The sequence below is a fragment of the Pristis pectinata genome, chromosome 31, assembly GCF_009764475.1.
Source record: "Pristis pectinata isolate sPriPec2 chromosome 31, sPriPec2.1.pri, whole genome shotgun sequence".
NCBI lineage: Eukaryota > Metazoa > Chordata > Chondrichthyes > Rhinopristiformes > Pristidae > Pristis > Pristis pectinata.
The window spans coordinates 22,337,926-22,410,014 of NC_067435.1; positions in this window are offsets into that span (position 1 = coordinate 22,337,926).

The window sequence follows — 72,089 nt, forward strand, 5'->3', positions numbered from 1 at the left end:
AGGGTTATGCTGCGCGAACAAATTGTGAAACCGCGGGACATCGGGACATCTGGTGAAAGCGGAAAACCCAGCGGCTTCATTCTCAGGAGTAATTCACACGCACCTTATCCTTCTTCTGCTGCTGAAACCTCCCTTCGTCCTTACCTCCCGCTCCATGTAGCACACGGGGAGGGGGGGGTTATTCTCACATATCGGCCCTGAGATCTGTGCCGAGGTTTTTATATATGTCCGAAAGCTTAACAATTTGAGAATCTAATTTAAGAGAGAGGATTCTGCTCACTTTCCGTGAAGTTTCATTCCCCTCTTTTCCTAAATGGGGGATGGAGGGGCGGATGTTTTTATTTCCTCTTGATCCAACCAGATTGCGCATTTCTCAAACCCAGTTTCATTATTACCAACAACCACATTTTTTATGCCCGCCGCCATTTTACGAAACTCCCCACACCGTTGTTTCTTTACAACTCCACACTTGGGAACATTGATCTCACCCAGAATGGCCAGCCGGGACGTATTACCCACCAGGACACTTCATGTCTGCACTCGGTCCTGTCGAGCCTCTCTCCCCACATACCCTCGGTTTCGGTAACTCACGGCGGCTTCACGCACACCCAGGAGTTCGTTTCCTTCAATCCAGAGGGCGCATTAACTTCCCACTTCTGTCAATGTGATTGAACGAAGATCACAACTGTTGAATTGTTTAAGGGCCCGCAACTAACTTTGTCTCTTTATAAAACCTCATAGATGTTGTTACAAACACATCAAATCCTGAATGACTTATTTCGTTCAATAAGCTTTGCGTCAAATCCGATAATCCCCTCTATAGGAACATAGTGCTTGACGAAGTAACGGCTACGATAACTTCCAAACCAGCAAGAAAATGCGCTTTGAATATTTTCTGGCACTCACTGAGCTCCTTCTGAAAGCGTGATCGATCTTTGGAAAAACAATTATACTCTGAATCTGAATTGAAAACTGAAATTACTGGAAACGCTCAACAAGAGAGGGCAGCCTCGGTAGAAACCATATTTAACATTTCAGGCATGTGTGCTCATCGCTCAGCACAAGGAGAGAAACAAACATCTAGTTTCTGCGGATTCGAGTACCAGGTCTTTTCAATCGATTGTCTGATGCTGTAAACGACACAGAAAAATATGGCAGAACTGATAGAACCGATGTTCACTGCTATCGAACGGAACATTCCTCATTCTGTTGCAGTTCGTGTTCCGTCCGGTTGATGTCCCCGCCCTCCAATAGTTGGAGTTGGAAAACAGCGGACGATTATTCACCCGGGATCGGACTGAAGAGAGAGACGAAATTAGAATTACTTTATGAGCTAAGAATAGATTTCTTTTCCTCTCTTCAGGTATTAATAAACAAACGCGTTTTTAATGATGGGTTTTTGTTGCCAGAATGAAGCCCCATCTGCGGCCACTCGGTGAACACAATCTGAATACCAAAAGAGACCTGAACCCTCTCCAGCATCTGGTCTACGGTAACTCCCACGACCTTCACATTTGGGTTCAGTGATGATAATGCAATTGAATATCAAGGTGAAGTGATTCAACACTCTCTTGCCGGAGATGGTCATTTACCGGGGTACTTTGGTTGTGCGTCTGTTACTTACCAATATTCAACGCAAGCCTGACTGTTGTGTATGTCCTGGCTCATGCAGGCATGTGCTGCTTTATTATATGGAAGCTTCAGGTGGGACTGAAGATTAGTGCTCATTTCCGCCTGTTAAATTAAGGTTGGAAGGAAGGACTTTGATGTAGCAGCTTAAGATGGCGACTCCCAGGGGATAAATCCATGCAACTTCTGCAGTAATGTCTCAGGCTTGGAATATTGACTGCTCAGATCGACAACAGTTTTGCATTGACAGCAATATGAATCCAACCGTTCTGAATACTTTTTTTGGTTTCCTTTGATGTTAGATATACCGGCCAATGCTACTCCCCGTTAAATGCTGCCTTCATTTCAAGTGCACCCATCCTCCAAGCTGCATTCAATGAAGTAACTTTCGAAACGTGGGAAACTTCGAAACTTCTTTAGACTCCGAAACAACTCTTGTAGACCTGAGTCTGACTCCATTATTTATGGAAGAAAGAAGGGAACAAACGGGGTCTTACAGAGCAGTTTTTTTTTCCCATTATCGGAAATGTGGTAAGTGCGAGAATGTTGTGTGACAGACATAATAACATAACGCGGAAAAACGTTTCGGAAATTGGACAAAGTCAGCCGGGGTTCTGAAAATAGAGCAACATTTGACATATCAACAGGAATACGTTAGAGAGCCGGTATAATGAAAATCGAGAGCTAGTAGATGAACATTTCCGTTTTCAGGATAGATTTGATAAGGTCCTTTGATCTTAGAATTAGAGTACACAGATCGGTGTCACAATCTATCGGACAGACTGAGAATTGATTGAAATACAGAAAGAGAGTAACAGGCATGTTTCATTTTGGGTACTGGGTTCTGGCTATTGGCACAACGTGGGGATCAATGTTCAACTCCAGCTATTTACAATGTAAGTCAAAGATTTGGTTGAGTAAACTGTATGTAATATGTCCAACGAGCAAAGAACAGAGTTAGGTAAAGTATGTGTGTGTGTGTGTGTGTGTGTGTGTGTGTGTTTGTCTGTGTGTTACAGAGATATGACGTGTGGAGAGTGAGATAAGAGGACGGTGCGAACGCAAGACAAATCCGCAATAACCACCGGGACATTGAGAAACAGATATGCTGACATATTATGGGAAGGTATAGTGATAACAGGGTTGTTGTCGTGGGTGACTTCAACTTCCCCATTATAGACCGGGACCTTCCCTTGCAAAAGGGATGGATGGGGGAGAGTTTGTTAGGTTCATCCAGGAGGGTTTCTTAAATCGATATACAGATAATCCAATGAGAGGAGGGGCCATACTGGACCTAGTGTTGGGAAATGAGCCTGGCCAGGTGACTGACCACTCAATGGGAAAACATTCAGTGAATAGTGGCCACAAATCCTTAAGTTTTAAGCTACCTTTCGATAAGAATAAGTATAGACTTTGCGGAAGAGTATTAGATTAGAGCAGAACAAGTTATAAAATTATTAGGAAGGAACTAGACAGAGTATGTGTTTCCAGGGAGGTCCACATCTGACATGCGGACGGTATTTAAAGACCAACTGCATAGAGGACAAGCCAGGTATGTTCCAACAAGAAGGTAGGACAGGGATAGCAAGGTAATGAAACCTTGGATGTCGAACAAGTTGGTGAATTTAGTCAAGAAGCAAAGGAATCGTATGTTAGGTTAAGGAAGCTAAAATTAAATGGAACCCTTGAGGATGATAAAAAATCTAGAAAACAACTGAAGGAAGGAATTAGGAGAGCCTTGAATTGGCATGAAAAGTTCTTGGCAAGTCGGATTAAAGAGAAGATAAAGGTATTCTAGAATACATTAAAACAAGAGGATAATTGGGGAGAGGGCATGGCCGCACAAGGCTAAAGAGTATGTGGGCGAGGTTCTAAGTAAATACTTTACCTCTGTATTTGTCAAGGAGTAGGATGTGGGGGATAGTGACGTCAACGTGGATCGTGATCATATGTTGGGGCATTTTAAGATAAAAAAATGATGGTGCTGGGCGTCTTAGCGAACATTAAGGCGGATAGGTCACCAGGGCCTAACTGGATATACCACAGCTTACTGAGATTTCTGGCGCCTTCACCAATATCTTTGTGTCCTCTCTAGCCACAGCTGAGGTCCCAGTAGCTAATGTTATTTTGTTATTCAAGTCAGGGAATAGGGATAATCCTCGAACCTATAGACCGGTGAATCTTACGTCAGTGGTAGCGAAGCAATTGGACTGGGAAGTTAGGGACAGGATGCATGAGCATTTGGAAAATGGGTTAATTAGGCACAGTCACCATGGTTTTGTGCGGGGCAAATTGTGTGTTACCAACTTGACTGATTTCTTTTCGAGGAGGAGATGAATAAAGAGCTGTGGAAGTTGTATGGATTTTAGTAAGGCATTTGACAACGTCTCTAATAGGAGGCTCAACCAGAAGATGAAGATGCATGGGACCAAGGGTGACTTCGCCATTTGGATTCAGAATTGGCTTGCCCAGAGAAGGCAGAGTAAATGGCTGACGCGACTCAGTCAAGTTGGAGGTTCATGACGAGTGATGTTCCACATGGATCTGTACTGGTACCTCTGCCGTTTGTGTCATGTACAAATGACCCGGATTAAAATATGGATGGGTGGGTTAGTCAGTCAGTTAGCAGACGATACATACCTTGTTGTTGGTGAAGATCGAGTCGAAGACTGTCAAAGGAAACAGCGGAATATAGATTAGTTGCAGATGTTGGCGGAGAAATGTCAGATGGTGTGCAATCGGGCTAGATGTGAGGTGTTGCGCTGTGGGAGATCAAATGTTAAGAGCTAAAACACTGCCAATAGCAAGATATTTAGTGATGATGTGCCTAGGGATCTTGGAGTCCAAGTTCATAGTTCCTTGAAAGCGGCTGCACAGGTTGATAGGTTGGTAAAGAAGGAACATGGCATGCTTGATTTTATTCGTCGAGGCATTGAGTTAGGTAAGTTCTGCAGCAGCTTTATAAAGCCCCAGTTAGGCCGCATCTGGAGTACGCATTCCAGTCTGGTCTCCCGATTAGAGGAAGGATGTAGAACCTTCCGAGAAGGTGCAGCATAGGTTTACCAGGATACTGTCTATATTAGTGAGCATGTCCATGAGGAGACAAGTTGGTTATTTTTCTCCGGAGCGGCGGAGGCTGAACGAAGACCTGATCTAAGTTTATGAGATTATGAGAGGGATATATGGAGTAGACAACCGGTATCATTTTTTCCCCAGATTTGAATTGTCTAATGCTACGGGGCATGCGTTTAAGGAGAGACGGGCAAGTTCAAAGAAGATGCGCGAGACAAGTTTTGACACAGAGAGTGTAAATTAGACCTGTAATTAGCGGCCAGAGGTGGTAGTGGAGGCTGTTCAGATCCCCTAGATGGACACATAAATGTGCAGGTCAGAGTCCGCCTGTTAAATACTGTGTGTACTGATCTTCTCCATTAAATTAATTATCTCATTTTTTTATATTCCAGATGAGTAAAGAATTTCAGCCATGTGTAAAGATACGATACAACAATACCTTATTTCCCCCAATGTTTTCTTTGAAAACAAATTCACTGTCGTGTCAAACTATTGTCTGCTACTTAAGTATTTCCCTGCTGTGTGCAGGTTGACAGCATGCAGATGCTTTAGGCTATATAAAGATGGTCCAACAATCTGGCTTGTTTTATTTAAGATATCCACTGCCTTATGCAGGTTGTGTTTGCAACACAATGAAGTGTCTTCGGCGGCGTGTATCTAAACTGCGACAATTTTGCAAGGTTTACTCTGGCTGAATATTCACCCATTGATGGAGAGAAGGCGCTGCGGGGATGGATTGACTGGAGTGTGGGGGACGAAGCAGAGGCAAGTTTGAAGCTGGTACCGCTTGTGATAATGTGAGAACGACAGTGTTTTGCAGTTTGGAACGTTGAAGTGATGAATGGAGCTGGTATTAAATCCACCGGACGGACAGCATTGTGCTGACATATTGTGCCGGTGAATTCGTTTTCGGAACTTAATGCCCTTATCAGGCGGTCTTTCACACACACAGTCACACATACAGAAACACACACACGCACACACGAACAAACACACACTCACACTCTGGCACACAAGCACACGGTCAATACGTTGGAGATACTGAGACACCGAGCCTCATGTAAGCAGCAAGACAGAACGACAGCGACTGGCACTGAGAAGGAGAAAGGGGCAGCAATGAGCGGTCCTATTTACAGTTATCTCACAGCTGTATTGGCACGGCTCACGTCCGCTGATTCAGCCGTAAATAAAACCGGTTTCCGCGTGGTTTAGCTGAATCGCGAGGTTTCACCGGACCCTCTCACTCTACTCTGTAGTTTCTTAGTTAGAATAGTTCATTTCTTTCCTTCAGTACTTCAGCTCCCTCCTGGTACTCTCTCCTGCAAACAGATCTACAACATCGTGCGAGAGTCCGTCTAACTAATCTTCGAATTTGGATTGCATTAAATACCCTAAACACTGACAGACAGACAGACAGACAGACAGACACACACATTGCTGCATAAATTCAATTATTTGTCGTCCTCCACCACCTTAGCCCCCCGCCTACCCACCTAACCACACCGCCCACCCCCCCCCCCCCCCACCGTCCACGCCATTTTCCTTTCCCAATGTGAGGAGGTGTAGGATTAAAAACATATAACTGTATTCATATCTTAAGACGAATGAGAATTATGGCTGCTCGAAATACTGATTTAAACAGTGTCCTTCAGGCCAAAACAGCCACACCACTGCTTTCCTGGGCTGGATGTTGTGTGGTAATTGCTGTGTCTGGAACTTAATTGGATTCCTATTATGTTTGTCTATGGAGATGATGGTCAATCTTAACGGGAAATTGGAAGGCTGTCTCAAACAATGAAGGTGATACCTGCCTTTCTCTCAACTGATCACAAAACGATTAGCTGAATTTGGGGTGTGAGGCTGCTCTTTCTTCAACTGCAGTAGCCCTTTGTCCGTTTCCTGCTCAACCAAGAACTCCGGCGCCTGACTCATTAAAGTGTGCCTGACAATGTTTGTATAAATTACTGTCTGCACCCCCCCCCCCCCAGGTACCTCAGAGAACACCGCCGCGGACTCTGCCTGAGAGTCAGGAGGTTTCTCCCTCGCGATATATTGCTAAATAAACTCGTTTGAATTAACCTGTGGCACTGTGTGATTTACAGCAGACGGAAGTGGGACTTCAAACTCGGGTGAACAAATGAACCCTCTTCACACAATACCTTACAATCAGCAGAACATCGATTAAGAGACAGCGAGCAAAGGAGGAGTTGATGAAGTCACAGAGCCACGACACAGAAGCAAGAGACTTCCGTGATAGAATTCAAGGTTATGGGTATTGGGAGAACATCGAAGGTGTGGCTCAGTCTGCTAAAGAGCAAAACCAAGGTGACACTTGTCAAACTGCAAATGTTGGAACTGGCTGGTTAAAAGCGACGTACCATTGTGAAAGCAACAGAAGCATGATAGTTGGTATTTCGTAGTTAGCACGTATTATGAAAAGAGAAAATAGCAGAAAATACGCAATTGAAGACAGTGAGCGATTGCTCCGCAAGGAGCATACGCAAATAGAGACGGCCAGTCTCTGGTCCAGTGTGAGAGTGTGGGGTTCATTCTGTACCCGTCAGTCTCTGGTATTGTGTGAGAATGTGGGGGTCATTCAGTACCTGTCAGTCTCTGGTACAGTTTTAGAGTGTGGAGTTCATTCTGTACCTGTCGGTCTATGGAACAGATCAAAATGGTGGGGTTCATTCTGTATCTGTCAGTCTGTGATACCTTGAGAATGTGGGATTCATTCAGTACCAGTCATTCTCTGCTACAGTGTGAGACTGTGGGGTTCATTCTTTACCTGTCAGTCTCTGATGCAGATCGAGAGTGTGGAGTTCATTCTGTACCTCTCTGTCTTTGCTACAGTGTGAGAGTGTGAGGTTCGATCTGTATTTGTCACTGTCTGGTACAGTGTGCGAGTTGGGGTTTATTCTATTTCTTTTTAGTTCCATAAATCTGGAATTTACTCGCTATATAGAATTCGTCTACATTTATTTATCGAACTATATTTAACACGGCGCGACTAATTTGAGCTAGCTGCAGCTGATATATTATGGCATATTCAATACAAGTACGAATGATGCCGCTGATTTTGGATCAGTATATATAGTGCTAGAGAGTCGTGCAGCATACAAGCAGGTCATTTGGCCCGCCATGTGCGGGAGCAATCGATTAACAATCCCATCAACCAACACTCCGTAGGTCCCTTTATCTGCCTTGGCGATTCAGATACGTCCGAGATCAACTCAGGCAGTGCACCCGGATTCCAATCGCCTTCTGTGTGGGAAAAATACCTCCGTATGATCCTCTCTAAAGTTCTTTCCCTTATCGGAACTCCTTGTTGCCGGGTTTTTGACGCAACTGCAAAGAGGAAGATCTTCCGGCTATCCACACTACTCCCTGTCCCAATGGAGAACAAAACACAATCCCACTGTGGTTCGACTGTTGAACGGTTCACTTATATAATGATGTGGACTATCACCTCACGATCTACCTTGTTGTGACCTTGTACCTTATTGCACAATACTTTCTCTGTAGCTGTGACACTTTACTCTGTACTGTTATTGTTTTTCCTGTACTACATGAATACATTCTGCACTCATTCAATGTAACTGCACTGTGTAATGACTTGACCTGTACGATCGGTTTGTAAGACAAGTTTTTCACTCTACCTCGTTACAAGTGACAATAATAAACCAATACCAAGACCAATATATTGCTCGAATTGATCAAATCTGTTGATTCATAATGTAACTTTCAGCCTTACATTGTATAAGAGTTTAGGACTGGACTGTAAAGTACAGCAACATTTGCACCAAGGGAATGAAGTGTGTACAGTTCTGGGGTGTGAACTGGAATGTGAGGGCAGCTCTGGTCCGGCAGAAAGGGCAGAGGGTCTCACATTGCAGAATGTGGGTAATTCATGAACTGCAGGGAAAACTTGTATCTCAGGTTAAATCAACTTCTAGCCCAGGCAACGTTCTCCCGTATCTCCTCTGTGTGATCCACTGCTACCAGCACATTTTCGACGTTCACTGTCTCAATGGTGAGAGACTGCCGAGCTGGGAGATGCAGATGGACCTGGGCGTCCTGGTGCATGATTCAGAATAAGCTGATGTACAGATATAGCAAATAATGCGGAAATTAACAGAATGCTGTCATTTATGGGGAAAATGAATGCCTAAAAAGGAGGAAATACTGTATTTTAGTCATACCGAGCATTAGTGAGGCAATATCCGGAGATCGGCTGCTGCTATTTCCGACGGGTATCGAGTGATACATTCGGAGGACAGCAGTTTCCTCGGGTCAGGATCAAAAAGCAAAGAGATATATTGCTGATCACGCCAGGAGCCGAAATATCTAGAGTTGGGAACTGGTTCCTAGAGAAGGGGACGAACAGAGAGGAAGACAGAGAGTCAGACAGAGAGAGAGTGACAGAGAGACAGAGAGAGGGAGTGAAACAAAGGACTGTAGATGCTGGAATCTGTATGGAGAAAATTATGATGCTGGAGGAACAGCATCCGTGCAGAAAAACAGGCTGTAAGAGATCTGGGTCAGGACCCTTTTTCAGGACTGAAGATAGGAAAGGGGAAGCCCAATAGATTGGAGGAAAGGCAGAGCAGTGATACATGGACTAAAGAGGGGAGTCAGACTGGAAATGAAGTGGTAATAAGTATATGCAGGTGACAGATAATGATAGGCAGGTGCGGGAGAGGAGGGGAGAGCAGATCACCGGCGGATTGGTCGAACGTAAGGAGAGAAAGGGGAATAAAGTGGTTAGAGAAAGAGAGATTGGCAAGGAAGGGGGAAAAGAGGAGAAGCATGGTGTGACGGGGGAGTGCTGTGCGAAGTGTGTAGCGATTACATAAATTGGGAGAAATTAATGTTCATGCGGCTAGGCCTCAAGGTTCCAGACGTAAAATGAGGTGCTGTTGCTCCAGTTTGGGCTTGGAATTTGAGGTGGAATGCGATGAAGCCCAGGACTTGACAGTGAGTGATGGTTTTCATAGGTTTCCTTTGCTAGCTGTGAATTTCACCTGAGGTGATCCTCACTTTTTTAATGCAGAGAGCCTCCGCTCTGGATAGGGTAGAGCCTTAGTGAAATGTAACACTATATAATCATGGACAACATTTAAACAGCATCCTGAGGGTCAGATTAATTGCCAAATCAGAAAAGGCCGAGGACCAAGTGTTTGCCAAAGGGATTACTCTGGATTAGCAATCGACGGTCAAGACGGTAATGGGCCTGTTTCTATGTGTGTTACTCTAGGACTCGAGATATTCCACTCCAAGACAGCCAACATCATTCAGCTGTGTCGAGTGGTTGTGCAGTTATTTTTTGTGCTAAATATTGCTCGAGCATTGGATATAGACAGTGAATATCTTCCAGTTTAAATAAATATATCTAAAGCTCCTCGCATTTTGTATTTTAATTTGCCTTTTTCTCCCATTGACTTATGTCTGCCCTTTATCCAAGTCAGTCATTTTTTTATTGTTCAGCCATCCCGTACTTTCATTTCCAGATTGACTCATTCGAATTCATCTTCATTTTGCTCTCGGTCGGGCTGGCGGCTCCTTCAATGATCCCTTTGTAGTTGTTTACTTAAATTGATTCACGGTTGTCCTTTCCTCCTGTCACATAGCTCTCTGACTGTTTCAACTTTTCCTCTGTCTCTATCCGGATTCGACGGTGTTCTCACCCAATTATTGATGGTTCTTCGTCCTGGCAGATTGGGGCGTCGGGACACGGAGAGTGGGGTGTTAATCCGGTCACATTTATGGATGTACCAGCAGGAGTGACGGTGGCCAATGTAACTATGCGGAAACCGGAAGTGAAGCGGCTCATTGTTGCACGTTTCCTATTCTCAGTGCCAGTCGGTGTCTTTGAGTCTCTCCCTTTGTACCAGGCTCTGTGCTTCGGTGTCTCAACCCTGTTGCCCCTCTGTGTGTGTGTGTGTGTGTGTGTGTGTGTGTGTGTGTGTGTGTGTGTGTGTGTGTGTGTGTGTGTGTGTGTGTGTGTGTGTGAGTGTGTGTGAGTGCGGTTAATTAGGGTGGGTGTGGCGGATGAGTGTGGTCACACTACCGTTGTTCTGAGCGGGATTCTGGATATTGGACTACAGAAAAGACACAGAAACACAGGCCGTAAATTCCAAATACACTGCTGTTTTCGTGAAGTTGAAATCAATTGTTTATCTGGCGCTAATAGGTAGCTGCCAGGAGGTTAATTCAGACAGAAGAGTGCAGTGTTGCTGGGCCCACTGTCTCGAGGTCGATGAATGAAACCGGCGTCTTTCTCACACCCTGGCTCACATTCACCAATGGACACCCGTCTTATCCCGTCATCCCCTATCCCTTTGCACCTTCACCCTGCCCGGTCCCAATGCATATTCACTCAGCCCGGTCCACACTGCACCAACTCACTTCCAGGTCTGCATTGCACCGTCACCCTGCCAAGTCCCCACTGCAAGTTCATCCTGCGCAGTCCGCACTGCACTTCACTCTGCCCTGTCCGTCTTCACACCGTCCCTGTCTCCCTGCACTCTCTCACTGCTCTTCCCACTGCATCTTCACCCTACCCGGTCTCCACTGCACCTTCACCCTGCCCGGTCCCAACTGCATCTTCACCCAGCCCAGTCCACACTGCACCTTCACCCTGCCCGGCCCCACGACAGAGTCTCCCTGCCCGGATCCACGGTATATTCACCCTGCCGAATCCCTATCGCACTTTCACCCTGTCCAGTCCCCAATGCACTTTCACTCTTCCAAATACACACTGCTCCTTCACCCTGTCGAGTTCCCACCGCACTTTCACCCTGCCCAATCCCCACCGCAGCTTCACTCTTCCCGGTCTGCAATGCACATTAAGCGCGCCTGGTTCCCACTGCACCTTCAACCTGTCCAATCCACACTGTACCTTTACCCTTCCCGGTCCCCACTTCACCCTCACCCTCTTCGGTCTCCACTGCCCCTTGACCCTGCCTGGTCCACTGAGCACCTTCACCCGGTGCGGTCCCCACTGCACTTCACCCTACCCGGTACCAACGGAAAAGTCACCCTGCCCGGATCCACGGATCCACGGTATATTCACCCTGCGGAATTCACACCGCGTTTTGGACACTGTCCAGTCCCCACCGCAATTTCACCCTGTCCAGTTCCCACTGCAACTGACACTTTTACCCAAATACCACTGCAGCTTCATCCTGCCCAATCCCCATCGCACGTTCACCCTGCTCAGTTCCCACTGCACTTTCACCCAGCCCAGTCCACACTGCACCTTCACCATGCCCAGACACCACGACACAGTCGTCCTACGCGGATCCACGGCAGCTTCACCCTGCCGAATACCCATCGCACTTTCACCCTGATATTCCCACTGCATTTTTACTCTGTCCAGTCCCCACTGCACCTCACCCTTTACCCAATTCCCACTGCAGCTTTATCCTGCCCAATCCCCACCGTACGTTCACCCTGTCCAGTTCCCACTGCACCTTCACCCTGAACGGTTCGCATTGCAGCTTCACCCTTCCAAGTTCCCATTGCAAGTTCATCCTGCCCGGTCACAACTGCACCTTCACCCTGCGCTGTCCCCACTGCACCTTTACCCTACCCGGTCCGTACGGCACAGTCACCCTGCTGGATCCACTGTATATTCACCCTCCCGAATACCCATTACGTTTTCACCCTCTCCAGTCCTCACTGCACTTTCAGCCTTCCAAATACACAATTCTCCTTCACCCTGTCGAGTCCCCACCGCACCTTCCCCCTGCCCAATACCCACCGCAGCTTCACCCTTCCCAGTCCGCAATGCACATTAAGCGTGCCTGGTTCCCACTGCACCTTTAACCTGTCCAGTCCACACTGTACCTTCACCATTCCCGGTCCCCACTGCACATAGACTCTCTCAGGTCTCTACTGCGCCTTCACCCTGCCCGGATCCACGGGACCTTCACGCTGCCGAATTCCGACCGCGTTTCAGACACTGTCCAGTCCCCACCGCACTTTCACCCTGCCCAGTTCCCACCGCACCTTACCCTTTTGCCAGTCCCTAGTGCACCTTCACCCAGCCCGGTCGCCACTGCACGTTCAACATGACCGGTTCCCACTCAACCTTCACTTTGTCCGGCCCCACTGCACTTTCAACCTGCCCGGTCCTCACTGCACTTTCAACCTGCCCGGGCCCCAATGTACTTTCACCCAGACCAGTCCACACTGCACCTTTACCCTTCGCGGTCCGCACTGCACCTTCACCATGCCAGGTCACCACGGCGCAGTCATCCTCCGCAGATCCACGATAGCTTCACCCTGTCAATACCCATCGCACTTTCACCCTGTCCATTTTCACCGCATTTTCATCCTGCCAATCCCCACCGCACGTTCACCCTGCCCGGTCCCCCACTGGCCTATCCCCTGCCCGGTCCCCATTGCATCTTCACCCTGCCAGGTCCCCATTGCATCTTCACCCTGCCCGGTTCCCATTGCACCTTCTCCCTTCCCGGTCCCCACGGCACAATCATCCGGCCCGGATCCACGGTATATTCACCCTGCCGAATCCCCATCGCACTTTCACCCTGTCCAGTCACCACCGCACTTTCACCCTGCCCAATACCCACCTTAGCTTCACCCTTTCCGGTCCGCAATGCACATTAAGCGCGCTTGGTTCTCACTGCATCTTCACCCGGTCCAGTCCCCATTGCACCGTCACCCTGTCCAGATGATACTGCACATGCAACATGTCCGTTACCAACGGCACAGTAACCCTACCGGGATCCATGGTGCCTTCACCCTGCCGAATTTCCAGCGCATTTTAGACACTGTCCAGTCCCCACCGCACTTTCACCCAGCCCAGTCACACTGCACCTTTACCGTTCCCAGTCCACACTGCAACTTCACAATGCTCGGTCACCACGGCACATTCATCCTACGCGGAAATCACGGTCGCTTCACCCTGCCGAATACCCATCGCAATTTCACCCTGACCATTTCGTACTGCACCCTCACCCTGCTCGATCCCCACTGCGCCTTCACCCTGCCAGGTCCCCAATGCACCTCACTCTTTTACTCAATTCCCACTGCAGCTTCACCCTGACCGGTACCGAATGCGCATTCACCCTGCCGAATCCCCACCGCACTTTTACCCTGTACATTCATCACCACACTTTCACGCTGCCTAATCCCCACTGCTCCTTCTGTCTGCCGAGTCCCCACCACACTTTCACACTGCCCAGTCCCCACTGCATCTTCACCCTGCCCGCATCCACTGCATCTTCACCCTGCCCGGTCCCCACGGCACAGTCACCCTGCCCGGATTCACGGTATATTCACCCTGCCGAATTCCCAACGCACTTTCACCCTGTGTAGTCCCCATTGTATTTTCACCCTGCCCAATCCCCACCGCAGCTTCACCCCACCCGGTCTGCGATACACATTAAGCGCGCCTGGTTCCCACTGCACCTTTAACCTGTCCAGTGTACACTAAAATTTCACCATTCCCGGTCTCCACAGCACATTCACCCTGCCCGGTCCACTGAGCACCTTCACCCGGTACGGTTCCCACCTCACCTTCAGCCTGCCCAGTACCCACTGCACCTTACCCTTTTGCCGGTCCCCAGTGCACCTTCACCCATTCCGGTCGCCACTGCACATTCAATCTGACTGGTTCCCACTCAACCTTCACACTATCCGGCCGCATTGCACTTTCACCCTGCCCTGTCCCCACTGCACTTACACCATTGCCGGTCTCCACGGCACAGTCATCCTAAGCGGATCCACGGTAGCTTCACTCTGCGGAATACCCATCGCACTTTCACCCTGTCCATTTCCACCGCATTTTCACTCTGCTCAGTCCCCACTGCACCTCACCTTTTACCCAGTTCCAACTGCAGCTTCATTCTGCCCAGTCCCCAATGCACATTCACCCTGACCGGTTCGCACTGCAGCTTCACCCTGCCCAGTCCCCTCTGCACCTTCACCATGACCGGTCCCCACGGCACAATCACGCAGCCCGGATCCATGGCATCTTCACCCTGCTGAATCCCCACCGCACTTTCACGCTGCCTAATCCCCACTGCTCCTTCAGTCTGCCGAGTCCCCACGGCACTTTCACACTGCCCAGTCCCCACTGCACTTTCACCCTGCCCGATCCCAATTACACCTTCACCGTGCCCGGTCCCCACTGCACCATCGGCCTTCGCGGTTCCCACTGCACACTCACATGGTCGTGTCCGCACTGCAGCGTCTTCCTGCCGAATCACCACCGCACGTTAACACAGTCCAGACCTCACTGCACTTTCACGATGCCAAGGCCCACCACACCTTCACTCTGCCCAGTCCCCACTGCACATTCACACTGCCCAGTCTCCACCGCAGCTTTGTCGTGCCCGGTCCTCAATGCAGTTCACCCTGCCCGTTCCCTACTGCACCTTCACCCTGCCGGTTCGCATTTCACCTCACATTGCCTGGTCCCCACTGCACTTGCCCTGCCCGTTCCGCACTGCACCTTCACCTTGACTGGTCCCCACGGCACAGTCACCCTGCCCGGATGCACGGTAGCTTCACCCTGCCGAATTCCCACCGCACATTCAACCCATCCATTCCCACCGCAACTTCACCTTGCTGTTCCCCAATGCACCTACCCCTTGCATCGCTCCCCACTGCATGTTGATCCAACCAACTGCCCGTTGTGAATTCCCTTCACACAACCTTCCCCGCTATTGTGCTCTGCCCTGTCAGTTATCAGTTTGTCAACAGCCCTTTACAGCCCCAGCAGTCTCAGTAATTGTAGCCTGATTTTGGTTGCTTCTGACGTGTGTTTACAAAGTGCGCAGTAGACTCTGGTTCTCTCTTATGAGATAAGAGTCAAGCGTCCAGAAATGTGTGGCAGCAGCAAGTCCGTCTTTTTAATCTTCAGTATACCCGAAAGTTTTATGTCGTCATGAATCGCAGCAGTGGGAGATGTCGTGTTCTTTCCTCTTTCTGACCCTGCGCCCTTAATACAATCGGCGTCAGGTGCGTTGACGCTCATCTCCCGAACACGGGCAACAGCACCGCGTTTGATGTCCTGATCCAGCTCTAATCCCAAGAGCAGCTGATCAGTGCGGTGAAGGGTTTGGGGTGTCGTTGGAAGTGCAGTTGGGCTGGTCCAGAAGAATGTCCATGTGGAACTGCGCAGTTTAATATCCCAGTTGGGTCGGGGAAGTGGGAATGTCCTGCGAACAGTCTTGTGAAATTTGTCAAAGTATTGAAGGGATTTCAAATGGAACCGCACGGGGAACCAGTTGTCCGCACAGTTATTGCCTCAATTATGGTTCCTGCTCTCCACAAACTTAGTTTGTTGGTAGGAACATTTCGTTCTTTGCCCCCAACCGTGCCTGTTCTCCTGCAATGACATTCTATATTTGGCACTTGTTATGATAAAGAAGGAGTCCATTCGAACCATTGACTCCACATTATCCCCAAAGCAGAATCCAGTCAACTACTTACCCTTCTCATTTACCTCAGTGCAGCAGCTTATTTACCCTCACATACTCACCCCTCCGTGGTGGTCCTCGTGCCATCACCCTGCACTGTGGGGGAATTTACGACAGCCTGTTAACACACTGAAACTTCTTTGGGATGCAGCAGGAAACCGGAAACCCGCGAGAAAGCAACTCGGTCATGTGGAGAAGGTGGAAATTCCACCCCGTCAGCATCCGAAGTCCTGGTGTTGTGCGGAATGACGTCTTGTTTGTCCTCAGCTGCCCAGGATGAATTATTGTATTCCCACTTTTATTCCGATAACTCCATTCTCAGTCAGCCGGGATTTACTTCAGCAGTTATTGTTGCTAAAATCAGGTAAACATTATTTCTTCATTTTTTTCTCTCTTTCAGTGAGTTTCGTGGCGATTGTGATCCTGTCCCGAGGGAAGTGCGGTCTCTCCAAATGTATCACCTGCTACCTGGTGGGAATTGCAGCGGCCGACTTCCTGGTCGTCATCACTGACGTCGTAGCAAGATACATTGTTGAAATGTATTTCCCACTTTCATTCCTGACCATCACCCCCGTTTGCTCCCTTAACCATGTCGTGGCGTCTGCAGCCACTTTGAGCTCTGTCTGGTTCACGGTGGGTTTTGAAATTGATCCGTTTGTGGCCATATATTGTCAGACGCTGTAAACAAAATATTGCACCGAGAGAACGGCGACTGAGGACGGCAACTGTGTTGAGCTGTTCACTCAGCGTTCCGTGGTACTTTACATTGGACCCAGCATATATCATCGACAATGTACTCCATCAGTGTGTCCTGAAATGGACATTCTCAAATTTAACCTCATGGACGTCATTTGTTGCTGTTTGCTCTCACCTCTTGTCTCCCGTTCTTTTTGTTATTGCTGTTGAATTCACTGACCGCCAGGTACATTCCACAGGTTGAATCCGCAGGGGGCTTCGGGTACGCAGCAATGTCGAGAATATCAAGGACGCCGACATGGAAAATCGAAGGAAATCCATCGTTTTACTCTTCAGCATATCCGGCAGTTTCATACTGGTGTGGAGTACTTCAGTCGTGTATATTATGCTTGAGCGTATTATACGCGCTCAGTACAGCACGGGCAGTGATTTCCTTTCAGTCGCAGTCATGTTCTAGTTTCTCAGCACCTGCACCAACACGGGGATTTATGTCCTGACACAGACACAGTTAGGAGAGCAGCTGCAGGACGCGGTGTAATATCCCGTGAAACTCATTGTGAGATTAATCAAGTCATAGAAACAGTTCCAGACACGGCTTCGTTATAAATGTACCCGATCCCCAAGCAGATGTTCACCGGTTGCAGCCGAGTGAACCTTCCAGCCCTCACCAAATGTTACCAACTCTTCACATGAATGCACTCTATTGACGTCACCACGATGTTGTAAAATGTGGCAGTCCGAGACATGTATCTGAGAACAGCGCGCTGTGACATCATCCCGACTGTTAATCAAATATCAAGCAGGTTGTTCGCAGGGACTGGAAACAAATGAATAAAATCTCTTCTGGTCCTTGTCTGATTCCTTGTTGCTCGGTGCAACGTGGGTGGGCTGATGGTGGGGAAGGGGATGGGTGGTGACAGAATCAGGCAATGCCGTGGCCACAGGAGCTTCTTCCTGAGTTAGAACAATGACAGACTTACGCCAGGACCAACCATCAGCGCTGAATTCACATTTCAGTGCGCGTGTGTTGGGGGAAGGTTGTTTGACGTTGGCGGTGGGATGTTTATCGGGGCAGGAGGCTAATCTTTGAGGTGAACCTCTGGTGAAAAGAGCGTTTCTACAGCTCTGCCCCCTTGACCACTGGCGCAGCTAATCACGCCAAGACGGACGACAATACCGCAAGGAAACAAGGTCGAGCTCATCACCATCCCCAACACCACAAACCCTCCCGACTCGGTGTCATTTGTTCCACCCTGTGACATTCATTAAAAGCTATAAATTCAGACAAGAACTCGTCAGACATATTAAAGGGGCCCGCTCTCACGGTTTCTGTCATGTACATTATGTTCCTCCCAGGATGGGTCCCGGAATGTTCTGTCCCGTTCACTGTGCTGTAAACATAAGGGAACTTTGTGTCCCCTCTGTGGAGGCTAACTTTCCCGGGTTTGTTTGAAGAGGGACACTGGAGCTCGTCTGACGGGTGAGGCCCAGTCACAGGAGGGGTGGGGAGAGTTAATGCAGATTTTCAAATTGTTTTTATTTCTCAACTTACTGAAAGGTTGCTACACAGTGTCAGGGATAACGGAATGTGGGATTCGGAAACAAAATATTGCAGAAGTTGGAAAACTGTAAGTGCCTGAGATTCTCAGCAGATCAAGCAGCTTCTGTGGAGAGACAAACAGGATCAACTTTATAGATGGATGATCCCTCATCTGTTACGAAGGACAAACCTAGCTTTTTTCATGTGGGCAAGGCGAAGGTGTTCTCCTTACAACAGATCACAGGAACACTGAACCAGGAGAATTGGAAGGCGCTTAGGTGTGTCACCTCCACAACACACTTCTGGAATTTAAATTCAACTAACAATCTGGAATTGTGGAAGTGGAGGGGTTAGCACATGGACTTTCATAACTACCGGATTGTCGTAAAATGTATCTGATTCAGCCCTCCTCAAGGGGACAATCTGCCTTCCTGACCCAGATTGCACGGCATCTGACCCCAGTGTGATTCCCCTCCAAGGATTTTGCAAGTCACCCAGTCATCCATTAAAGAGGGACGAACACAGAACGGGACCGTCGATCTAGGCTTTAACTTTGCTATGAATTTCCACCGTAATTTCACCTTCATGTGGTCCATTTTTATTCTTGCCTTTCCATATCCGTTGCCCATATTTCCTCAAAGTCCTTTCAAAAGTGGCAGGATCCCTCATCACTGGGGAGCAAAGCCAAAATGGCCACCAAACCAATGAGTGGTGCTGGTGTGATTTGTCCAACTGGCTTATTTCACACAGAGGCCAAACATCACTCTCAGGCACATCCTCATCCATCCCTGGGTCCATCACTCGACCGAAGATCTTTTGTCCATTATCTCCTAGGCACTCCCGGACCGAATTGCCTGGGAAAATCTTACCTCCAGAACTTCCACCCGTCCAGTGTCCAGCCCACGCATAACCTGCTACTCCCTCCTCTCCCATGTCCACAACAGCATTGTCCCAGTAGCCTGGTGTTGTCCGTCCTAACTTCTTCCTTCCTTAACTCCATCACTTCTCCTGTGCCAATCTCTTCCGACACTTCGAATGTCATACGTCACTTTCACAGTTTCCAATTCCCGGTCCTTATCAGCTCTTGTTCACCATGGATATAGAATTCCTCTGCACCTCCATCGTACACTAGAATGGTGTGATATTTTCAAAATGAGGCCAAACTAGTCTCCTTTTGCTAGTGCACGCATTTGCCTGACGGAACACGGCCTTGGATTGAACAACTCACTTACTTTCTCTGCCAATCAAAGAAATATCTTCGGGATTCGTTCCCGTGTTCCCAGGCTATATCTCTCTTCTCGCGTTCGCCCTTCCTTCATCTCTATCCGGCACCTCACAGAACTCTATTTTCAGGTGCATTGATTGGTATTGATGCTGCATCCTGCACAACCGCTGCCAATTCCATCGCGCTCACATTCTCCGTTCCCTCTCTGAATATTCCATTCACTTTCCGTATCTCTCGCCGTCTCGACCTCAAGGAATAGGTCAGCAGTAAATGTACATTACACACCCACATATTCCGACCACGGTGAGGACCCAATTACCTCACATCCTGCTCCTGTAGGGACTTCATTGAGTTCTCTTCGTCCCTTTCTGTCTGTCATTCTTGCCCCGATGACAAGACTGTCCACACGTGCCTATAGATGACTTAATCCTTCTTAATTGTGGCTTCTTTGCCACCAGATTCAGCGCAGTTCCTCGACCACATCTCATGTATTTCCTGCACCTCTTCGTCCACCATCTCGCCCTCTGACTAAAAATAGGATCGTGCTCCCCGGTCCTTCCATTTCACTCTACCAGCGTCCGCACTCGACGGCTCATCCTTCGCAATGTCTGGTGCACCTTAAGAAGTCCCAGCATCTTCCCCTCCACTCACCGTTCTTGCATTCGAAGGAGCGTTCCCATTGCAACTCCCTGGCCCGCTGCTTTATCTCCGCAACTACTGCCATTCCCACAACACTTGTCCCATGCAGGCACAGGAGATGTAAACACTCACTCTTTAACCTCTTCATTTCTCATCACCAATTGACTGAAAGTCGTCCTTGGGGTCAGTATCCTGGAGCTCCAACATTGACAGTCGAATGAGTCTCCAGTGGACAGCAACGCCCACCACAAAAGCTGTCGGATCGCCAGCGTTGCCCAGTTGGGCTCGAACCAACAACCTGTCGGTTAACAGCAGAAGCATACCCTTGCGACGGCAAAGGTTCACTCCGGTTATGTCCTGTGAGGAGTGGCTCAGCAGCGTGGACGAAACCGTCTGGAATTCAGTGCTGACAAATGATCTTAGTCACTCTAGGCCGCGAAAATTCGGGGTTGGAGCCAATTATGGGCAATTTACAAACTCGTCAAGTAACCTGCTCAGCCCAGAGCGTTCCATGACGGCGGCAGATGATCAGTCGACTGTCAGGAGTAACGAGGACTTCTGCATCGACAACATTTCCAAGCCAACGTCGAAAATTCAGAACAGAAGCTTGACCCGGTGTCAACAACCGTTTTATTTATCCTATAGTTTTTCTTCCTCTGGAGCACAAACCAGCAGTCCCCACAATAATCCCCCACACATTTTTTACTTCAGGCAGACCTGCTGCTTTCCGTCGGCAGGAATGAACCTGCTTGGGAAAACCCGAATGAATATCATGTCCAACGCGCCAAACACCCGGTAATTTCTGCGGGCAGGCAAAATAATTTTCCCATGGGATGTGTCCAATGTGGTCAGGAACGTACGGGAACAGCACCGATCCCAGATTGGAGAAAGGGCTGATCCTGAAATAAGAACATAAACTGCTGGAAATACTCAACAGGTCAGGCAGTGACTGTGGGGTTTGGGGAGAAAAATAGGGTTAAAGTCTCAGGTCTACGACATTTCACCCTGAACTCCGGTGGGCAGTTGGGCGGTGAGAGGCTGAATCAGAGCGGGACAGGGATCTCTCACCCCGCCACCACACCCCAGACACCCCATCTTGCTCTCAGTCTCTGAACGTGGACATCAGCAGCAGGGGACAGCGGTTATTGCCATTCCCCATCTACTCTGAAGAACGTAAGGCCGGGCCGCCTCTCTTCGCCGCTGTGCCCCGGTAGTAAGGGAGTTCTCACTGGGCTCTCAGTGACGGGGCTTCAGAATTCTGACACGGCGCCCAGGCAGTAATGGTGATGGGGGACTCTGCAGGGTGGCCTTGGCTGGGCGGACGGGGCCGGTTTCACTCTCTTTCTCCTTTCTGATCCATCCGACGTGCTTGCTGGGCCGCTTCAGACGGCAGTCACTTGGAGACAAGATTGGGTGTGGCTGGGGTCACATAAAGTCCAGAGGCGGGCGAGAACTGCAGGCTTTCTTCCCGGAGACTCAGGAGGTGTGAACTACTGAGGGTAAATAGAGTTCTGGTTCACACATTATGGGAGGACGTGGTTATATCGGGACATATACACAGAAGATTTACCGAGATGTCGCCGACCATGTACTGTTTCTTTTATAAACTGAGATTGGCTTGGCTGTCTTGTTTTCCTTGGAGCGGAGGAGGCTGAGGGGTGGGTGACCGGTTTGATGTGTACAAATTATTACGATCATAGGTTGATAATAGGACATGTTTCCACACAGCGAGAAATATAAAGTGAGAGGGCACATGTTCAATCCGGGTAAGTGAGATGATGCTGGCGGAGGTCTAAATAAGACCAAGGGACAAACAATCAACGGTACAGCATGAAGAACAAAGGAGCCAAGGGAACTCGGAGAGCATGTAGACAGATCCCTGAAGGTAGGGATCAAGACGATAGTCTCAGCCGCGCAAGCACACTCCTCCATTCAGCCATCATCTCATTTGAACCCGAACTCAAACGTTCCCATGTACCCGCGGTTATCTTTCACTCCCTTGATTATTAAGTATCTGTCGACCGCAGCCTGAAAGATATGCAAATCTCCGCATCCATGTCCCTTAGCGGAAGAGAGTTCCGTGGCCTAACGAACGACTGAGGGAAAATATTTCACACTTAAATAATAAATGACCACTTACTTTAGACAAGAACCACAAGTTATAAATTCTCTCCCCTGAGGAAACATCCTTCCAATATATATCGTTTCAGGACTCTTATTGCTCCTAGGTATTTCAACTATAACCGCCTCGTCTTCTGAACACTGGCTGATAAAAACCCAAATTCTCTTACCCTATTTCATAAAATAACCTTTGTATTCCTGTTATTAGTCGAGTCAACCGTTGCCTGAATTGACTTGAACAGCACAATATCCTGTAATAAAGTAATGCTTCCCTTGCTCTCGACATGGCCTCCACAGTCCTCGACAGAACTGAAACATTAACATTTTTATGGATTTCAATTCTGCTTTCAAAATTCTATGGTAACTTCCATCATTATTTGCTGTATCTGCACACGGGTATTTTATGAATTATGCACCAGGACACCCAGGTCCCTCTGATCTCCGAGTTCTACAGTCTCATATCATTCAAATAATAAATGGCGAGAATATTTTGGTATCAACAGGATCACACAGACAGCTGGGAGATGTGGCCAGGATTTAAAGGTGGCTTCGCCCAGGGTACTAATTTCTCAGCAGTTCATCAATCACCCACGTTCTGAAATGTGAGACCCAGGATCAGTCCTGTTCGATTCCAGTTCTGCTCTCACATCCCAATTCGTTCAAGTTTATTCTCATGGCAATAAATAACCAGGGTATAAATGCCATGAACATTAACATTATTCAGCAATCGCAAAGTGCATTACAAACAGGACAAACAGAAGTTACATAAAATTAAATTAACATAAATTATACATAACGTATAGACACAATTACCAAAAATAACATACCGACTTCAGTGCAACTTGATATAAATATAGTCTAACTTAGAATTGTGAAATTTCAGGTCGGTTCAAGAACCTGATGGCAGTTGGGAAGAAATTGTTTTTGAATCTTGAAGTGTGGGTCTTCAGGCTGCTGCACCTGCTGCATGATGGCAGCATCGAGAAGAGGGCATGGCCCCGATGATAGGAGTCGTTGATGATGGAGGTCACCTTCCTGAGCCATCGCCTTTTGTAGATGTCCTTGATGGTGGGGAGATCTGTACCCGTGATGGAACTGAATGAGTCACCAATCCTCGCAGCCGACTGCGTTCCTGTGCATTGGAGTTCTTCTACTCGGCTGCGATGCAGCCAGTCATAATGTTTTCCACTGTACATGTGTAGAAGTTTGTCAAAATCTTCGATGTCATGCCGAATCTCCTTAAAATTCGAAGGAAGTGAAGACGCTGGCGTGCCTTCTTCATGACTGCATCTATGTGCCAGACCCAGGGTAGATCGTTCGAATGTTGACACCCAGCAACTTGAAGCTGCTGACCCGTTTCCTCGCAGATCCTTCAATGAGGACTGGAGCATGTTCCCCTTCTTAAATACCACAATCAGTTCCTTAGTCTTGCTGAAGTTGAGCACGACGTTCTTCCCACTCCACCAGCTGACCCGTCTCACTGCTGGATGTCTCGCGTTCCTTGTCGTGATTCTACCAACAACAGTGATGTCATTGGCCATTCTGTAGATAGCATTGGAGCTATGTTTAGTCACACAGTCGAAGCTATAGAGAGAGTAGAGCAGGTGTTAGAAATTCAGTGTGAGGTGCGTCTGTATTGGTGGTCAGTGAGGAGGAGGTGCAGTGCTGTCAAGAATAATGCGCTCAGAGTTATATTGCAGTCCAGTCCAACACTCACATACAGTGTCAGGCTGTGTTGCATTATTTATCATTCGCGCACCATTCAATCAAAGAATTCTGTTCTGATCTACATTGGAGAAGTGATCGGATAGCTAGAAGGAAAATCATTCTCTTTGCAGATGTAAGAAAATCAGACAGGCAGGAGCAACGATAGGAGATAGGAGGATTAGAGAGAATCTGCTGGAGATTTTTTACACCATAAAGTGATTGGAATCTGGGAAGCACCAGCCAGTATTTGTGGAACAACAAACAAGAAAATAGAATGATCTCCACACACTCACACTGTCCCAGAGACTGACAGGTACAGAATGAACTCCATACTCTCGCACTGTGCCAGAGACTTACAGGTATAGAATGAAACCCACACTCTCACGCTGTAAGAGAAATTGAAAGGAACAGAATGAGACTTTACCTGTCTGTTTCTTGTCTCGTTCCCTGTGTCTGCTGCCTCTCTCTCTCTCTTGCTCACTCGCTCGCTTGCTGTCGCTTTCTCTCGCTCTCTCTCCCCCTCATGTATTTTTACGTATGTTTTCTTTCCCATTGACTATCTTACGTCTGTTCCATTACTCGTTCAGTTATGTTCTGTTTCCAATTCAACCATCCTCTTCCTTCCTCTGGCGATTGACTAATTCCAATTCATTTTTATTTTGTTCGCTGACAGTCTTAGGCCTCCTTCAATAATCCCTTTGCAGTTACTGGTTGCAATTCATTCACGAAATGTCTCCTGCTTTTGTAACATTGCTCTCCGATTTTTTGGACTCTGTGTGTGCGTCTGTGTCTGTCTTTTTCTGTGTGTCTGTGTTCTTGTGTGGTGTGTGTGTGTATTATTATGGGTGGAGAACACTGAGTAAATCAAAGTCAGTGACGACAGGGAACCATGTTCTTCGAGTACTGGTGGTTTGGGGTACTCCGGATATCGACAGCGGGATGTTAAACCGGTTATATTTATGGATGGAGGTATAGCACAGATGTATAGACATTGTAAAGGCACCTGCTCATGTTGCACGACTCCGCTTCTCAGAACCTGTCGGTGCTTTCTGTCTCTCTGCTTGTTTCTGGCTCTGTGTCTCGGTGTGTGCGTGTCTGTGCCTCTGTCTGTGTGCGGTGATCATGGTACAGTGGCAGTGTGCACGCCTCACTGCAAGTCGTGAGGATGGATGTGGCGGCTGAGTGTGGAAACACGCGTTTTCTGAGGGGGATTCTGGGTTTGGGACTACAGAAAAGAACACAGAAACACAGGCCGTGAAACTCATAAATCCACGGCGGCTGCGGCGGAGTTGAAATCACTCGTTTACCAAGTTGATACAGAGAGGTTAATTCAGGCATGAGAGTGGATTGTTGCTGGGCTCATGGTTCCCAGGTCGATGAAGCAAAGCCGTGTCTTTCCCAAGCCCTGCCTCACCGGCACCAACGGACATGTGGTTCAGCCACTGCCACTGACCCTTCATATGTTTGTTTATCCAAGGCCCAGCTACGTGTATTTTATCTACTGCCCGGCCATTCTCACCAATCATCCCCCTCTCTGCCCACAATGGATGAAGGATCCTGAAACACTATCGATTCCCTTCTGCCTTCCATCCCCATTTCTTCATCTCTCCATAACTCTGGAAACTAATGTGGAGCGACAATAGGAAATTTTCTCCGCCACCTGCACCCGACCGGCTGCTAACCGAAATGACACTTCCTATTTTTGCAACCTGTTGCTTATCCACATCCCCCCGGCCATGAACGGACGATCATGCGTTCAACCATATGAAAAACAAACGGGAATAACAACAATCAGCGTGGGGATGGGAAGAGGACATTCGTCGAATTAATGTTGATGAAACCATTAATTACATTATTGCCGGTCTGCTCTTGGATAACTTTCAGAATGTTGTGGGTATTTCTCCATTGTGAAAAGATTGTCTCACTTTTTCAGACGCTATGTGGATACGACTTGCTTTCAATGTCGTGACATGGAATAGGGGTTCATGTTACAACTAAATAAATCATGAATCAATCCACAGCTAGAATCGTGTGTGCAGTCCTGCGCGCCCCAATATGGGAAGGATGTTATGGTGCTGGAGGAGCTTTAGAGGAGATTCGGCACGGATGTTAAGTGGGCAGCTAACAGGTTGCTGCAGAGAGGTTATTTCAAAAAAGCACAGTTTTGTGTTGTTTCGCACATGTCCCAGAGGTCCAGGAATGAAATACTTCTGCAATTTGCGTTGTCATTTCCGATTTTCCAACTCGACTCTTTCGCACAAAACTATCAGGTCACGTGTACGCAAATTCCACCTCATTCGTCCGGCAAACATTTCAACGCGGAGCACATCCGGAATATGACCTTCATTCGCCTCAGCAGCAAAGGCTCCGAACACGATATTGTCGCCCCAGCCATGCGACCCCTCCAGGATCCATTCCTGCAGCGGCGCTTCTGCACCCACGGGACCAGAGCTTCAGCACAGGGATACCGGGAAAATGGTCACAGTGAGGAGAAAAGCAGCAGAATAAGACATCTGTATACAGTGCAAGCTCTGTACTTGGCAGGGGATATCTTTAATGCTCGACCTGTTCAGACCACATGTGCTACGTTTACACATTAGTCAGGTCCTTTACACGGTTATCAATTACTTGGAATATCAGACGTCGGGGAAATACAAAATTTACTATCCTGTTATTTCAGCCGCTGGTATTGCCGGTAATCCGCTGTGTCAGCTGCCGATGGTGAAAATTAATGTCTAATTCCAAAGCTCTAAATTGTTCCTCTCTCTCTGCGTGTTTCCATAGCCACCTGTCCAGTCGCAGCATTTCAAGGACGAAACGGAGATGCAGGCGACTTATGACATCTGAAGTAAAAACAAACTGCGGGAGGAGCTCAGCGGGTCGAGCAGCATCTGTGGAACTCAACGAGTCTGGCAGCTGCAGCCTGACCCACTGCATTCCTCCAGCAGTTTGTTTTTCTCAATAATGCAATGTGCACGGTCTCTGAGCCTTTAGTCTTGTAGCATCTGCACATTATTTGTTGTGATTCTGTTTATACATCCCGGGAAATGACACAGGATGATTGTCTGTGCTGGCAGCTGTTGTTCGGGTTAAGGTCAGGAAAATATAATCGACAGATGGCAATAGCTGAGTAGTTGTGAAGAAACCCTTGTTCTAGAATGAAGCTGTGTGGATTGTTATTCAAATAAATAAGTCTGCAATGAGACAATCTATGAAGAATTCTCTGAATAATCTTGGTCAGAGATAACATTGTGATAAACAGTTATCAACATTGTAAAATATATTTATATTATATCTGCGTCTAACACCGCGCCAGATGTTGGACTACTGCACTGAGACTTCTGCTAGTTGCTGAAACACTCTCCATTGCCTCGTTGATGGATTCAGTTGGAAACGACGTCTGGCTCTGAGGTTATGTCAGCCTGTACTGTGTCTGGTGTAATTAGCCGACCTTCCTTTGTAAAACCAACACAATGCCAAATGATAAGATGTGAAACGAAAATAGAAAATGCCGGAATCACTTAGACCGGCAAGCAGCGTGTCCGTAATGAGAAACCAGTGAACACTTCGGCTCAGGGGTCTATCCCAGAACAGTTCTGAGAAAGTGTCGCGGACTTAAAACGTGAACCGGCTTCCCATTCCAGACTTGCTGCTTGACTGGTTCAGTGCTTCCAGGTTTTCTGGTTTTTGCTCCGTTGTTTAATTGTTCCGTCACTGACGGGGAGTGCGGCGAAGGGACGTGGTCTTGTTTGGCTGTTGGAACGACACCGCATTCTGCTGTCCAGATATATTAACTTCATTCAGCAGAGTACGCGGACGGCGCCGGTACAGCTGATCCATCCCTTATTGCCTCAATGGAGGCAGTTATCCTGCTGGAGCTTCCCTGATACTACAAATTTACGTCAGCATTTAGGAATCCTAATCCAGATCTGAAACATGTCACAAGACGCCGTAATCTCCTGCTGTGTCCATACCGGCTCTGCGTCCTCTCTGGATCCTTAAAAGGAGACATGAACGAGTTTCCACTGCTCGATGCAGCAACAAAGTGGAGCTGTCACCGGGACCTGTCAAACTCCTGCATTGGCTTTGGGTCTGGTCAGTAATTTCTTTTCTTCCTTTTCTCTTTCGGACAGTTTACCTGGTGGCGATTGCGATACCGTCTCGTGGAAAGTGCGCTCTGTCGAAACGTATCACTCGCTATCTGGTGGTAACGGCAGCGGCCGATCTCCTGGTCGTTATCTCGGACCCACTGCTGACGTGGACTGTTGGGATTTATTTTCCGCGGTCATTCCTCCGCATCACTCCCGTGTGCAGTATCGGTATGTGGCTGGTGTTTGCAAGGACCGCACTCTCTGTCTGGCTGACAGTCGCTTTCACCTTCGATCGATTTGTAGCCATTTGTTGTGAGAAGTTGAAAACAAAATATTGCACCGAGGGAACGGCGGCTGTGGTTAGCGGGACAGTGAGTTTTCTGGCTGTTCAGAGACTATGCCAAGGTATTTTACATACGAGTCTGAAGAAATAATTGTTAATGTTCCCTCGAACTGTGTTCTTAAACTGAGTTTCAGTACATTCCCCGCATGGGCAAAATTGAATTGTTAAGCCGCATTTTAACCCCTTGTGTCCCGTTCCTGGTTTGACTGCTCAATGTTCTGACGGTCAGACGGATTTCAGTGGCCAGTAGAGCCGAAGGGGGCTCCGGGGCTGCAGAAATGGAGAGAATGACAAGGACCCGGAGATGGAAAACCGAAGGAAATTCATCATTTTACTCTTCAGTATAACCGTCAGTTTCATACTGAGGAAGTGAAGGGTTAAGAATTGCCACCATACCTATAACTGGTAAACAATAGATAGATAGATAGATAGATAGATAGATAGATAGATAGATAGATAGATAGATAGATAGATAGATATAGATATAGATATAGATATAGATATAGATATAGATATAGATATAGATATGTTTCGGGTAATGGACCATTCCGTTATGTCAGACTGCGGCGATACTGGGTGTAATTAACATCGAGGTGGAGACTTGGTCTAAACAATGAAGGGTGATACCTGCCCTTTGAATGCCTTGATTATAACTGAATTATACTAAGACAAGAGGTGTGATAGCTGTCTCGGGATCTCGATAGCTTGACCGAAACTCGCGGTGCCGTATTCATGGTATGTGCGTGACAATTCCTGTATAAATGTCTGTCTGCCCTTTGTGCGGAGAGAACTCGGGAAGCGACTCTCAGTGAGTGCTGAAGAGAATTCTCCTAACGGTGCACCTCTTGGCACTGTGTTACTTACAGGGGACAGAAGGGGAAAATTAATTTCGGGACGACAATTTGGCGAGCCAGCCAGGGAGTCTAAAATCGTTTTCTACTGTGGAAAAACAAGCAGTTGTTTGCAAGCCAAAGATAGCAACGCCGGGCACCCCAGACATGGTCACTGTGCAGCACTTACAGAGGGACGCCCCTGACTCAGAAAATCAAACGTGGAAGGAGCACGGGTGTACGCACTCTGCGCCACACGGCCTCTGGGTTACTCCAGTCGTCAAGTATAATACCTGATTCTTTGTTACCAATGCTTATTGACTGCCTACATTCTGACGCACAACTTGGCAGGGAGGGAATGAGTAACATTTTATTACGTACCTGGTGGCACCCCAGATTGGAGGAAGCAGCACAAGGCAAAATACGTTCGTGTTTGATATGCCAACAAACCAACACAAGTGCCAGGTGGTCCTTTTGAATGCATGAACTCGACTTCATTGAATTACCGCGAGTACATTGTTACAAGTACTGTGTCGTTATTGTTGATGTATGTGGTAGATGGATTGAAGCTTTTCCAACCACCAACAATAAGGCCTCAACGGTGGTAAAGTTATTGCTTACAGAGGTTATACCAAGGTTTGGGGTACCCCGACGGATAATTTCTGTCAATGGCCCCCACTTCAAGGGAAAATAAATAAGGAATTATGCGACGCACTGCATATCGAACTGCAGTTCCACTGCACTTACCACCCTCAATCAGCGGGTGTATTAGAGAAAGCTAACAGCACCCTTAATAATAAACTAACCAAATTAGAGTCAGAGACAGGTCCAAACTGGCTGAATGTTCTCCCCTTATGAGAATCACACCCCCCCCCACTCGGCCACCGGGACGCCGAAATCGTCTATGGGCGTCCGGGGAAGAACCCCATGGGACGCCGACACCCAACCCCCAACACAATGGAGGATGATATCATGGGGGATGAACTACAAAGGTATTTCAGACAACTTACGTCCCCTTTAAAGTTTCTTCATTCACAGGTGGAGAGTGCCTTTAAACCACCTGAAGGGCAGAACATGGAATTGCCTGACCTGGAAATCGGAGACTCCGTACTGATACAGCATTGGGAGCGCCCTAAACTGGGACCTCGGAGGAAAGGCCCCTTCCAGATACTACTCCAAACACCGACAGCTGTGAAAGTAGAAGGCGAGGAACCCTGGATTCATCTGAGCCACTGTAAACGATGGCCACCCGGAGGAAAGATAATACTTCTTAAATTCGGGCTCCTTACCATTACCAGTACTCTTGTGTGGGCGTTGGAGGGTAATTTGTTTTACAAAATACATTTGCAACTACATGGGAATCGCACCGTTTGTTACCCCTTGGCAGAGTCTGTGGAAGGCCTTTTTATAGCCACACCAAGCTGGAGCCCAGGGCCCTCTTAAAGTATGAGTTTTCAAACACAAACTGTGTTGAGCAGACTGGAACTTACAGGAGGGTGCTACCGGGTAAATGCTTGCAGGGAACAGTAACAGGACCTAGTAGTACAACCCACCATCAGTCCCTCTCCAACTGCTTCACCGGCAAAGGGTGGGGTTGTGGGCTAGCGATTGTACAGCATACGATAGCATGTGCCGCCACTACCTGTACAGAGAGGAATTGCGGTTTAATGGAAGATGGTTAACAGTGAGTGCGCTGCCACTAAGTGTGTTTACGTTACTTGCAGGAGAGCGATGGGTTTGTGGGGAAGGGAACGGGTCCCACGTGAGATTGTCTAATGTCTCTTTACATGGCTAACCAGGGCGAATTACTTGAAGAGCATGGAGAGATGTTGCTGGGATCTTTTGGTATTCTCAAATGCCCAGTCCACGGCAATCGGGTAATGTAACCTGATACCGGGCTAAGAAAGGGTATGTGTTCCTCTTTAATAGCACTTACACCACAGCCACCCCCACTCTGCCAGCCTGGTTTGCAATGGGAAAGATCGGGCCGGTAAACGTTCCCCTGCCCCCAGAAGGCTCATGTCCGACGACGACTTGTGGTGCGGTCCGTTAGTGAGTTCTGTGAGGATTGGGGGGATCCTATTTCATTGGGATCTTTCTTAGCATCGTTCGGCTATGGGATTCCTGAGTACTCTCTCTCTGGGGGTGTTCAGCAGGAACTCTAGCCGCAAAAAACCGGAACTACCTGATTTGTGGACTGGTTGCACTGGGAAACATACTATGGAGGGCCTGTTGGGAGTGAATCTGGAACTGGCGGAGCTTCGACTTTATGCCCCAGCAGACCCGGTATGCCGTGGACTACCAGTTGGCTCAGCAATGAGGAGTATGTGCCATAGTTCGGGAGAAATGTATCACCAGCGTGAGAGATGAGTCCTACAACATCTCCCATGCCATTCATGGACATTCAGAAGCAAGTAGATAGCTTTAGGCAGGGATTTACAGGAGGACAAGTTGGTTAGGGTGGCTACTAGGAGGGTCGGGGACATCATACCTTCTGCATGGAGCTGTGGGACTAATCGTGATTATAATAGTATGCTGTGTGGTGCTGGCCTGTCTAAATATTTGTTGCAAGGTCCTTATTAATAAGCTCTCGGCCCCGTTCTCAGTGCCGCTCTAGTTTATCATGAAACGATAAAAAGGAGGGAATGAGGAAGTGAAGGGTTAAGAATTGCAACCATACCTATAACTGGTAAACAATATACATATCTATCTATCTATCTATCTATCTATCTATCTATCTATCTATCTATCTATCTATCTATCTATCTATCTATCTATCTATCTATCTATCTATCTATCTATCTATCTATCTATCTATCTATCTATCTATCTATCTATATATCTATCTATCTATCTATATATATATATATATATATATATATATATATATATATCTTTCTCTAGCAAGGACTAGAAAGCTGCTAACCCACTAGTTAAGTTGGAATGTTAAGTATGTTAACTGCCTTTGTTTCGGGTAATGGACCATTTCGTTATGTCAGACTGTGGCGATACTGGGTGTAATTAACATCGAGGTGGAGGTTTGGTCTAAACAATGAAGGGTGATACCTGCCTTTGAATGCCTTGATTATAACTCAATTATACTAAGACAAGAAGTTTGATTAGCTGTCTCGGGATCTCTACAGCTTGACCGAAACTCGCTGTGCCATATGCATTGAGATTTGCGTGACAATTCCTGTATAAATGTCTGTCTGCCCTTTGTGCGGAGAGAACTCGGGAAGTGACTCTTCGTGAGTGTTGAAGAGAATTATCCTAGCGGTGCACTGCTAATAAAGGTATTTGTTCGAATCGACCTCGTGGCACTTACAGCGGACAGATGGGGAAAATTAATTTCGTGACATAAATACAGTTGTGGATAACACATGTGGTGTTTTATATCTGTTATCGATGTTCAAAGATTCAGTTACTCTTCCACTGATCCCCGGCAGATCACCGAATTCACATCGGGAATGCTGCAGTTTCTCAGAACCTGCGCCAACGCGTGTATTTACGCCGTGACTCGGAGCAAATTCCGACAGGAGCTGAAGGACGCGGTGAAATACCCGCTGAATCGCATTGTGAAAATCATTGAACTTTAGAAGTAAGTCATCTGAAACATTACAATTAAATCTGCCGACCTGCTCCCACCGAACACCCCCCACTTGTGAAGTGGAAATCGTGTTATGAACGGAGTCTGAAACAACAGCGACAGCTGATCCTGTCCGCAGCCCGGTCTCACCATCCCAGAGATCCCCCCTTTGTCCCACACGCCCCTTCACCACTCGCCTTTCAGCTTGATACGAAACTTTATCGCTGTTTCCCGGTACTGACAACGTATTTTCGACCTGGAGCGTTAACCCGATTCTCTTTCTGCCAGTGTTCTCTGATCTGTTGCGCGCTTGAAGTATTTTTCCTCGACTCTCTCACTGCCCTCTCCTGCTCCCGTCATGACCGCTCCTTTTTTCACCGTCTTTTTCTTTTCTCTGTCTCTCCCTCTTTCTCCCCTCTCTCCATAATGCCCAATGCCTTCTATTTCTCCCTCGAATTAACTTATGTTTGCAAAATTTAACTGTTTTGCCGTAAACAACTGTTCCCTCTCCCTCAAGCTTCCTCTGTTCCAGAGACAAAAAAAGTAACCTCCGCTTCTCCATGTTCTTTTCCTTCACAGCTGAAATATCCCAGTGCTGCCAATATCTGCATAAATCGCTCTCCTTCGTCACTGCAATCTGAGCTCGTGTGACAGGGTCATAGTCATGGAGTCATGGAGCACAGCAACTGACCATTCAACACATTGGGTCCACACATCAATCACCGGTTTACACTGATCTCATTTTATTCTCACAAAATTCCCATCAACTTCTCCACTCACTTGCACACGAGGAGCATTTCAAAGGGCCAGTTAACCTACCGACTACATGTTCAAGTCTACTTTGGAAATTCCCTCCAGTGCAGTTGTCCTGGTTGCTCCTGAAAGTCCACTGATGTTCTCTGGACGACATGGACGCGATGAGTCAAATGGTCCCGTTGCTGAGCTTCAGAACAAAAACAAATTGTGCAAGAAATAATGAGACCCTGTGGGAAGAGGAACAGAGTTTCAGGTCAAACACCCGTCGTCAGTACTGGAAAGGGAATATAAGATGTCTGCAAGATGCAGGGAGGGATCTTCAGCTGAAACGTGAATTCCTTTCTCTTCCCACAGATGTGGCTTCATCTGCTCAGTATTTCAGCATATCCTGTGACTGATTTATGTTTCTGCAATACGAGTTTTTTTTTAATTTTCACCTCATCAGTTCTAAAAATCATCCATCGGCTTCTAACACGAACCTGTGGGTCCAGAGAGTGTGAGTAGCAACGAAATCACCTCTCATTCACTGAACTACAGAGAGTGTCGACCCACTGTGGCACCATGACAGGCTCTGAAGCGCAGCAAGGAAGGGTGAAAGCAATATCACAATAGTGACTTTAGAGAGATAGGTCGGGGGCAGACAGGAGACACTGTCGCCGCAAAACGTACTCTAGGATGGTGTGATGCCTCCCTGGTACCAGGGTCGAGGATGCCTCTGAGCGGTTACAGAACATTCTCAAGAGTGAGTGTGAGTGGCCGGTAATTATTGCACACATTTGGACTACTGACATAGGCAGAAAAAGAGATGAGGTCCTGCAGAAGAGGTATCGGGAGTCAGACACAGGATAAAAAAGGAGGACCGTAAGTGTAGTGATATCTGTATTACTCGTCGTGCCACGGCGATTGAGGGTAAAACAGGGCGATATGGCAGACAAAATTAATGCAGGGGGAGGGATTCAGATTTTTGACCACTGGGCTCTCTGTGGGACAGAAGCGACCTGTAGAAGAGGGAACTGTTCCAGATTCCAAAGATCTTTGGAAGGTCACCAACAATAATTCACTTTTTCCAACATGACTTCCTCCAGTACAACTCAGAGGGTGTCTACAGTTGAAAAGAATGCATCTTTGGACACAGCGTGGCATCAACAAGTGTTGATAAAACTGAAGTTAACGGGAACTAAAAGGAGACACTGCAAGGGTCACAGTTACCTCCCGCCCAGTGGAAAACTGTTGTAGTTGTCATCTGCCCATCATCCCAGCCCCAGGACATCAATGCAGAATTTCTCCCCCAGGCCCAGCCACATTCAACTGTTTCATCAACGTCTTTCCTTCCATCACAAGTGGGGATGATCTCTAACGATTTAGTTATCTTCCCACTCCCCGCAAATGAAGCATCCCATTGCTGCGTGCACCAAGACATCCGGGGATGGATTGACCAATCACAGGTAACGTTCCGGCAACAGAAGTTCCAGGCCATGACGGGCGCCAACATCGGCATTCCCTTGTTTTACCATCACTGAGTCCACGAACATCAAAACTCCGGGTGTTATCATTGACCAGAAACTAAACTGGGCCACCGACAGAAACATGATGACTATCGTGAGATCGGGGTGTTCTCGGATATTAGTAGAAATCTGTCCTCTTGGAGACTTATCGGGAGTATGACTTAATTTTGGGGTAAACTGTGTATCATTGAAAAGGTAGAGTTTTGATTGATTCACAGCTGATGTGTGTTACAAGAAACTCTATTCACAGCTCATCAGCTGTTGCAGATGTCGACTCTCAGCTGAATAATTACTCTGCGTTGTGCAAATGCAATCTGTTGGCGGATGGGGACATTTGATGGACGGAACAGGAACTGAAACGACGGACACATTTAAATTGAGGACATCTGAAGCTGCAAATATGAGGTTCGCCAAGTCAGCACAGTCAAGGGTTAATTTCCCAGTAAAAATTCATACAACATTTTTCAAAAATTGAGGTTGGTAATCAGTGTAAGAGAGATTATTTGGTCACTTCTTGAAAGCAGATCAGGGAAATAATTCTCATCCCTCATCTTTTCCCGGTCAATTAATGAATGGATCAAAGAATTTTCCAGCCCTCACTCTCTCTCTATTCCAGATGCCTACGGGAAACTGTATGCCTGCAGACGCCCGATGATGCTCTCACACCGAGTGACGTCTGTTTATTCACGCCTCGCTCGTGTCTATGTTTACCCTGTTGAATCTCTGTCCTCACACCCCCTCCATTCCCGACAGAAACTTTGTCTCCTTCTTCTGCATAGACCGATGTCTTGTCCGCATTAAGAGTGTCAGTCACACTCCCTGTTCCACAGGAATATTCCCGTTTGTACCCTGAGCGCGCGCATTGGACGTTCGAATTCTCTCGTCTGTCTCAGGTCACATTCCCTGTTCCCTCAGTGTTCAGCCCTCCCATCGTTTTCCGATAAATCACCTCCAGTCCCATCGCCAACGGGAGCAGCTTCTCTCTGTCTACTTTTCCTCTGTCCTCAGTCTCTTCACGTACCCCAATTACATCACGTCGCAATCTCCGCTGTTCCAAAGGGAACAACATTTATAACGGAATAGACATCCTGGTGAATCTCCTCTGCACCCTCTCTCGCGAAATCTGGCCCTCCCTACAGTGTGGCGAACAGAACGCCACACAGCCCTCCAGTGCGGGCCGACTCAAAATCTAACATGTTTGGAACAAAGCCACCCTGCTGTTAAATTCCATGCACCGCCTCATGAAGGAACTCGCAGGTTTGGATGCGTCACACCCTTATCTGCATTTGCTGTCACGTTAAGGGTCTCTGTACTTAAAAACCAAGGCTCATCCATCGCCTTAATACTCATTAAAATACACGTGCAAGTCAAGGGAGAATTTAACGCACCGACGTCAGTCTCGCCCCAGTCCATGTCCGCCCTTGTATATCCAGCGTTGAATCCAAACAGCCCAAAAATAAAGCCGTTGCTTGAAATTGGACATGACAGCAAAACATGGTCTATAACTCAGCAGGCCACGCAGCGCCCGTGGAGAGAGAAGACACAAGTCACACGGAACATCAGCTCAGTTCCGCCAACCGATCTCAGTCTCTCCCACCTGCAGAATCACGGGTGCTAGAGGAAGAAAAAACACCCATCTCACCCGCTCTGGACTGTATATGACTCCAGGCCACGCCAATGGAGTTGTCTGGTAACGGCCAGGAAATCCCGTCGAGTGGATCAGAATGGAAGTGGAGAGTGAAGCCATCTGGCCGCCCAGCCCAGGCCACCCTGAAGAGTCACTCATCACAATCTCTGCCTGGACGCCTGGTCAGAATCCTGGAGCCCCGTCACTGAGAACCCAGTGGTAGCTCCCTCACCACACGAAGCGCAGCGGCCCAGGCAGGCGGCCCAGCACCACCTTCCCCAGGGAATCTGGGGAACGGCAATAACTGCTGTCCTTGCTGCTGATGCCTACAGTCAAAGACTGAGAGAAAACTGGGAGATCTGGGGGTGTGGTGGCGGGGTGAGACTCCTTTCGTCCAACTGCCCGCCCGGAGTTGAGGGTGAAAGGTCATCGACCTGGAACGTTAATTCTGTTTCTCCACAGACGCTGCCTGGCCTGCTGAGTGTTTCCAGCAGTTTCTGTTTTTAGTTCAGGATCAGTCCCGGGACACACTTATCCAAGACCATGGCCAATGTACTTCTGGCTGCCAAGCTGTGGGGAGAACGGTAATCGTGGCCGGGTGGTTAAGACAATGGACTAGAAATCCATCACGGTTTCCTTGCGCAGGTTCGAAACCTACCGACTACGGGAGCAGCGGGTCCGGCCGGAGTAGCTGGTGTAATTTTGAGGGGCTGTTGATTGTTTGGTCCCGGAGTGGAAAGTCCATGGAATAAATTGTACTGTTTTTACTGCCTTTGATTGCTTCCGTTATGATTTTGGGATGTTGACCTCGAAATTCTCTCCGCTGTACTAGTCCCGGTCACTCTTGACCCTTTTTCCGACCAGAAACGTTACCTATGTTTCTCTCTCTTCACAGATGTTGCTCGACGTTCTGTGTGTTTCTACTGTTTTCTGTTTTGTATCTTCCGTGACTTTCTGATGCAAACCAATGATGCAGGTTGTGAAAAGCCGGGTCCCATCACTGATCCATGGCCACCGCCTCCCAGCCCGCGAACGGCCCATTTATTCTCGCTTCCTTCAGGGTGTCTTTATGGCGCAATCTGTCAGCGCGTTCGGCTGTTAACCGAAAGGTGAGTGGATCGAGCCCACCCAGGGACGCTGGAGATCCGGCAGATTTTGCTGTGCTTGTCATTGTGAACTGCGTAACATTGCGCTGTTCGGAGGCTGGTGCTCCTTTCTGTTGCATCACTGGGCTCAGTGGGAACCCTCCCTGCGGGGTCTCAAGCACGGGAGTCCGGATGTTCTGCTTTCCTTTCAGAGGGATATGCGTGTTTTCTCCGGCCGCATCCTTGGACCTAACGGACTTATCAGGACTAATGACTTGTTTTGGTTTAATTCTAAATGCCTTCTGTCCCAAAATGTTTACACAGCGTGTAGGGAGAGAGCGGAACAGGGGCTTGAACTTGGATGATGAGCCATGGTCGCACTGAATGGTGAAGTGGGATGGACAGAATGGCCGGTGTCAGCCTTGTTCTGTCTGTTCCAATGCCTCTGTTTTATGCTCAACGGGTGAGACCCAGAAAAGAGCAGACTTCTGAAATTACGGAGCAGCAGTGGGGATGTAGCTCAGTGGGAGTGCGCATGCGCATACCGAGTTCAATCCCCGGCATCTCCATGCTGTAATATTCCATCACCAAATCCTAAAGATGTGCCTCTGAATTTTACCTTGTACCCGGGAGAGAGCACAGACAGCACAGTGATAGTAACAGTATGGGACAAGAAGGAAGGAACGGAGAGAGAAAGAGAATGGGAAGAGATAAAGTAGTAAGTGAGGGGAAAGAAGAGAAGTTATCCAAAATAAACCGTGTTAAGCCGGAAAGGATAACGGCAAGAAGAATAGAAGAGTGAATACAGTAGGATGCAACTGTTCGCCTAACAGCAGAGTGGCGCAGCGGCAGCGTGCTGGGCCCATAACCCAGAGGTCGATGGACCGAAACCATCCTCTGCTATTCTTCAGCTAAACATTTTACAAGAGGACGCTGTGACGTCACACATCCACACAATATACATTTCACTTCACTTAGAATGAAAAACTTGCGTTTCAATATTAAAGTTCCTTTCATTCCATTATTCCAAGTGGACGGGTTTGTTGGAGAGAACGACGGTTCCTATTGTGCTCAGCTATGGTCCGATACACAATGTTCCCTGCTGTATGAGGCTGTGCTCTGATATAGAACAGAAAATGCTGGAAACACTCAGCAGGTCAGACAGCACCTGTGGAAATCGAAAGCGCGTTCACGTTTCAGTCCCGGGACCCGTCATTAGAACTGAACAGAGAGAGAACAAGTGAATGTTCAGCGGCGGAGAATGTGGGGACTAGGAGTGGGAAGAACAAGGGGATCATCTCTGACAGTGTAAGACCAAACACATCACGCGATGGGGCTGTAGGACACACAGGACAGGCCGGCTTTACCCATGGAAAGGGGGAAGACGGAGCCATATTGACAGACGGGTAAACGGGCAGCAATGTCCTGTTCCGAGACAGCGGGAAGACGTTTGGAGATGGTCTGAGGAAGGTCTTTATCGGAAGGATGGATGGTGTCTGGACCGTACGACCTGACGTGGCGGCGGAGGCAGGAACTCTCACAACATTGATGAAGTATCCAGAATTAACATTTAAATCTCTGAGGTAGAGACGTTTGTGCGACAAGTGTTGGAAAACGGGTTTAGGACAGAAGGAAATGTGACGGTCGGTACGGACATTTCTGTGCTGTGTGACACGGTGACCCTGTATTACACCTGTCAGTGCAGAAGCACCGGGTGCAGTCCGTGTCGGAACGGAGGTGGAGTGAGGGGAGAGATTGCACAGGTTAAACATAGACAGGGAGCGGAGGTGAACAGGCTGAAGTCACTCAGTGTGAATATGTCATCTGGGACATGTTGGGATCATAGAACATAGAACAGTACAGCTCTGGAACAGGACCTTCGGTCCACCGTATCTGAGACGAGCATGATGCAGGATTAGACTAAACTCTTCTGCTCGTCATGATCCACATCCCCCTCCCCCAATCCCTGCACATATCCTTCCATTCCTTGTGTATCCATGTGCCTATTTATCTAACAGCCTGGTAAGCAACAGTGTCGCATCTGCTTCCACTACTGCACCTGACAGGCCATTCCAGACACCCACCAGTTTCTGTGTATCAACACTTGTTACATACAACTCATTTAAACACCCTCGCTCACCTTAAACGAATGACCTCTGGTAGTTGACATTTCTACCCGAGGAAATATATCTGCCTGCCTGCCCTATCTACGCCTCTCATAGTTTTATAAAATTCTGTCAGGCCTCCTCTCAGCCCTGTACGCTCCGAAGAAAACAACGCAAGTTTGTCCAATCTCTCCTTATAGCTCATACCCTCTAATCCAGGCAGCGTCCTGGTAAATCTCTTCTGCACCCTTTCCAAAGCCTCCACATCCTTGCTGTAATGGGGAGACCACATGTGTCCTAGTTTGCTATGGAAATCAGGGACAGATTGAGAGCAGGAAACTACACTGATCCGTTCATCGATTTACAAGGAAAAGATGAGGGACGGGAATTGCTTCCCTGACCCACTGTCCTGCCTAAAATAAGCGATAATTAGTGAAACGGCGATGGGATCTCTCTTACACTCACTCACGAAACTACATGAATTCAGCAAGTTACCTGCGGATTCACATGAGCAGAACAATCGAGACCTCGAGTTCTGTACATATCGTTGTTCCTTAAGAGGTTTACTTGTGGCAGTCCCGATGTCGGGAGATTAAAACTCTGGAATCTGCGATATCCAGGAGTCGAACTCGGGTCAACTGCTTGGGAAGCAGCTATGCTCACCACTATACCACCATCGCCGCGCTAAGGTGCAGACTATGCGGATACTGAACGTCCCCAGTGCTGTTTCACTCCATGACTCGATCACCATTCTCCTAGCAGCATTCCTCACTCTGGTGCAGTCCCTGTTCAGCTCAGCTGATGTCATCACCGGAGTCACACAGCGTCCAGTGATTATTCACCCGGGATCGGAACGATGTGAGAGTCGATCCTGAAATAGTTGAAAAACGATAAATCGTTTCCTGCCTCTCTCATCAGTAAATGGGAAAATAAATCCTAATTACAAACATTCTTTTCAACCACATGCAGTTAGGCCTTAACGGTACCCCCACCTCCGGCCGGTCCTTGAACACAGTAAGTGACTGAATGGCTGGAGAATCCTGAGACACCTCCAGTCACACGTTGAGCACATGGAAAGGCGCCGGTTTAACTGTCGACCAACAAACACCGGGGTGAACCTGTGAACCATCCGGTACCCTGAAAACCGAGTGACATATCACACACTTCCTTAGGTTCCTCGGTAGTATAGTGGTTAGTATCACCGCTTGTCACGAGGGAGACCGGGGTTCAATTCCCCGACGGGGAGATGTTTATTTCTGTTTCCAAAGGATCTGAATCCGAAACGTTGCCGCTTGCTTTTCTCCACGGATGCTGCCTGGCCTGCTGAGTTCCTCCAGCATCATCGTGTTTTTCAAATTCAAGAGAAATTTTGAATAAAACAAAAGTAAAAGCGATAAAGATATTCTTGTTGAAGTGATCAGTTCATCGGATATCCGGAATGTGTAACAGGCCGGTCTGCAGAGAGACCGGGACGGAAAAATCTCCCATGAATAAGGAACAGATGAAACAGTTTGCAGAAAACAATCTAAAGTGGATATGTTTTTGAAGTAGACGGGTCCCGGGTTTAAAGCAATTCTGTCCGTCCCCCAGTTCCGGACCCTTCGCTCAGACTCTGATCAAAGTGAACTGTGGAAAGATCCGGCTGGGCTTCGCTCTGTGACGTCAGGCGGATATGAGCGCATGCGCCGCGTAGCCCCGCCCCGGCCCTGATTGACGGCCGGCGACAGAGCACATGCGCCATCTGCTACAGCTCTGCCTGTGAGCACCATTCCCTCAGCGAGCGGCTGGTGTGAACAAAATGGAGAGCTCCTGGGCCCGGGGGCAGGGCGCTGACAGCAGCCTCCTTCTAGCAGCGTCTCGCTCTGGGAGCAGCTCCGCAGATAGGCTCAGAGGTCGGTGTTGAGTCCGGAGCCGGGGCATTGGAGGGGCGGCGGAGGCTGGGGGGAAGAGGCGGAGTGGAGCAGCGACTGCGCCCGGAACATGGAGTGACTGGGGATGGAGAGGCCTTTGCCGGGCTGCGGGTGGGCAAGGTGAACGGAGTAGGAAGGAGCTGCGGGTGACGGTCACTGCTGCCTCCTCTCCCTAGACAAGGATAGAATGTCCCCGGTTTGGTCCCAGTCTCCCCGTGTGTGTGATGTTGCTGAACAGTGAGCAGTGGCCAAAGAGCCAGACACTCAGGGTGGGGACAGTTTTATAAAGACCGTCAGTTGCAGGTTCCCGTTGCGAAGTGTGGGGCATACAGTTGAAACAGCGGCTGTTTGGCTCCGTTTGAACGGCGACTCCCACGGGATTGGAAATGCGAGCTATGTACTTCTCCCTGCTCCATGGGCAGTCCCATTCCCGGATTCGTGCCGGGATGTGGCGGCATATGTGTCCCTCACTTGGTGTGGAGCTGACGCCCTCTGCCGGTCGGCAGAAGCTGAGAGCTGCAGCCCTGCAGCGGCCTCACACACGAGCACTGGCTGGAGGCCGCTTTACGCAGACTTTTACCTCTCCCTCAGTGATCTCGTGTCCTTTTCCTTCCCACATGTAGAGACTTCGACCAACTCTTGATGTTCTCTCCTCCCGAGGCACAAGGAATAGAGCAGCCGCTCCGCCTCTCACACACAAGGTACGTTACAGAGCACAGAGACACCAACAGCTCATCAGTTCCACAGTGTCAGACAGCGGAGACATTTATTCCCTGTTGTGAGTGAGGAAACAGATTCAGTGTCTCAGAAGACAAGGACTCGGAACACAGCAACACTATACCAGCCATCCCTTGACTCAGCCAGGCACGGCCCTATGCTACTGGGGATACTAACTAAAACGCTCCGAACTCTTTAACAGTACACGCCTCACCAATGATTTCTCCAGCTCTGTCCCACGATCCTCAGCCTGCAGTGAAGCAGGGTGGTCCCTCGGAGACAAAAGAGAGAGAGACGAGCATATGTGGCGCTCCTTATAGTGCTGGAGGGCTGGGGTGGGGGGGGGGTCCAGCCCAAAGGCCAATGGTCTGGGGCCAGGAAGGACTAATCGATTACAAAGGCCAATGGTAAGGTGTGCGCTGATGGGTGGGGTGGGGCCAAATCTTGATCGGCAGCGGCGTGTCTTGCGACCAGGTAGAAGTGGTGTGTCTTCCGACCAGGTAGGGGGCAGTGCCCTCACGTGACAGCCACGACCCTCCACAATGTAATCCACCCCACGGAAGTCAACCCAAGCGCCAAACCGATAAATCATGGTAACAACTATTTCTAACCTTAAAGCTTTAGGTTAATATACAACACTAATGAAAGGCAGAAGTGCTCTTGATAATCTGGCAAGCACAACGTAATATACAGAAAGCAATAACAAAGTAAATAAGAGAAGTCGCCCAGTGGATGACAGTTGCCCACCACCCGCCCAGAGACCCACCAGTTTCCCAATGAGGTGTCGTGCTGGAGGAGCTGGTCCCTCGATTTTTGCATTTTAGCCACCAAGTCCCGAATATGGGTGGCCAAGTGGCTTATGTTCAGTGATGCATCAGGGATAAGTGAGCAGCACTCCTTACCAATTGCTGCCGAGGTACCACCATCAGCAGCGAGTAGGTAATCCAAGGCCATCCAATTCTGTCGGGTGACCATCCTGACGGCCATCAGTTCTGCCGCTGTTCGAGTCAGGGCATCTTTGGTGTGTTGCAATGCCACTGCCGTTTCGTTGGCCAGCGTCCCGAACACGCTGGTCATCTGGATGACCTCACGGGCAATCGGGCCGTGCCATACATGGGAAAGGCTATCATCCAAAACCTCTCCCGCCTCCTTAATGGTCCTTTTGTCCCGGTGACAGCTGTATTCCGGGTGCTCCCCAAGATCTTCTAGGGCGTGGATGTAGGGCACCACAAACGCTGGAAAGCAGCAAACGTAGCAGCTTGCAGGGAGCCACGAGTAGGCACAGTGGCCGCAAATCCGGTGGGTTTCATTTAAAGTCCAGGAATCCCCCAGCTGAGCGGCACCATCGGCAGTGGTCACTGGGGCACCCGGGTACCAGTCTCACTCGCAGTTGCTGTGACCGACTGGACGAGTGGAACCGTGCTCATTCGGGAGCCTGCACCAGCACTCCTTAGATCTGTACACGGACTGTGGAATGACCCTGAGGGTCAGCAATCGGATGGACGTCAAAGTGTAGAGAGGGAAATACCAGTTCCTGAAAAACCCACCCCATCGGGGTTCGCTGTAGGAAATGTTATGTAGTAGTGAGAGGAGTGGTGGGGGACTGCTACTAGGGCCCCCCGCAAACGGATATGCCAAAAGTCACAGGAGTGAAAAGTCTATGTAAACAGTTCATCTGAAAGTCATCCAGCGGGATCAGCGTAAGTGGCAGAGTTTCATCAGCGTGTGCAGGGTTTCGCATGCAAATCCATCAGTCGGTCCTATTAGTGGTGTTGAAATTCCATTAGCGACTCTTAGGAAGGTTTTGGCCAGTGGTCCCGATGCCGATCATCGCTGTGAACAGACGGGATGACTGGAGTAATGCCATTGTCCTGTAGGTGGTGGGGGTGGGTGGTATGTCACACTTGTCGGTTCACTTGTCGGGTATGAAGACAGGACAGGTTAGTGTGACCCGGAATCGCACCCCAACTGGTGTCCCAGGAACCGCGCGTGACGATTTCTCCCTTCTGAGCGGGAGCTTGTGGCTGTCGTACCCATACTCTCCCTGGGTCTTCTGTCTCGGGGGTTCGGTGTCTTCCAAGTCGGGAGGTGGGGAGTGTGTCAAATGACGGGACAGTGGGGACCCCCTTTGGCCAGTGCGCCGTGTATTCAGCTGGTCGATGGCCTGAAGCCGCACGCTCAACCACCCCTGCAGCGTGTGAGAGGGCGTTCGCGTGCGTATTTTTTCCTTAAGCAGGCCGTTCATCCTCTCAATGAGGCCTGATACCTGTGGGTGATGGGGGATGTTGAACAGCCATGCGATTCCCGCCTCAGCAACCCAGTTCTGAGCTTTAGCCCCAGCAAAGTGTGAGCACTGTTCGGATTATACCTCCCACGGGACTCCATAGATTGAGAAGAAGTGCTGCAATCTTTTGATGTTGCTCTTCTTGTCGGCCCTTCACAGGGCACCGCCACCAGGTCGCCGAAGTATGTGTCCACCATCGTCAGTGCGTACTTTTTTTTTATTTTGGTGTGGAAGCGGCCCGATATAGTCAATCTGCCATACGTGACCCGCTCCCTTGCCGCGGCAAATGTGACCCATCGGCCCTGCTGGCAAACCTAGTGGCTTCACCTGCTTACAGATAGGGCAGTTAGCAACAGCAATCTTGCATTGATCCAATGTTAAAGCGACCCAGAATTTCTGTGCCCAACTCCCCTAGATGCCCCCTTTTGCAGTGTGCCCACGCAACTAAAGCACTGAGATCAGCTTCATCTGGGGAAGCAGTGCACCGCATATTTGGACAGCCTGGTCCACAGCGGCATTGTTTATAGCCTCGTCCGTATTTTTGTGGGTATGGGCATCCATATGGTGGACAGAAATGTCTCTGTAGGTTGCCTGGTCCCAAATAAAATACCAGTGTTCCTGTCCCCAAACGGGGCGTCCATGAATTTCCCACCCCATTTCGTGCCACCGGGCCATCCACACCGAAATACAGTTGTCCACTGCCCAAGAGTCTGTATAAATGTGGACCAGCCTGGTGGTGCCCCGTAGGGTGAGCGTTACTACCGCCAGCTCAGCAAGTTGACTGCACCCACCAGCTCCCTCTTTGGTTTAAATTTCCCCGTGGCGGGATGAAGTGCCACCGCTGTCCATTATCGCTTCCCTCCTTACCAGCGGCTGGAGCCGTCTATGAACCAGGCGTGCAATTTTTGTTCGAGGTTGGCCCCAGGACACAGGGGAGGGCTGGATTTGTGGTATGTATGCGGTTGGGTCTAGGATTGTGGGAAGGACATGACCTGCTCGTGGAGACGGCTAACCCCTTCCGGACCGGGTTCGGCTCAGTCGGCAATATACCATTTCTACTTTACTATAGAGGAACTCTGGGCACGGCCCTCTTTGTGGCTGGAATCGGGATAACCCAACGCATTATGGGCAGGCGGGGGAGAAGGACAACAGGGTCGGTGACTGTTTGATGTTCGGTGGCGTGGAGCCCCAGAGAGCAGGCAAGCAGCTGGAGCTCGCAGAGGCTGTAGCGAGCAGCGGCTTCAGGCAGAGATTTGGTCCAGAAGCCAAGTGGGACTCTACGCCCTCGAATCTTCTGCCATAGGCTCCATTCGGCGACGTCTCACTGGCCGAGACCTGTAACTCAAAAGGGACACGTGCCTGGTGGGAAGCAAGTGGCAGTGCTTGCTCAATAGATTGCTTTGCTGTTTATACAGCAGCCTGTTGTTCGGGATCCCATGAGAATGTGACTTTCTTACGGGAGACCATATAGAGTGGTCTAAGGAGCGTGGTAAGGTGCTGCCGCCAATAGCCTAGGAGGCCCACGAAGCTTGGGTGTCGGTTTTATTTGAGGGAATTGCAAAATTCAAAATTTTATTCCTGGCAGTCTCGGGAATATGTCCTTGGCCTGAGTGCCATTGTATCCCGAGGAACAGGACATTCTGGCTGAGGCCCTGCACCTTATCAATATTAATGGCCCAGGCCAGTTCCCTGTGGGAGGATATTAGCATATGAAGGGCCTCCGAGACAATGGTCTCAGACGGCCTTGTAGGAGGATGTCGTCAATGAAATGGGCAATTGACACCTCTGCGGGAGTTGAATGCCTTGTAAATCGCGGGAGATCAAACAGTGGCAGATAGTTGGGCTATCAACATAGCCTTGAGGTAGGTGACAGAATGTATATTGTCCCCCAACCCAGGTGAATGCAAACTAGTCTTCGGAATTGTGATGGAGGTGGATGGAAAAGATCGCATTGGCAAAATCCACCACAACATACCATACTTGTCTGGGCGCCCCGCAATTTCCTCCACTAGAGTGACTATGTCGGGCACGGCGACAGCGAGAGGGGGGCAGACTTTTAGTCCACCGTCATGCTCCATGTCCCATTCTTTTTGCGGATGGTCAGACAAGACTGTTGAAGGGAGAGTCTGCGAGTCTAATACGCCGTCCCGCAGTCGGGCTTGGACGGCCTCAGTGATATCTTTGTGTGTCCCCGGCACCCTGTATCGTGGGCTACAAATGACCTTGGAGGGAGGGGAAACAAGAACTGGTTCCCGTTTGGCTGCGCCAACTACGACTGTAGCCCGTGCGACCACGAACGTAAACTTGCCCCTTATGGTATGAAGGGACTGTCCCTTTAAGACATTGATTCCTCGGATACACTCAAGCGATGCCGCTATCAAAACTGTTACGGGTTGTTTAGGTTAGTTCCCGATGGTCATGCAGATCGTGACTTCACTCGCGGGCAAAAAGGAAACCCCCCCACCCCAACCCCTCTATCTGCATCTGTGTCCCTTTCCACCCAGCCGGGTTTCCCGGAATGATGGTGTGTTGGGCACCTGTGTCGACGAGTGCCATCTACCACTGTATATTCCCATTTTCCCAATATACAGCTACGGCTATATGTGCTCTCAGGTCCCCCGGGTGAGGGAGGACGATGGAACAAATGCGTCGGGGGCCCTGGCCTTCATCCTACCGGAGGAGGGTGGAAGTCTGCCATCCAGTTAGTTAAGATTCCTGCTGGCGGAGATGGGACATCACAAGATCACAAGACAAGGGAGCAGAAGCAGGCCATTCGGCCCATCGAGTCTGCTCCAAGGAAAAGGGAAAAAGAAATGGGGTGGGAAAAAAAGAAGAAAAGAAAAGAAAAGAAAAAGAAAAAAAAACTATTCTAATCCCATTTTCCAGCCTTATCCCCATAGCCCTTGATACCCTGACTATTTAGATATCTGTCTATCTCCTCCTTGAATACCCCCACTGAACTGGCCTCCACTGCTGTGCGTGGCAAGGAGTTCCACAATTTCACCACCCTCTGGGTAAAGAAATTTCTCCTCATCTCTGTCTTGAAACTGTACCCTCTAATTCTAAGATTGTGCCCTCTGGTCCTGGACACGCCCACCAAGGGAAACAGCCCAGACACATCTACTCTATCCTTACCTGTCAACATTTTAAATGTCGCTACGAGGTCCCCTCTCATCCTTCTGTACTCCAGCGAGTACAGTGCAAGAACCGACAAGGTCTCATCATACTTAAGCCCTTTCATTCCTGGAATCATTCTCGTAAATCTCCTCTGAACCCTCTCCAACGTCAGCACATCCTTCCTAAGATGTGGGGCCCAAAACTGCGCACAGTATTCCAAATGAGGCCTCACTAGCGCCCCGTAGAGCCTCATCAACACTTCCTTACTTTTATACACTATACCTCTCGAGATGAATGCCAACATAGCATTCGCTTTCTTAACCACCGATCCAACCTGGTGGTTAACTTTTAAGGTATCTTGTACGAGTACCCCCAAGTCCTTTTGTACTACCGCACTATCAATCTTCTCTCCTTCTAGATAATAATCTACCCGCTTACTTCTGCTTCCAAAGTGTACAACTGCACATTTCTCAACATTGAATCTCATCTGCCATTTCCTTGCCCATTCTCCTAAACTGTCTAGGTCCCTCTGCATTCTTTCTATTTCCTCTATGCTCCCTACTCCTCCACTTATCTTGGTGTCATCCGCAAACTTAGCCACACAACCATTTATTCCATCATCCAAATCATTGATGTACAAGGTAAAAAGGAGCGGCCCCAACACCGACCCCTGCGGCACACCACTAGTAACCGGTAACCAACCAGAACGAGATCCTTTTATTTCCACCCTTTGCTTCCTGCCAACCAGCCAATGCTCCACCCATTTTGCTACCCTGCCCATAATTCCATGACCTCTCATCTTATTAATCAGTCTCTTGTGAGGCACCTTATCGAAGGCCTTTTGAAAGTCTAAATACACAACGTCTACCGCCTCTCCCTTATCCACCCTACCTGTGATTTCTTCAAAAAACTCCAATAGGTTGGTCAGACAGGACCTCCCCTTCACAAAACCATGTTGACTAGGTCCAATCTTGCCTTGCGCCTCTAGGTATTCGGTAACCTCCTCCTTGAGGATAGACTCCAATAATTTTCCCACCACTGACGTCAGACTAATAGGTCTGTAATTGCCTTTGTGCTGCCTCCCACCTTTCTTATACAACGGAACTACATTCGCTACCCTCCAGTCCTCCGGAACCATGCCAGAATCTATCGATTCCTGAAAAATAATCGCCAATGCCTCCGCTATCTCCACAGCCACCTCCTTCAGAACCCGGGGATGCACCTCATCCGGTCCGGGAGACTTATCAGCCTTAAGCCCCTTTAGTTTTCATAGCACCTTCTCCCTATTAATCTCAACTGAACTCAGCTCCAATTCGTGAGACTCCTGACTAACGGGCACATTGCTTATGTCCTCCACGGTGAAGACCGATGCAAAATATTCATTCAATTCCCTTGCCATTATAATACCTCCTGCACCGTTATCAATTGGTCCTATGTCAACCCGTGTCTCTCTTTTATTCCTTATGTATTTAAAAAAACTCTTAGAATCCTTCCGAATGTTGTCCGCCAGCTTCCTTTCGTAACTCATCTTTGCTTTCCTAATGACCTTCTTAGTTTCTCTCTGCAGATTTTTAAAATCGTTCCAATCTTCTGTTTTCCCACCAATTTTTGCTACTTTGTACGCCGCCCCTTTTGCTTTTATTTTATCCTTCACCTCCCTCGTTATCCACATCTGTGCCTTTTTTCCATTCAAAACCTTCTTTTTTCTTGGAATATATCTGTCCTGCATTGTCCTTATTTCCTGTAGAAATTTCTTCCATTTTTCCTCTGCCGTCCCTCCAGCTAACTTACTCCTCCAATCAATTTGGGCCAACTCATCTCTCATACCTTTGTAATTTCCCTTATTCCACTGAAATATCGATGCACCAGTTATCAGCTTCTCCTTCTCAAACTTGAAACTAAACTCAATCATATTGTGATCACTTGTTTCCAGTGGATCCTTTACCTTTAGTTCCCTAATCACCTCGGGATCACTACACAGCACCCAATCCAAAACAGCCGATCCCCTGGTGGGCTCCTCAATAAATTGCTCCAGAAAAACATCCCTTAGACATTCCACAAACTCACTCTCCTGAGTACTACCGCCTTGCTGCATTTCCCAGTCCACCTTCATGTTAAAATCCCCCATAATTATCTTCACATTGTCACTCTGGCACGCTTTTTCTATCTCAATCTGCAACTTATGGTCCACTTCCTGACTGCTGTTCGGGGGCCTATATATGACTGCTATTATCGTTCTTTTACCCTTGCTATTTCTTAGCTCCACCCATAAGGATTCCACCTCCTCTGACCCAATGTCCTTCCTTTCTATTGATTTTATATCGCTACTAACCATCATGGCCACACCTCCCCCTCTGCCTACCCTCCTATCCTTCCTATATACTGTATACCCCTTGACATTCAGTTCTCAATCACATCCATCATGACGCCACGACTCAGTGATTGCAACGATGTCATATTTATTAACCTGTAGTTGTGCCACTAGGTCATCTACTTTATTCCTGATGCTACGTGCATTTAAATATAGTACGTTTAGACTGGTATCTGCTATTGATTTTATTGTACTTCTATTGATCAGCAGATTATCCTGACTTTCTACCTGTCCATCCTTCTTAATATCTTCGCTACCTACTATCTTAGACATGTTCGTGTAGACCTCATCCCCTATCCTAACATTCGGTATCCGAACATCCTCATCCCCGATCCTAACATTCTGTATCCTAACATCCCGATTTGTTGTACTTCTATTATTCAGTAAATTATCCTGACTTATCACCTGCCTGTCATTCTTGCCATCCTCAATGGATTCGTTTCTATACACTTTCTCCCTCACCTTAGCATCTTGTAACCTAGCATCCTGGTTACCATCCCCCTGCCAGATCAGTTTAAACCCTCCCCTACAACTATATTAAACATTCCCGCCAGGATATTGGACCCTTTGGAGTTTAGATGCAACCCATCCTTAGCAAATAGGTCTTGCCTCCCCCAAAAAAGGTCCCAGGTATCCAAGAATCTGAAGCCCTGCCCCTTGCACCAGTCACTCAGCCACGCATTTAACTGCCAGAGCTTTCTATTCTTCCTGTCATTGATACGCGATACGGGTAGTAGTCCTGAGATTACTACCCTTGATGTCCTACTTTTCAACCTTCTCCCTAATGCCTTGTATTCCTCCTTCAGGACCTCTTCTCTTTTTCTACCTACATCATTGGTACCTACATGTACCAAGATTTCTGGCTGCTCACCCTCCCCTCTCAGAATATTCACGACATCTATCTCAGAAGGTCCCGTAGCTCAACCCTGAGGGCAGGAGAGACCGTTTCGAGTGGGAGAGGGGAAGAGGCAGTGTCAGCATGGGAGGAAGCAGACCGCGTGGCTCGGCGGCACCACTTGTGTCGGGCTTGATTCCGGGCTGGTTGTGAGTTCCCCCGGCCAGATATCCCGCCCCTCCCCCCGCAAAGCTCTTTCCACCGCGCGTCAGTGGCGGAGTTCGGGATCCCATCTATGCTGGCGCGGTCCACCCTTGCACGCAGCAGGTCCAGGTATAACTGTTTGCGCGTGAAACGAGGGGTTGTGTGTCAAGCCCTCGTCTCCGCCCTACGAACCTCGGTTGGCGCCCTCCCCCCCCCCCCCCCACGATGCATGTACTCTAGCAATTCCAGGAGGGGATGGCGTCCCGTAAGATCTTCCCATTAGCCGGTCCCATGAAGGGCAGGACCACTGACCTCAAATCGGCCCACGTGATGGCGACCAGGTATCCCGCTAGCGCGCTGGTCACCCTGGTGTTTTCTAAAATAAATCGCGATGGCCGGCCCTTTCATAAGTGCCGTTCACCAGCGCCCACTCCTTAATGACCCTCGTGCCCTCACTGATCGTGCTCCATTGTGGTCGCGCCTGTAGGACATTGTTTACAGTCTGCTGGTTCGACAGACTCTCCAGGGCGCTCGCTTCCTGGTGAGAGAGGCTCATGTTGGGGTAACCCTCATCCCACAGTCGGAACAACCATGCAGCCAGGTGCTTTCCCGGCCGCTGGCGGTACGGATCCGCCAGCTGGGTCAGATCCTTGGCTGAGAAATCCCGGGTCTCTGTAGTCTCGGAGGGACAACGGGCACTTACCCCTGCGGGGTCCTCATCCCTTCTCTCCTCCCTTATGTGGCGGACCTGGGACAGCGTGGTGACGGGTCAAGCATGCAGGGGTCCGGGTGGGTAAGGGAGAGAGCGGGTGTGATGGGACCCAGGCTCCTCAGGCACCCCCTCCTCATCATAATCCATCCAAATATCCCCATCCTCCAGCCATGGATCCAGCATGTCGCCGTGTCGGCTGAAATCTCGAATTTTGAGCGGGTCCGGCTGCCAGCCAGACGGGCGGGCTGTCTGCGCCTGCTGCATTTGGATCAGCCTGCAGACGACCTCGGTACCTCTGGTCTCCAGGTGGTTGGCTCGGGTCTGGGCAGTTTGGACTGCCTCCTGCAACACACTGCATCGCTGCTGGAGCACCACTATCGCTTTGTCTTTTTGGTCACACATATCTTGTATCTGGGCAGTAATCCTGACCTGGAGTCTCAGGAGGGAAGCAACCAGCTTTGACTCAACTTAGCCCTGGGGAACCCCGACTTCTGGAGGAGGGAGTCCACGTGGTGCTCTGGGGATCTAACTGCTCGGCCCAGTCCACCGGTTTACCGTGGTCCGCCAGCATGCTTTTCAAGCTCCCAAATCCCTCCCTTTCGTAGGTCCACCCGGGATTCCTGTCCTCGGTGCATGCACTGGGTTTCTTGATCCTGTTCCAGAACATCCTCCCCGCGTCTGTGTTCAGCCAAGACCTTTGAGAACCTGCTCACAGCGCCAAATGCTGTGAAACAGATTCGTGGTCTCAGAAGGCAAGGACTCTTAACACAATGCGGAGATCATTGCTTTATTTACAAAGTTCGAAGGTGGGAAAATGGTAACGGAGATAACACACACACACACACACACACACACACACACACAGAGAGAGAGAAAACGAACTCGGTACAGACCATCAAGGAAAAGCAATACTATACTCGCCACCCTTGACTCAGTGCAGGACATTAACTAAGACGCTCCCTACCCTTTAACAGTACACACCTCACCAATGATTTCTCCAGCGCCGTCCCACGATCCTCGGCCTGGAGTGAAGCAGGGTGATCCCTCAAAGATCGCAAAGAGGAAGAGCCGAGCACATGTGGCACACTTAATAATGCTGGAGGGCTGCGTGTCCAGCCCAGGTAATCTACAAAAGCCAATGGCCCGGTGCCAGCAAGAACGAATCGATCACAAAGGCCAATGGATCAAGGCCAAGTACAATGGTACTTAAACGGACCAATGGTCCTGATGCGTTGATGGGTGGGTGGAGCCAAACCTTGATTGGCAGTGGTGTGTCTTTCGACCAGGTAATGGGCAGTGCTGTTACGTGACAACCACGACCTTCCACAATACCGTGAGTGAGTGGGAACGACAGGTCAGCTGGAGTCCAATGTGGAAAATGTGAGGTCAATCACTTCTGCAGGAGGGACAGAAATGCTGAGTGTGTTTAAATGGTGAGGTATTGAGGTGCAGTGGGTAGTGAGGGAGGTCAAATGTAAGTTGTATTTATTGCAAGAGTTGTGAGGTATAAGATTGAAAATGACCCTGCGCTATTATTTTGGGCTTTGTTGAGACTGTACCTGGAATATTCTGTAAAATGTTGCTCTCCTTGTCTACGAAGGGATGTATAGTGCAAAGAAAAACAAACTGCTGGAGAAATACAGCGAGTTAGGCAGGATCAGTGCAGGGAAATAGACAGTCGATGTTTCAGATCCAGACCCTTCATCTGGACTGAAAGTAGAGGGGAGATAGTCAATAAAAAGAGCTGAGGGAAAGTTCATGGAAAGAGCTCGGAAGCGATAGGTGGATCCAGGTGAGGGTGGTGATGTGCAGATCGAGGAACGGGGGTTTATAGGGTCTGGCAGGTGACAGGTGGGAGCAACACATGGCTGCAGATGATGGAAATTACTTTTGCAGTGATACAGCAAAATAGTTAGATGGTATTTGTGTGAAGTGTAATGAAGATTCACCATACTGATTGTTGGAGCTCTGGGGTCGTCACATGAAGAAAGATCTCTTACAATAACCCTTTTCATGGAGATTCGAGGTCAGAGAAGTGAACTGATTGAAACGCACAAGAATCTTAACGAGTTGGACAGTTAAGTCTCAGAAACCCGGGTGCACTGTTGGGGACTGAGATGAGGGGAAATGTTTTCACTCTAAGGGTGTTGAATCTCTGGAAATCCCCACTACGGGAGAGATGTGAAGACTCGGCCATCGTGTCCACTGAAGTCAGAGGTTGGTGAATCTGTGGAGACTAAAGGAATGGACGAAATGGACATCGGGCAGAAACATGTGGCTGAGATGGAAGAGCAGCCGGGATCTTGCTCCTGGTTCGAGGGGCTGAATGGCCACCTCCTTCTGTTTCTTACTTTATGATGTTCCAATGCAGTTGTTCAGTGAGACCAGAGGAATGCAAATTAAAATTAAATGCAGACGTGATTTCAATTAAATTGGATTAAACCAATAAAATACCAGTTTGGGTGTAAATTGTGTGTCGGACTGGAAAGGGGTCGAGCTCCTAACTGTCGGACCACGTGGTGACTGAAGGGGCAGAGACGGCCGGAGAAATTAAAAATGTAGCTGCTGTAAACGTAAACTAACCCAGAAGGCGCAGTAGATCCGTCGGGCAGGGTGTGTGGGGCGACGAACAGAGTCACCGGGTCAGGTGGGAGACCCTCCCCGTCAAGTGACCCCGGTTCCCGCTGTACCGCAGGTTTCCGGCATCAGCGGGTTTGTTTCTGAGGCTCCGCCCCCTGAACTGATAACTCAGAGAGCACAGTGCAAATGCTCACAGTCAACGGATGGGCGGCGGTTTCCTTCCCGATCTGTGTTGAAGCGGGTCTGCGGCGGATCGTCTCCAGGACCGGGGCTGCGAGAGGGCCCTCGCCCCCTGGGGCGGGGAGCCTGGAGACGGCACTGCTGCCGGCGGGGCGAGGACCGCAAGTTCCCATCAGTGAGTATTTTCCGCCCGTCCCCGATTGATACCGGTCCCGGGCGGGCGAGGTCTGATGTTGAGCAGTGACTCCGGTTCTATTCCCCGAGCAGGCGACGTCGGCCCCGCCTCCTGCGCCGAACCTGCCGGTGTCGGCCGGGTGATGGGGCCTACACACGGAGCGGCCTGAGATGAGCCGTACTAACCCCTGGTGTTCTGGACCTGGGAACTGGATGAGGGCGGTGACGCCGGGGCCACACCCGTCGGTTACGTTGTACTTGAGGGCGGTTATATCCATTATTCCGTACCGAAGCGAGATCCATCGCCTTGTCGATGCCTCGGGTCGAACATATATTTATTCGTCACATGTGCATCGAAACACACAGTTCAGTTTGAGTCAGAGTATTCTGGTAGCCGCCTGCAAGTGTCGCCACGGTGCCCGCACCAACATAGCATGCCCACAACTTCCTAACCCGTATGTCTTTGGAATATGGGAGCAAACTGGAGAACCCGGAGGAGAATGTGCAAACGCCTCACCGATAGCAGCCAGAATTGAACCCGAGTCACCGGCGTTGTAATAGCATTCCTCTAACCGCCACACTACCGTGCCTTGCCTTATGATTCTAGGACACAGAAAGCGGTCATTCAGCGCATTGTGCCCGTGCGGGAAGAAAATGTTAAACAGCGGAATCGCACCTTCAGGACGCAGCTCCACGAGTGTGAGTATTTCCCTCATTTGTCTGTTCAGGCAGTGCGGTGGAATCCGACACTGTCATACCCTCTTGTTCTGGATGCGAGGGTGGGCAATTTGGTTCTTGATCTCCCCTCCACTCCAACCAACTGCTGAAGTACAACCTATAATACTTGATATTTGAGCCCGTAACAGCGAGAAATAGGCCTTTTCGATTTACTGGGTTCCTCAAAAATTGGACACTTCAATTTAGTCTCTACAGGACTTACAAAGCAAGCAAACTAGGCTGTCTGATCTTTCCACATAATTATTGTTTTTTTATCGTTTGTTCTAGTCTTGCTGTTTCAGGAGCTTTTTAGATCGTAGTTATGTTCTAATATTCAGCACATGTATATTGCTGGAAGCTGATATTGATTGTCCTTGAGCTGGTTTGTGAGCTGCCAGTTCTCACCAGAACGTGTGGAAACGATGTTGTTTAAGGAGGGAGTTTAAAACTTTGACCCAAAATACAAAAGGAATTATGATATACTGCAGGTCTGGATAGTGTGCGACCTGAACAGAAATGTGCAGATGGAGGCATCCCATCCAACTATTGCCATTGTCATCCCTGTAAAGTAGTATCAAAACTTTGTACTTTTATACTTCACATCCTTGAAATAGTGGCCAACGTTATATTAACCTTCCAAATTACTTGCTGTATGCACATGCTAGGTTTGTCTTTCGGACATAAGAATCCTGGATGCCTTTGTACCGTAACATTGTACCCTTACTGCAAGTATAGACTTTGTCTTCCAAAGTGGATAACTTCACATTTTCCCACAGAAAACTCCAACTGTCAATTTCTTGCCCTTTCACTTATCCCATCTATAATCTCTCAGGCCGTTTTTCTCCTCCTCAGAAATTGCTAAGCCACCTATCTTTGTGTTGTCAGCAAATTTGGCTACAATACATTCAGTCCCTTCATCCAAATCATGAACATCAATTCTAAGGGGCAGCACTGATCCGTGTGGCGCTCAACTTGTTGCTGATAGCTAATCCAAAAAAATGACCCCTTTCTGCCATTGATGGGCTGCCAGTCAAGAGGGCTGCCTTGTCATGGATTTGTGTTGAACTCAGCAGTTGTGGGAGCTGCACTCATCAAGGCAAGTGGAGTGTCTTCCATTAGGTTCCTGACGTGTCCTTGTGCATGATGGAAAGTTTTGGTAGGTTAAGACGTGAGTTCTTCATTGCAGGATTCACAGCCTTTGACCTATTCTTGTCATCACAGCAACAATATATCTGGTTCTGTTTCTCTTCGATGCTGAGCCCTAGCTGTTGATGGTGAGCAGCTTGTGATGGCAGTGCTATTGAATGGCACGTGTTGGTGGTTTGACTATTGTTGGAGATGGTCATTATCTGAAACTTATGTGAATGGTACTCACAGATGTCTGTGCCTGAATGTTAACTTGGTCTGGGTATTACTGAGGGCTCCCATGGTTTCTCCCTCATACCTGTCTACTACTGTGCAGCCATCACTGGTGGGTTTGTGGTTCTAGCTCCCAGATGCCGGAGGGGAAGAGTTAAATGGGTCAAAAATGAAAGAGACTGCAAATGCTGGAATCTGAAACAATAAAAAAACAGAACGCTTGGAAAACCCAGCAGGTCAAGGAGCATCTCTGGAAGCAAATGGTGTAAGTTGATGATTTGGGTCGTGGCCCTCCATCACAATAGAGACAGAAGAGGAAGCCTTGCCAGTATATAGCGGTATGAAGGTGTGGGACAGAGGCTGGTAGGTGATAGATGGGAAATATAAAATCTGGAAACAAATCTGGAGGGGATGATGGGCAGATGGAATCAGGTGCGGGAATGAAAAAGGAAACATTGAATTTTTAAGTTTTTCCAGTTTCAGATATCCGACACCCCGATGTTCTCTTCCCACACTCACTCACCTGTTCACCAAGTTTCCTTCTACCTTTGCACATCTTTCCCACCCCCTCCTTCATCCAGCTGGTCCCACCTTTCCATTCCCTGCCCATCCGGTTCCACCTATCATCTTCCAGCCTCAGTCACACCACGCCACTGCTATATATCAACGATCTTTCTTCTTCTCTTTGTCCTGATATAGGGTTTGACCTGAAATATTGACTTTCACCTTCTTCCCACTCCGCCTCTTGACTGACCGACTTCGTTTAGGTAGTTTTTTTTTGCTGGAACTACCAGAGGATTTTTTGCATGCACCGCAGGCAGGGGAAAAACAATTTTAGTTTCACCATTACAAAATGGCTGAATGTTATGTGTTAACCTTTATCATAAAGAAACTCGCAGCACGTGATGCTGAGTTTATATTTCCCTTTTTCAGCTCTTTTTGGTGAGCCACTTCCCACATTACCAGGGTAACAGCATGCAAGTGCTGAAAGGGGTGTTGCACATTTTTATCGCTCTCTTGTCACTGCCTCACAGTGGAGAGATAGTGGCCTCAGGAGCAGATGCAACAGAATGACAGTGGAGGAAAGGATGCTTTGAGCATTTACTGTGTGGAATGCATTATTCCTGTGTTGGAATGAACTGAGAACGGACGAACGGGTGGGGAGTGGGGATGGCATTCACTCAAATCTGTCGATAATTTCAGGATATCCCAAACATTTTGCAATCAGTTTATATTAGTGCATCAAATGAAAAAAAAAATGTTGTTTCAGGAAATTTCAAGTAAAAAGAGAAAATGCTGGAAATGCTCAGCAGGTCAGACAGCATCTTGGACAGTCCCAGTTGTGATACTGGTTCTTCCACCATTTCTCTTTCCACAGATGCAGTTCGATGTATCGAGTTTCCAGCGGTTTCTGTTTTTAATTTTATGTGAAATTCATTTTGTTCCTGCTACATTGCAGGAAACATGTCAGCCAATTGCGCCTGACACGATCCCACTCAGCAATAAGAAAATGATCAAATAGCTCAGTTCAGCTGCTGGAGACGAGATGAAGTGTATCACTGCCCTCCGATGATTCAAAGCCCGGTTTTCCAGCCTGAACCCTGACCCAGATGGAGGATCATTAGGTTCCAGTTACTTCTTAGCTTGTGAACTGAAAATGGAAGCAACCCCGCAGCAAAATGCTGGCAGCAAAGCGTCCTGTGGGAGCCTCTGTGTGAGTTATAATCCTGGCAGAAGACGGACTTCAGTAATTCCACCGCTGGGACTGGATGTTCCCCCTTTCGCAATGAAGCAGAAGTTTCAGGCGGTTGGACATTGATTGTGGTGAAATCACTGACTACACCACCATGTGTGAGACACGGGGATGATGTGTGATGTTTTTGGGGAGGGTGAGTGTCAGGTAAGACTGTGTGTCACAGGGATAATGGGCCCCGGGTTATCAGACAGTTCCTGACCCAGATCCGTTGGGCCCCGGTGATCAGGCTGTCCCGGTTGATGAAGTGTTGAGCGAACAATCCTGTGTTGGGTTCTGATGTTTGGGGCTGGAGTTTCTTTGGAAGCTATCAGTGCTGCTATGGGGAGAGAGTGAATTCCCATCTCACCCTTCATTATGAGAGGCCTTGAAGAGCATTAAAGTGGGAAAATACCCAGTCCCCGGCCATGAGCACCCCTGGACATTATGGGAGGCCAAGCAAGAAATCGTGGAGGCCCTTGTGTGCATATTTGCTTCGTCGTTAGCCAATGGCAAACTTCCAGCAGACTGGAGGGTGGCTAATAGAACCATACAGCACAGAACAGGCCCTTCGGCCCACCATGTTGTGCCGTCCATCAAACAACCTTCACACTATCTAAACGTTTCCTCCCGCATATGCCCCTATCTCACATTCCTCCATGTGCCTATCCAAACAAAGAACATGTCCAATGTATCTGCCTCCACCACCAACCCAGGCAGTGCATTCCATGCACCAACCACTCTCTGGGTGACATCCTCCCCCTGACATCTCCCTTGAACCTCCCACCCATAACCTTAAAGCCATGCCCTCTCGTCTTGAGCATTGGTGCCCTGGGAAGGAGACGCTGACTGTCTACTCTATCTATTCCTCTCAATATATTATATACCTCTATCATGTCTCCCCTCATCCTCCTCCTTTCCAGTGAATAAAGCCCTAGTACCTTAAGCCTCTCCTCATATTCCATACGCTCTAATCCAGGCAGCATCCTGGTAAGTCTCCTCTGCACCCTCTCCAACGCCTCCACATCCTTCCTATAATGCGGCGACCAAAACTGAACACAGTACTCTAAGTGTGGTCTAACTCGAGTTTGTTAGAACTAATGTTGTTCCATTGTTCAAGAATGGTAGCAAGGACAGGCCAATGAGCCTGAATTCAAATGTATGGAAGTTACTGGAGGGAATTTTGATGGACAAGATCTACAATCACAATGATTGTCAAGGCCTGATAAGGAACTGTCAGCGTGGTTTTGTTCGTGGGATGGCATGTCTGACGAATCTTCTGGAGTTTTTCGAAGAGGTAACAGAGGGGATAGATTGGGCGATGTACGTTGTCTATATGGACTTTAGTAAGGCCTTTGACAAGGTCCCGCATGGCAGGCTGATCTGGAAGATAAGGTCGCATCGGGTTCAGCGAAAGCTAGTGAGGTGGATTCAGAATTGGTTCGATGATGGGAAGCAGCGGGTGATTGTTCAAGGTGGATTCTTCGACTGGAGGCCTGTGATGAGTGGGGTGCCTATGATGAGTTGCGACCACTTGTTCATTATTCATGTAAATGATTTGGATATGAATGTACATGGCACAATAAGCAAGTTTGTCCATTATTGGGCGTCATTGATAGTGAACGACTTCAAAGAGATCTTGGTCAGTAACGGAGATGAGCTGAAGGATGGCAAATGGATTTCAACTTAGATTAGTGTGAGGTGATGCATTTTGGATTGTCAAAGCAGGATCGGACATGTCCGATGAATGATCAGAGTCTTTCTCCCAGGTAAATTCTTTATGCGGAGCACAGTGAGTACCTGGATGAGCTGCCAGAGGAAGTGGTCGAGGCGGGTACAATTACATCAATTAGGAGGCATTGTGACTGGTTGAGTCATAGGATAATACAGCATAAATTGTGTTTGCAACATTAGTTATGGACCTGGGGTTCAGTATTCCAATTGTGTTTGAAAATACCCCCTCACTGAGATCTGTCGGTAGAAGTCAAAGAACAACTCAAGATGCTGGAGATCTGAAATATAATTAGAAATTGTTTGAAGCCATTCTGACAAAGGGTCTCGGACCTGAAACATTCTTTGTTCCTCTCTCCTCGGATGTTCATTACCTACTGAGTTTTTCTTGGATTTTTAGTTATTTTTAATTATATTTACCTTGGAATGGTTTGTCTTCTCGGAAATGGACGCGTCGAAATACTCATTTTGTGATAATTAATGGGGCATTAAAGAAACTATAGCTTTTCTCATTGTTATCCTGCCGCCAATTTGCATGTTATTCCCAGAAATTTACTCATTGTAATTGTTGAGTACAAGGTTCACAAGAATGATCCCAGGAATGAAAGGCTTAACGTGTGAGGAGCGTTTGATGGCTGTGGGCCTGAACTCGATGGTGTTCATAAGGATGGCGGGAGGGGGGATGGTCTTATTTAAACCTACTGAATACTGAAAAGCCTGGATAGAGTGGACGTGGAGAGGATGTTTCCATTAGTGGGAGAGTCTAGGATCTGAGGGCAAAGCCGCAGAATATAGACCATATTACATTACAGCAGAGTACAGGCCCTTCGGCCCGCGTTGCTGTGCCGACATATTATCCTGCTTTGAGATCTATTTAACCCATCCATCCCACATAACCTTCTATTTTTCTATCATTCATATGGCTATCGAAGAGTCTCTTAAATGTCCCTAATGTATCTGCCTCCAGCACCTATTCCGGCAGTGCGTTTCACGCACCCACAACTGTCTGTATGGTGGGGGGGAGAAAACATTACCTCTGACATTTAAATATACCTTCCTCCAATCACCTTATACCCCCCGGGAAAAAGTTTCTGACTGTCCACTAGACCTATACCTCTTATCATCTTGTACACATCTACCAATTCTGCTCTCATCCTCCATCACTCCAAAGAGAAAAGCCCTTGCTCGCTCAAACTATCCTCATAAGATATGCTCTCCAATCCAGGCAGTATCCTGGTAACCTCACCTGCACCCTCTCTAAAGCTTCCACATGAGGCAACCAGAACTGAACACAATGCTCCAAATGTGGTCGAACCAGAGTTTTATAGAGCTGCAACATTACCAGGCAACTCTTGAACTCAAAACACCGACTAATGAAGAACAACACACCATATGCCTTCTTAACAAACTTATCACCCTGCGCGGCAACCTTGAGGGACCTATGGACGTAGACTGCAAGATCCCTCAGTTCCACAACACCCCTAAGAGTCCTGCCATTAACCTTGTATTCTGCCTTCAAATTCGATCTTTCAAAGTGTATCACTTCACATTTTTTCTGGGTTGAACACCATCTGCCACTTCTCAGCCTAGCTCAGCATCCAGTCAACGTCCCGTTGTAACCCACAGCAACTTTATACACTTTAGTTTAAATTGCAGACTTACCCACTGTTCCTAATCCTCATCCAAGTCATGTACAAAAATCACAAAGGGCAGGGGTCCCAGAACAGATCCCTGCGGAATACCACTGGTCACCGGTCTTCAACCACTGCGCAGCATAAGGGAGGGAGAGAGTTATGTAGACACGGTGCATCAGGTGACAGTCACCCCCTAAGAGCAGGTACACCTGAGGTTCAGGAGGCAGATAGAATGGTGACTGTCAGGGGAGGGAAGAGGAAGAAGAAGTCAGGCAGGCAGACAGAGCAGCGAACCCCGGAGGCTGTTCCCCTCAGTAACAAGTTTTCTGCCTTGGAAGCTGTTGAGGGGGATGACCTGCAGGGGCCTAGCTGCAGTTACCAGGTCTCTGGGCACTGGGACTGGTACTGCTGCTCAGAAAGGAAGGGTGGGAAAGAGACATGCGGTAGTGATAGGGGACTCGATAGTCAGGATAACAGATAGGAGGTTCTGTGGCAGTGAGCATGAATCCCGGATGGTATGTTGCCTCCCAGGAGCCAGGGTCCGAGATGTCACTGATCGGGTCCACAGGATTCTTGAGCGGGAGGGAGAGCAGCTAGAAGTTGTGGTCCATATTGGCACCAACGACATATGTAGGAAGGGGGATGAGGTCCTGAAGAGTGAGTTCAGGGAGCTAGGCAGAAAATTGAGAAACAGGACCTCAAGGGTAGCGATCTCGGGATTGCTGCCAGTGCCACGCGATAGTGAAGGCAGGAATAGGAGAAGGTGGCAGATAAATTCGTGGCTGAGAAGCTGGTGCAGGAGGGAGGATTTTAGATTTCTGGATCATTGGGATCTCTTCTCGGGAAGGTGGGACCTGTACAGAGAGTACGGGTTACACCCGAACCAGAAGGGGGCCAATATCCTTGCGGAGAGATTTGCTAGGGTGGTTCGGGAGGGTTTAAACTAGTTTGTGAGGGGGAAGGGAACCGGAGGAGTAGGTCAGAGGAAGAAGGGAATGAGGAAAAGTTAGATCAAACAGGAAGAGAGGCTTTGGGGAAGGAGAAGCAGAATACAGGCTATGAAAGTAGTAATGTGGATGGACTGAAGTGTGTAACTTAAATGCAAGAAGTATAAGGAATAAGGGGGATGAACTGAGGGCTTGGATAAGTATGAGGGACTATGATATCGTGGCTATTACTGAGACGTGGCTGACGTCAGGAGAGGAGTGGATATTGAATATTCCTGGTTTTCGGTGTTTTAAGAGCTATAGGGAAGGGGGGAGAAGAGGAGGAGGGGTGGCGATACTGGTCAGGGACACTGTTACGGGTGTGGAAAAAATGGATGTTGTAGAAGGATCATCTCTAGAGTAGGTATGGGTGGAATTAAGGTCAAGAAAGGAGAAGTTACTCTACTCGGAGTATTCTATAGGCCCCCCGGTAGCAGTAGAGATATAGAGGAGCAGATTGGAAGGCAGTGTTTAGAAAGAAGCAAAAATAACAGGGTTGTTATAATGGGAGACTTTCAACTTCCCAAATATAGACTGGAACCTGCTAAGTACCAAAGGTTTACATGGGACGAAATTTGTTAAATGTGTCCAGGAGGGATTCCTGACGCAGTATGTTGACAGGCCGACTAGAGGGAATGCCATGTTAGATCTAGTTTAGGAAATGAACCGGGACAGCTGAAGGATCTATTGGTGGGTGAGCATTTGGGGGACAGTGACCATTTCTCCATAACCTTTAAAATTGTCATGGACAAGGACAGGTGCAGAGAAGACAAGAGGATTTTCAACTGGGGAAGGGCGAACTATGAGGCTATAAGGAGAGAACTTGGGAGTGTAAATTGGGATGTCCTTTTTGAAAGAAAATGTACCATGGAGATGTGGTCGATGTTCAGGGATCTTATGCAGGATGTTAGGGATAAATATGTCCCGGTGAGGCAGAGAAGGAATGGCAGGGTGAAGGAACCGTGGGTGACGAGAGAGGTGGAACGACTAGTTAGGGAGAAGAAGGTAGCGTACGTGAGGTATAAGCAGCAAGGTTCAGACAGGGCCCGTGAGGAATATAGGGTAGCGAGGAAGGAACTTAAGAAAGGGTTGAGGAGAGCTAGAAGGGGACATGAAAAGGCTTTGGCTAGTAGGGTTAAGAAAAATCCTAAGGCCTTTTTCAAGTACGTGAAGGGTAGGAGGATGGCTAGGGTAAAGGTAGGTCCGATTAAGGACGAAGGTGGGAGAATTTTTCCTGGAGGCGGGGGAAGTGGGAGAAGTTCTCAATGAGTACTTCTCTTCGGTATTCACCAGGGAGAGGGGTCTTGATGACGCGGAAGGGTGCTGGTAGGGGTAATGTTCTCAAGGTTGTAGCTATCAAGAGAGAGGATGTGTTGAAGTTGTTAAATAATATTAAGACAGATAAATCTCCGGGGCCTGATGGGACTTTCACCAGGCTGCTACGAGAGGCTAGGGAGGAGATTGATGAACCGCTGGTAAGGATCTTTGAGTCCTCGTTGTCCACGGGAATGGTGCCAGAGGATTGGAGGGTTGCGAATGTTGTCCGCTTGTTCAAAAAAGGTAATAGGTATAGGACAGGGAATTATAGACCAGTGAGTCTCACGTCTGTGGTGGGTAAGCTGTTAGAAAGGATTCTAAGGGATAGGATTTATGAACACCTAGAGAATCATGGACTGATTAGGGACAGCCAGCATGGCTTTGTGAAGGGAAGAACTTGCCTCACAAGCCTGATAGAGTTCTTTGAGGAGGTGACCAGGAAGATTGATGAGGGCAGTGCGGTGGATGTGGTTTACATGGATTTTAGTAAGGCGTTTGATAAGGTTCCTCATGGTAGGCTTCTTCAGAAGGTCAGAGGCCAAGGGATCCAAGGAAGCCTGGCTGTGTGGATTAGGAATTGGCTTTCATGTAGAAAGCACAGGGGTGTGGTGGAAGGAGTGCCCTCGGATTGGAAGGCAGTGACTATTGGTGTCCCGCAGGGATTGGTTCTGGGAACTCTACTTTTTGTGATATTTATAGATGACTTAGATGAGGGGGTGGAGGACTGGGTTTGTAAGTTTGCGGACTACACTAAGATAGGCGGTGTTGTGGATAGTGTGGAGGGCTGTCGGAGCTTACAGAGGGATATTGATAGGAGGCAGAGCTGGGCTGACAAGTGGCAGATGGAGTTCAATCCGGAGAAGTGTGAGGTGGTACACTTTGGAAGGACAAACTCCAGGGCAGAGTACTGGGTGAATGGCAAGGTGCTTGGCAGTGTGAAGCAGCAGAGGGATCTGGGGGTTCATATTAACAGTTCATTGAAAGTTGCCTCACAGGTGGAAAGAGCAGTTAAGGAGGCCAATGGGACTTTGGCTTTCATAAGTCGCGGGAGTGAGTTTAAGAGCCGTAAGGTGATGATGCAGCTTTACAAAGCTCTAGTTAGGCCACACTTAGAGTACTGCATTCAGTTCTGGTCGCCTCATTATAGGAAGGATGTGGAGGCGTTGGAGAGGGTGCAGTGGAGATTTACCAGGATGCTGCCTGGATTAGAGAGTATTGAATATGAGGAGAGGCTTAAGGTGCTAGGGCTTTATTCACTGGAAAGGAGGAGGATGAGGGGAGACATGATAGAGGTATACAATATATTGAGAGGAATAGATAGAGTAGACAGTCAGCGCCTCCTTCCCAGGGCACCAATGCTCAAGACGAGAGGGCATGGCTTTAAGGTTACGGGTGGGAGGTTCAAGGGAGATGTCAGGGGGAGGTTTGTCACCCAGAGAGTGGTTGGTGCATGGAATGCACTGCCTGGGGTGGTGGTGGAGGCAGATACATTGGACAGGTTCAAGAGCTTGTTGGATAGGCATATGGAGGAGTGTGGGATGGGGGGATATGCTGGAGGAAGGGGTTAGGTAGTGTGACGGTGGTTTGATGGACGGCACAACATGGTGGGCCGAAGGGCCTGTTTTGTGCTGTATGGTTCTATAGTTTTACGGTTCTATGGTTCTTCTATGGGTGAGCCAATTCTGAATCCACACAGCCAAGTTACCCTGGACCCCACGACTCCTAACTTTCTGTACGAGCTTTCCATGAGGAGACTCCATTAAACGCCTTAATGAACTCCATATACACCACATCCACTGCTCGACCTTCATCAATGTGCATTTGACGCATCCTCAAAGAATTCAGGCAGGCTCGTTGAGGGCATGACCTGCTCCTCTCAAAGGCCATGCTGACTGGTCCCTAATCAGTCTATGCTTCTCCATATGCCCATAAACTCTATCTTTGAGAATCTCCTCCAGTAATGTGGCCCACAACTGAAGTAAGACTCACAGGACTGTAATTCCCAGGGTTGTCCCTCCTCCCTCTATTGAACAAAGGAACAATATTTACTACCCTCATCTGGCACTACTGTGGTGAGTGACGACGCAAAGGTTAATCGCCAAAGGAATAGCAATCTCTTCCCCCTATTCCTGAAACCTTGGATAAATACCGTCTGACCCCGGTGACTTGTCTACTCTAAAGGTTTTCAATAGTTCCAGCAATCCTCTTTCCTCGCATTGACATGCCCTAGCGTACCAGCCCATTGTATGCCATCCTCAGAAAGGTTAAAGTCTCTCTCACTGGTGAATCCTGAAGCAAGCATTCATTAAGGACCTCCCCTACCTCTTTCGACTCCAGGCGCATGTTTCCTCTGTTATCCTTGATCCGTCCTACCCTCACTCTAGTCATCCTACTGTTCGTCACATATGTGTAGAACGCCTTGGTGTTTACCTTAACCGTACTCGCCAAGGCCCCCTTCTAGCTCTCCTGTCTATTCTTAATCTCCCACCTTGCACCATTGTAACCTCCAGAGCCCATTCTGATCCTTGCTTTCTAAACCTGAAGTAAGGTTTTTTCTTCCTCTTGACAAGATGTTCTACGTCTCCTCTCAACCATGGTTCCCTCACTCTACCATCCTTACCCTGCCTCAGTAGGACAATCCTATATCAGAACCCCATGCAAGTACTCCCTGAACAACCTCCACATTTCCGTTGTGCACTTCCCCAAGAACATCTGCTCCCAATTTGTGCTCCCATGATCCTGCCTAATAGCATCATAATTCCCCCTCCCCCAATTAAATGCTTCCCATATCGCCTGCTACTATCCCTCTGCAAGGCTATGGTAGAGGTCAAGGAGTTATGATCACTGTCTGCAAAATGCTTTCTCACCGAGAGATCTGAAACCTGATAAGGCTCATCGCTTAGTAACAGGTCCAGTATGGCCTCTCTTCCAGTCGCCCTGTCCACATACTGTGTCAGGAATCCTTCCAGAACACAGCTAACAAACTCTTCCTCATATATCGCCTTTACACTAAGGAGGTGCCAACCAATATTAGGGATGTTGAAATCACCCACGAGAACAACCCTGTTATTTTTGCACTTCTCCAAAGTCTGCCTCCCGATCTTCTCCGCAGTGTCTGCTGCTATTGTGCGTTCTGTAGAATACTCGCAATAGAGTGATCACTCAATTCCTGTTTCTGACTTCCACCCACACTGACTCAGTAGACGATCGCTCCAGGACTTCACCTTTTCTGCAGCTGTGACATTGTCCCTGATCAACAAAGCCACTCCCCACCTCTTTTACCTCCGTCACTGTCCCTTTTGAAACATCTAATTCCTGGAAAATCCAGCAGCCATTCCTGTCCTCGTGACAGCCAATTCTCTGTCATGGACAAAACTTCGTGGTTCCATGTATCGGGACTTGCCTTTTAAAAACTGAATTGAGGAGGAATTTCTTCAGCCAAAGGGTCGGAAATGTGTGCAATTCGTTGTGACAGTGGGTGGTGGAGGCTGTCATTAGCATCACATATCTTTCATCAAGGACCCACTGATGTGCCACTGGGCTGTATTTCTGTGAGTGATGTTTGGAAATAACCAATACTTAAAAGTGGCAGCAGGTGGAGTCTATTAGTCACTTTACTTTCCCAAGTTGTCTGTCATTGAGAGGTGGTACTCTGCCCATGATCATGATGGACTTGCAGTGAAGGATAAATGACTGGGAAACAGCACTACTGAGGGACAAACACTGGTGTAAGTGATTCGGTGCAAGCCTATCTGTGTACAGGTGGATAAGAAGGATCCCACTGTTTTAGTGGAAGAAGACCCGGGGACTACACCTTGTGTGGATTCACATTAAGAATTTATCAAAGAAAAATGGAACAATGTTAGTATGCATCGCATATTAAATTTCTTCAGCCCAATCTTATACCCACAAGTTGAGGAACGCTGAGAAGAGGAGCACGGGGGATGGGTGCAATTCAATGGATCCCAGATAAAATTGTCAGCTGGCTCAGAAACAAACGGTCTAAGCACAGACTGACTGTGGCTAATGGACAGAATGCCATCCTAAAAGTGTTCCCAATCTCCGGTGTGCATTGTCCCCTGATATATATCTCCCCACAAACTGTCTGTGCCTCCTGGACAGAATCTCATAGGGAGAATGTTCCTTGTCCCTAGAGTGCAGTGTCTGCTCACCAGTCTCCCCACAGACTACCTGTGGTTACTGGACAGAATCCCACAGGGAGAATGTACCCAATCCCCAATGGTAGACTGGTAGTCTGCCTCCCCACAATGTACCAGTGGTCAATGGAAAGAATATCGTAGAGAAAGTGCCTCCATCTGTCGGGTGGTGTCTGTCGGACATATTCCCCCAGGCCAAAGCCTGAGAGAAGCTGACTCAATACTCACTGTAATATTGAGCACTGGCATTTGTGGACTGTTGCTGAACCGAGTACTGAAGGGAATGCGGTGTTGTGACCTTTTGCTCCAAATGCGTTTGTTTTCAGCAGAGGCTTGCACGGTGATATACTTGAGAGAAGTAGAGAAAGCCCTGTGGATGCTCCCACAGATTTCACAGGCAATGGAACATGTAATGTTGTCGTGTGGAAAGAAAGCAGCTCCGTTGTGTTCAGCAGGATCCCATAGATCAGATTATCCAGATATTACCACCCTGGTTATTTGGTGCTGCCAGTAATTTCAAGTAGTTATTTCTGTTTCTGTCTTTGTCGTCACTGGAATATCCTTAATAAGGGAGTGGCCTGCTGCATTCAGCACCTGCTGTGCTTCTGGAAAAGCTGCTCTCACCGAGCTGCTGGGGAGGGAGTTCCAGAAGTTAGACCAAGTGATGGTTAAGAAATAGTGAAATAGTTCCAAATGACATGTGAATGATAATGTTGACATGGCACCTGTCGTCTTTTTGGTCTTGGTGCTGGAGCTCAGGTGTTTGGCAGAAGTTGTCTGAGTATCCGGGACGAATAACTGCAGTGCATTTAATAGATAGGACGCACTGCATCCGCACTGTGTCAATGGCGGATGGAGTGTGTGTTATAATTTTGGAAGGAGTGCCGATCAAGTGGGCTGCTTTGTCCAGGATGGTTGTCAGAGCTGTATACCCAGGTACATGGAGACATTTCGATCAGACTCCTGACTGTGCCTTGTAGGTTATCCCAACATTTGTGGTGCCAGGACGAAAGTCACTCACCATCTCTCTGATCTTGTCTTGTAGCCTCCATTATTATGTTGCTATTCCATTCGTGTTCATTGTCAGTGGTGACGACCTAGAATATTGATGGTGTGTTATTTGGTGATAGTACCAGTGAATGTCCAGGTTAAATATTTCTCAGTTGGAGATGGTCATTCCATCGCACTATTGTGGCAGAATGATACTTGCGTCTTAGCCCATGCATGTAAGCTGTCTGGGTCATTCTGCAGGCATGCGATGCTACTTTAACGGTGGAGTTGTGAATGGTATTGAACTTTGTGCAATCATAAGTGAGTAGCCCACTTATGAACATAGGGTGGTAGGAAGGTGATTGATTAATCACCTTAAGATGGGTGGATCTTGTTCACTGACTTTATTTCCCCTGTCTGATCTTAAACCTATGCGATCCTGTATTTTACATTTCCACTCAGTCTTGTCGATATCTCTCATAATTTCATGCACTGCTGTTAGATCGCCCCTCATCCTCTGACTCTCGAGCGAAAATAATGCAGGCTGATACTCTCCAATCCAGGCAATATTCCGATGCGCCTCTTCTGCAACGTCTCCAAAACCACTAAATCCGTCCAGTAACTGACCAGAACTTCGCAGACTAACTCAAATGTGGCCTCACCGAAATTTTATGCAGCTGCAATATGACTTGCCAAGTTGCACAATCCATGCGCTGACCAATGGGGACAAGCACGCCGTATGTTGTCTTTACCACCACACATTGTGTTTACCACCCGATTCTCTTGTGTTACCAGTTTCAAGGAGCTGCACACCCTGTATCTTTGCATCTCCCCCTCATTCCAATATAATTTCCTTTTCATTATTTGTCCTTATTTCTTGGGTTCTGTTGTTTTTTCCTTTTCTCCCACTCCCTTTCACTTTACCTTGGTCGATTACATTTTTTTAACTCTGCCAAACTTTCTCTTCCTTTAATTCTGTCTCATTTCCCACCTTACCTCTTTCATTCTCTCGATATCACTTCTGTTTTCTCATTCACTGACTCTCTCTGTTTTTGTGTTTTTAAATGTGAAAATGGTGACGTACTCCATGGCAGCATCCGATTCTGAACTGGAATCTCTTGTATTTGTTCTGTGAACCTTGTTAATGGTAGAAGTTGCTTTCAGTGCAGAGAATGGACGACGCCCACTGATAGTGTTTTCCAATGGCACAACAATCGTGAGTGGTTGAATTGGGAAGATGCCTTCCTTCCATTCCTACTTCTGCTTTATCGCAGGTTCATGGGTTCTGACAATTTTCTTCGGAGAAAATTACTCAGAAGCCAGACGTATGCAAATGTGAATTATCAGTTGGCACACTTTCGACCTGCAAGTTGAGCCAATAATCTGGGAGAAGTGGGGGGATTGGAGTTGGGGGCAATGTTGGACCAGCCTTGATCTTAATGTCAGGATGGGCTAGAGGCGTTAAGCTGTCTTTGATGTCTGTGTGTTGAAGAGATGGAATAAACATGTCAAGAGGGTTCAGGGTGATGGAGGCACGGTGAGTGAGTGGGAACAACAGGTCAGCTGGAGTCCAATGTGCAAAATGTGAGGACACCCACTTGTGCAGAAGGGACAGAAATACTGAGTGAGTTTAAATAGTGAGGGGGTAGTGAGGGAGGTCAAGTGTACGTTGTATTGGGTATAAGAGTGAAAATGGCCTCGCACTTATTATTGAGAGCTTTGTTGAGACTGTTCCTGGAATGTTGTGTAAACTCTCGGTCTCCTTGCCTAAGAAGGGTTATATAGTGCTAGGAACAACCTGCTGAAGGAACTCAGTGGGTCTTGCAGCATCTGTGGAGGGAAATGGACAGTCCACATTTCGGGTTGACACCATTCACCTGGACTGAAAGAACAGAGCGGAGACAGTCAGTGTAAAGGGAAGGGGTGGGGCAAGAGCTAGGAAGCGATGTGGATCCAGGTGAGGAGAGAGGGAGGAGAGTAGGTGGAAATGGTGACAGGGGCTGGGCGATGAGAGGCGGGGGCAACACAGAGCTGCAGAGGATGGAAATTAATTCCATAGTAATACTGCAAAAATGTTTAAGTATTTATCACAGAATGCTTTGAAGATTCACCACACTGATCTCTGGAGTGGTGGGGTCGTCCTATGAAGAAACATCACATGCGGTAACCCTTTCATTTCGTGTTCAGAAGACCGAGAGGCGAACTCATTGAAATGCACAACATCATTAACGGGTTCGACAGGTTGAACCAGGGGTCACAGTCTCAGAAAAATGGGTGGACTGTTGGGGACTGAGATGAGAGGGAAATGTCTTCACTCTGAGTCTGGTGAATCTTTGGAAATCCCCACCACAGAGGGCTTTGAGGTCTCGGACATC